Raw genomic sequence first — 72,089 nt, forward strand, 5'->3', positions numbered from 1 at the left:
TTTTGCCCTGGTTGCCAAGAAGCTCAGAGCCTAAATTCATGTTACACAGGTTCTATGCCTAAACATGTTTACCTCTTTCTCATTGTTTTTCATTTTAATTTCAGTAGCTTTGTTGTAGTTATATGTTTTGAGGAAATCCTTTAGGAAAAGAACTCTCATCTCAGAGGCTGTTGAACAATAGGTATTCAGTAAGTATTTGATAGATGAATAAAGTGGTAAATTAAAAAGACAAATTTTAATTCTGCTTGGCAGCCAAGCAGGGCAGTTCAGAGACAGACACCTCCAGTGGCCGTAGGCACAGCCCACAGGAAATGGGGCATTTGAGGAATTAATGGAACAATCTCTTCTGCACTGAGTGAGCAAGACTTACTCCCGCCCTCTCTAAGCCTGAATACTATTCAGAAGACACTGATCCAGTGAAGAGAACAAACAAAAACATGGTATGAGTATATATGTGTGTAACCATTGGAGTTATTCTCAGCAATAACTACACTCTGCCTATCAAATTTCTACTCATCTTGAGAGTGAAAGGCAAGTAACCCTAGATCCCCCAGCCCATAGTTATAATCATCGCCATTGCAGGTATGCAGTGCTTTACAAACTGTATACACACACAGCTTCCCATTCAAGTCTTGCAACAATCCTGCAAAGTGAGTGATATTAGCACCATCCCCATTTCACAGGTGAAAAACTTGGGGCTCTTGAGCTGTATTGTTTCTTAAGGTAATCCGCTAGGCATATGTAGCAGCTGAACACTTGAACTTGACTAGTCCAAATTGAGACGTGCTCTAAGTGCAAAATATAAAACAGATTTCAAAGATAATATCCCTCCCCAAAATGCAAAAATCTCATTAATAATCTTTATACGAATTATGTGCTTATATATTAACATCCTGATATTATTAAGAAAATAAAATATATTCTTACAATTAATTTCACTTGTTTCTTTTTACTTTTTAAAAGAGGGCTACTAGGACATTTGAAATGATATACTAGTGCTACTCCAGAGCAGTGGGTGCATAGGTCGGCAAATGCTTTCCATAAAACATTTCTGTAAAACTGGGGCTGGGCACAGTGGCTCACGCCTGTAATCCCACCACTTTGGGAGGCCAAGGCAGGCAGATTGTTTGAACTCATGAGTTTGAGACCAACCTAGGCAACATAGTGAAACCCTGTCTCTATAAAAAATACAAAAAATTAGCCAAGCATGGTGGTACATGTCTGTGGTCCCAGCTACTTGAGAGGCTGAGGCGGGAGGATCGCTTGAGCCTGGGAGGCAGAGGTTGCAGTGAGCTGAGATCACGCCTCTGCACTCCAGTCTGGGTGACACAGTCAGACTCTGTCTTAAAAAAAAAAAATTCTGTAAAACCAATTGTAAATATTTTAGGCTTTATTGGCCATACTGTCTCTGTCACAACTGCTCACCTCTGCCATGGTGCAAGAACAGCCATAGATGATAGTAAACAAATGGGCGTGGCCAGGATCCAATAAATTTTATTTACGAAACAGTCAGCAGGCCGAGTCGTAGTTTGCTGATTCTTGCTCTAGAGTCATAGAGAAGCAGCATAGGGCAAGAGCTCAGGATTTGGAGTAAGAGAGGTTTGGATTCTGGCTGTAGCTGTTGCCAGCTATGTAACTGGGTAGATTACTCAGCTACTCTGAACCTCAGGTTTTTTTGTCTAAAACATGAGGATAAGTCCAGTAGAAAGTGGGCAGAAAACATGGAGAGACAATTCGTAGAATACAAATGGCCAAGAGAAGTGGAAAATATGTTTAAGTTCCCTGCAAGGGACAATGAAGATTAAGACAATAAAGAGATACATTTACCTTCCAATTGAAAAGTGTTTTTTTTTTTAAATTGTAAAGTGTGCAGTTAAATATATGTCCCATACATGGTGAATGGGGATGGAAATCAATGTATCCCTACTAGAAAGCAATTTGGCAATATGGATCAAAATCTTTAAAAATGTATACCCTTTGATCTAGTAATTCCACTTGAAGAAATCTATCCTAAGGAAATAATCAGAGATGTGGACAGAGATTTATGTACAAAGATGTTCACTGTAGCATTATTTATTATATAATAGTGGAAAACTGGAAACAGCCTATATATGTCTAGCAATTAGAATAATGATTAAATATTAACACATCAATTGGATCAATACTAAGCAAATATAAAAATAGCATTTAAAATATTTAATAACGTAGGAAAATGTCCCCTTTATAGTGACAAGTGGAGAAAATGGTCCAAGGCCATATATACCAGGCTATGCTAGGAATGGAGGTAGAAAGTACATATGTTGGGCCGGGCATGGTGGCTCACACCTGTAATCCCAGCACTTTGGGAGGCCAAGGCAGGTGGATCACCCGAGGGCAGGAGTTCGAGACTAGCCTGACCAACATGGAGAAACCCTGTCTCTAATAAAAATACAAAATTAGCCAGGTGTGGTGGCGATTACAGGATTACATGCCTGTAATCCCAGCTACTCGGGAGGCTGAGGCAGGAGAATCGCTTGAACCCGGGAGGCGGAGGTTGCAGTGAGCCGAGATTGCACCATTGCACTCCAGCCTGGGCAACAAGAGCAAAAGTCCGTTTAAAAAGAAAGAAAGAAAGAAAGAAAGAAGGAAGGAGGGAAGGAAGGAAAGAAAGAAAGAACATATATTTGCACAGAGAAAAAGAGTGGCAAAAATGCACCAATATGATGCCAAGTGTTATTTCTGGATGGTGAGATTATGTGTGATATCCATTTTCTTTATTATTTTTTGTGTCTTCTGATGTTCTTCATTTAACATGTATTACTTTAATCATCAGGAAATTAATATTATAAGAACCTTAAACCCTCAACCCAATAAAGAAATGGGCAAAGCATATGCATCAATGGGATATAAAAAGAGTAAAGAAGACAGAAAAAAAGGCAAATAAATATAAAGGTCCCCAGTCTCAGTAGTAACCAGGGAAATTAAAACAATGAAGACTTTTTTTTCATATATGAGTTTAGCAAAAATGGAAAAAAATATGCATAATAGCCATTAATGGTAAACAGATCAGGAAATGGGGGTCCTCCCATATGCCTTGGGGGGAGCATGCAGCCTTTTTGCAGGACAGTTTGGCAACAACTAGAAAAATATTAAAGGCACATTCTGTTCCATTCAGTAATTCCACTTCTAGCTGCTGAGCACATGTGCCTGAAAAGCCGGTATTAGAATACCCAAGGAAGCATTGCTCATTGCATTCAATATCAAAAAATCAGAAATAATCCACATGTCCATCAATGGGTGAATTATGGTAAGCCCATTCTCTGGAATATTAGGTAGAAGTTAAAAGAATGAACTAGGTCTACATATATCAACATGAAAGGAGGGAAATCTGCAGAACAATACAACAGAATGATCACATTTATGAGGAAAAATCTCTCTATACATTGTCATACATATATAAAGGTTCTCGGAAAATTCTACCTCAAAGCTCTTTGAGGGGGAGGAGGAGAGTGTGACTGGGGTGCAGTATAGGGAAATTCTCCCTTGGATTCCATAAGCTTCTCTCTCATGAAGAACTTTGGGTTAAGAGCTCTAAACCTGGAGACAGATTGCCTGGACTTAAACCATTTTCCTGGCTTCACCATTTATTACGTGACTTCGCAACTGAAAATCTCAGTTTCCTCATCTGGAAAACAGAGGTGACAATAATATTACCCGCCTCAAAAGGACGTTGAGAAAATGAGATGAGAGGCTGTGTGCAGTGGCTCACACGTGTAATCCTGGCACTTTGGGAGGCCAAGGCAGGAGGATCACTTGAGGTCAGGAGTTCAAGACCAGCCTGGCCAACATAGTGAAACCCCGTCTCTACTAAAAATATGAAAATTAGCTGAGCGTGGTGATGCACACCTGTAATCCCAGCTACTAGGGAGGCTGAGGCAAGAGAGTCACTGGAGCCCGGAGGGCAGAGGTTGCAGTGAGCTGAGATTGTGCCACTGCATTTCAGCCTAGGCGATAGAAAAAAAAAAAAAAAGATGAGGTAATGCAAACAAAGCATTTAACACAACGCCTGGCACATGGTAGGCCCTCAAACCTCACTACCAAGACATTTAGTAGTTATTGTCATTATGGTTAGTAACACAGCACTTAAAATGCTCTCATTAAATACTTGTGCAAAAATAAAAATTACAAAAGGGCCAACACATTTATATACACCTAAGTGAGCATGAGAATCCCAAACTTGAAAGAGAATTGTGAAAAGTGGGTACCTGGCACACAGCAGATGACAAGTTTGAGGGTGTCACCTCTGGAGTCAGTCTTGGTCCCGACACAGAATCTTCCACTAGCAAGTTGTGCAAGTTCTGCGCACCTTAACTTCTCTGGACCTCAGAATTTCATTTACAGACCAGTGGGTAATAACAATACCTGTCTTATGGGGTTGTGGAATAATGTTCTTGGAAAAGTGCCTGACACAGAGTAAGCATTAACTATTGTGGCTGATGTTATTTATATTATGAGTAGTGGCGCTACTACTACTACTATTACTAAATGTCTTATCGCCTCCAAGTGGCCTCCAGACTCCTCCAGACCAGCAAAAACACCTCATTGTTGTGAGCCCCCATGAGCCCCTCACCAGTGTCTGACAGATAGTAGGCACTTAGATTTTCACAAGGTTGCTCTCACTGCTTTAGTTGGTATCATTTAAAAAATGGAGCCAGAGGCAGCCTGAAGAAACAGGAAGCCCATGAGCTGTGCAGTCAGTGGCCTTAAATCCCAGCCCTGGTTCTTACCACCTGGTGACCTCAGGCTGGCATATCATTGACTGAATCTCCCTGATCCTCAAGATCCTCACCAGTGAGATGGTTTAATAATATTATCTACCTCATAAGGCCATTAAGAAAGACAAATGAGGTAATGTACCTGACACCTCCAGCCCTCTATAGGTGCCCAACAATGTTGCATCCTTAATGATACCCCCCTTGCTGACTTAATAGAGATGGCAATGGCATTTGCCTACTAAGCTCTGCTGTTTGGACCACAATTACACATCCCTGCACACCTATCGCATGGTATGCCACAACTCAGGCCAATCGCCTAAGAGGAAATAGCCACTTGGAATGCAGAATTTGCAAATTTGTAGAAGAGTGGTAACTCCACAGGGGTTGGGCTACATGGGCTGGTGGCCGGGTGTGGTGGCTCACGCCCGTAATCCCAGCACTTTGGGAAGCCAAGGCAGGTGGATCACCTGAGGTCAAGAGTTTGGGACTGGCCTAGCCAACATGGTGAAACCCTGTCCCCACTAAAAATACAAAAATTAGCCAGGCGTGGTGGCGGGTGCCTGTAATCCCAGCTACTTGGGAGGCTGAGGTGGGAGAATTGCTTGGACCTGGAAGGCGGAGGTTGCAGTGAGCTGAGATCACGCCATTGCACTCCAGCCTGGGTGACAGAGCAAGACTCCAAGTCAAAAAAAAAAAAAAAAAAAAAAAAAAGGGCGGGTAGGCCTGGGTAGAATCAAAATAATAATAGTAATAATCACAATAGCAACAGCAATAGTGTTTGTACCAGGCACTGAGCTAAGCATCTTACACGGCTCCACTTCTTTATTCTTTACAACATTCCTATAAGGTTGCAGCCCTAATATAATGAGCCCCAATTTACAGATGGGGAAACTGAATCTGAACGCAGGAAAGGAACTCTCTCAAGGTCACAGAGCAGGAAGTGGCAAAGCAAAGACCCTGTTTCTAGAACTCAAGCTCCTAACTTCTCTCGTTGGAGGGGGATAGGACATGTGCACATGGGCGCACACTCCTGAGTCCTCAGTGAGCAAAGGTAGGTGGGTCTGCAGCACCTCAGGAGTATCCTGCCCCTACTTTGTCTTCTTTGGTGAAGAACAAAGAGGCATCGCACAGTACGTCTAGGCAGAGCTGAGGCCCTGAACCCAGGGGTCTGTGCTCCTGGTTCAGCAGGAGCTGCCATTTTCCTGGCTAAACACACAAAAGTGTCTACCCCAATCCTAAAATAATAATGCTAACAATATCTCTACTTTTCTGAATGATTAAACATTTTTACAGTAAAGAAAAAAAACTCTATACAAAAACCAAAATAAAGGCTTCAAAGCGTTAGGGAGCCAGGACTCAAGTATTCACGATCACTAACCAGTCAAAGCAGAAAAGACCCACCTGTGCTGCCCTCTTGGGGCCGGCAGATGGCAGGGCGGGGGCAAGAGGCCAGGAACAGAGAGGTCCCAGTCTGATCTAAGAAGTAGCCTTTATTCTCTCAAGACTTGGAGCACACACGTAGGCCCAGTGGTGACCTGGGCATCAGGACCTCTGAACAGCCCCCTCCCCAGGCTTTCCAGACAGAGAGGGTTGGCTGACAGATTTCCTTTCTTGCAAGGTGGACAGGGTCTCGGCTCTAGGCATGAGTGCTCTTGGTATCATTGACAGAGAAGAGAAACTGTGGCCAGTGAGACCTGTTCATCACTTCCCTTGTTTAATCGCCAGAAGCTGTGCTTTGTGAATGGGCGAGGAACCGGAATCTGACATGTCGTGCAGGAGGGACAATGTGAACTCGAGTGACAAAGCCAGCTTGTGTGTGCACAAGTCCACGTGGCTGTGTGTAAGCACCTATCTGGGAGTATACAAAGGGAAGCTGGTCAGACACTCCCGCGGTAATCTTATAGTTTTTCTTCCAGACCCGAGAGCCGGGGTTTCAGTTTCAGCAAGTGAGAAGGAGTTGGAAGGTGACACTGTGCCTGCATTCAAGGGTGCAAGATGCAGCAAGGGAAAGCCTCATGCCCAAGAGTGTCATCAGGAGTGTGTGGCTTTGGGTGCCAGAGCCAGTAGGAGAGGCCACTGCTCCTTTCCTACCTAATCAAACCTCCTGGCATTGACAGAGGTGAATTGGGGGTGGAGAGATCTGCCTCACCATTATCTCTGCTCTCGTGGCACCTTCTCCTCCCCCCACTCCTATCTCTCTCCCTCCTTCTCTCTCCCTCCCTCCATCCCGGCTTTGCTCCTGCCTATGAAAAATCAGCAAATAAAAAGTTACATTAACCCCACCCTGACCTCGCCGACATAATACACTGCAGGCTGATGCGCTGCCTTCGGAGGCTCGCTGAGAACCTGTCACTCTCCAATGTCCCGAGCACAGCCTGGGGAGCATTTACCGGATAATTAATATATTAAATGCATGAAAAATAGTTACACAGACTTCCCCTCCCTGCCCAGGGAAGGGGGGTGGGATGCAAAAAAGACAGATTCAGGCTGTATACCATCAATATAAAAGCATCCCCCGAATAGCCGTCATAAAAACTGTTCATAATTTTATAGCTTCATTCCTGTTGGAGCACCATAAAGGCAAGTCATATTTTTTACACTCAGGATGCCCCATAAAAAAAAAAAAAGAAGCGAATGAGAAAACGAGAACTTGGCAGGAGGCGCCTTCACTCTCACCTGAGGGTGAGGGAAAAGAAGGCGTCCCCCAGGTTTGTCCTCTCTGACCCCCTCCTTCCACCATTTTCTTGGCCCAGCTGTGAATTCTGATGAGTCCCTCAGAATAATTATTAATTGGATGACTTTATGACTTTTTATTTGGCCTTTTTTTCTTTTTGCTGATTCCATATTTGCCTTTTATGAGGATGGAGATGGGGGTAGAGATGGGATGTCTCTCTGTGTCTAGGCCATTCCACCCCTCTACCTTGCTTCTGGGAGATGGGGGTACAAAGAGTGGAATGAGCAGGGTCTGGTTGGACCACCTGGATCTGTTAGGGTTCAGGTGTTAAGGGGCCCAAACCAGGTGATGGAGAGAAAGGAGGAAGGGCTGGGAAGAATGTCTGTAGGGCCCCTGATCTCCCCACCTCAGCTGGCATGGGATGGGCCCCTCAGGGTTCCCTGCAGAAGCCAGATGTCCCTGCACAGACTCTCACACAAGCAGTTCAGGATTGGGGAAGGGAACGCAAGATCAGCTACAGACCCAGGCCTGACCCACCCAGGCGGTGAGCAGGGCATCCAGAGCCAGAAGGAAGATTTCCTCTCCTGATCATTCTGTACTGCAGTGCCCCAAGAAGACATGGTAGTAAGATGATCTCTTCCCTGCGACATCCCCAAACGCACCCGCGGCGCGTGCACAGGCACACACACACCCCCCATGCCTTCAGAGACATCTGACCTGCTCCCGCTGACCTGACCCCAAGAGGAAGCCTTGACCCCCTTCCTGACCCTGGAGTAGGGGATGAGGTGGAGGAAGTGTCCCCTCTCTTGGCAGGGTCAGGCGCGGGCGCAGCCGCTGCGCGAGAAAGTCGCGAACACACTCTCCCGACGCCTCTATGAGGAGCAGCGGACGCATGGGGGAGACAGATACTCGCAGAGACGCGCGGAGGAGGCACCCCACCGCCTCTCATACCCCGGTCGCCTGCCCCACCCACACCTCCAGCCCGGGATGCCGGTGGGCCGAGGGACACGCAGAAGGGCCGGGAGGCTGGATGCCAGCCCAACCCGGGGCGGGGCTGGGGCGCGCGCCTGCGAAAAGGCCGCTGACCGTGGTGCTGAAAAGGCGGGTCGTCTCCAGGCACTGAGAAAAAGCGGGCAGCTGGGCTTCCAGCCTGGCCGGACCGGTCCAGCTTGGCACGCCCAGCCTCCCCGGGTATCTGTCACTCTGATGGGCTTGAGCCGATTTCTTCCCAGCTGAGCTGAACGGTTTGTGCCTCCCCTCTTTCGGGGTTTCTGCAGTCTGCTTGCCTTTACTCGCCCTGCCATCCCTGTAAAGGGTGGAAGCTGCCCCACCTTGGGTACCATGTCTTCCCAATAAGACCATAAGACCAGGGTATCTGCCACTGCAAAGAAGCCCTCCCCGATCACACTGGCATCCCCTGAGGCCAAGGGGTCTGTCTTCCCCAGTGGTCTGGGAGCTCCCTGACGGGCAGGCTCTGTTTTCTTCCATCAGATGGGCCTTCTTTAGGCCACCCTGTTCTCTCATCAGACTGAAATCTCTTGAAAGACAGACTCTGTCTCCCCCATTAGACTGGGATTTTACTATGCCAAGTGTTATACATCCCTCTCCATATTTAGGCTCCCATAGAGCAAGAATTTTTCTCTACCATCGAACTGGGAGGCCTTCCAGAACACAGAGGCTGTGTCTCCTCTATCAGACTGGAGTTTCTGCCAGGGTAAGGGCCCAGTTTCCCCAACCAGATCAGAACGCCCCCACCCTGATTGGAAGCTGGATTTCTCCCATAAAACTAAAATGCCTCTCAGACCAGGGGGCTGGAACTCTCATTAGACTGCAGACCTCCCTGGTGGAAGGCACTGTGGTTACTCCATAAGAATGGGAACCCTCCAAGGACAGGAGTTCCAGCACCAGACCAGAAGCCCCTCTCAGATCAGAAACTGAGTCTCTTCCATAAGACTGGGAACCTCAGGTAGGAACATGACTCCTTCATGGGAGTCTGAGGGCCCCTCAAGAGCAGAGGTTCCCCCACTACACTGGAAGCTCCCACACATCACCCAGGGCGAGAGGCAAGTATCCTTTGTTCAACTCTGCACCAGAAAGAGATGCCTGGTTCCTGCTATGGTGGAGCCTGATTGCACCATCTGTGAACTGGACAAAAGGGACTAACATTATCAGCCCCTCTGTGTGCCAGCCCCAGCCCCAGCCCTTCACACCCATTATCTCATGGCTTTACCACCATTCTGCAAGGCAGATATCCTTATCCACTTTCTGCACATGAGATGAGACTGACATACAGGACTCCCACTCCAACTCCTTTGCCCCCAGTCCTGGCCTCCCCCATCCCTCCCCTCTTCCCTCTCCCATGGTTCCTGCCCAACCCTGCTGCTCCATTCCTATAAAAGCAGCCATGTGGGCCAACCCAGGGCCATAATCTCAGGGCTTGAAAGGAATCAGACTTCAAGCAATGAAGAAGCTGTACAGCAAGGGCCACTCTTCCTCTCCTTGGGTATTCAGGACTGTGGGAAGGGGATGATGAGGGCTGGGGCTGCAGATAATGAAGGACCTCTTGTTTTCTCTAGAAGCCCTGTTACCTTGGTAATTCTATGTGCACTGGGAAAGGAGGAAGTGCATGGAAGAAAGGAGGATTACTGGGATACTCTGTAAATCAGATTTTTAAATTCCACTTTTTCTTTTCCTTCTTTGTGTTTTTCTCTTTTGCTAAATGTAAACCTATGCTGTCTACTTCCCCCTTCTCATACCCAACACAGTATCTCAACATGTTGGGGTGAGAGTAGCTATTACCATCTCTGAGTTATATATTGTTCTCTCTCTCTCTCTCACTGTGTGTGTGTGTGTGTATGCACGCGCGTGCATGCATGAGTGTGTTTAATGAAAATAGGTCCACCTCCTCTTCCAGACCAGAACTAAAATGGAGTGGGAGTGGGGGGATAAACATCCTCCTCCCCCAAAAGGAAAAGCATCAACTAATTTGAAAAATATTTAAGAAACTCTGGGTCGTCATCCACTCGCTTCTCCCTGCTCCATAATTACACTGCAGTGCCTGATATTTTCATGGGACATTAAACCAGGAGTCAGGTGATGGGTTCCTTCCGTCTACGCCTATCCGTTAGCCGCCAGGCCCCTGCGGACCTTGACATTATTAATAGTCCTATTCATTAAGTATTACTCTTGTAGAATGAGTAGCATAATATTGGCCTGGAGATAGGAACAGGCAGAAGGAATAAGTCAAATTAATTTTCCGGAGCAAACGCCCCGGTTCTGTAAATGACATTCTGTACTGTTAGCATTTTAAATGTGGCACAAATGGCAGGAGACACAATTTGAAAGCAAAATACTAGAAGACATGGCTCAGGGTGGAACGTGGCAGCAGGAAAATCTAAGAGCGTCAGGGACCTGGGGGTGGGAGGGTCTGGCCCATGCAGTCACAGGGAGGGGAGAATTTTTTTTAATGGGCATTTATATTAAATGCAGTTGAAGGAGGAGGAAGGGAGGAGAGTAGGCAGTGAGGTCTGTGTGTGTGACACTGTGTGTGAGTGTGTAGAGGGGTATCTGGTGGAACAGAAAGGAAGAATCAATCACAGTTCTCCTTCTCTCCCTGCTCCTCCAAGCAGATGGTCTGGGGTTGGAGCTGAGAGGTTCTGCCACTGACTCCTCTAGGGGGATGTCTTCTACCCCTTTTAAGTCTTTCTGACTAGGTCTAGAGAAGCCTAACTCTTAACCTTCTTACTTAATGAGGTTTGATCTTCAGGGTAGGTGAGGATACTCACTCATTCACTCAACCCTCTACCATCTGTTCAACAATACACGCCAACTGCACAAGCCTGGTGTTAGACTGTAGAGTGTGGGGCATATGCAGATTGGTTACACAAGGGCCCATACCCTTCCAAAGCTTAGAGTCTAGTGGTTGAGCCATGGGGAGTCCAGGTAATGGTGGTACAAGGCTGTTTGTGATCAGGTCAATGAGGGAGGGAAATATGAAAACTGTAAAGTGCTCAAGACAGAGAGAGACCATTCCATTGGGTGAATCAGAGGACACTTGCTAGAGATGATGGCTTTTAACCTGGGTTTTGAAGGATGGGCAGAAGTTGGACATGGAATAATGGAGAAAGGCAATTCAGATGAAGAAAGCAGGATGAGCCAAGACAGGAGTGTCAAAAGGAGCAACATGAATTGGGGACGGTAGGGCTGTGTTCCAGGATAGAAGGCTTGGGAAGGGTAGTCATTGGCAATGATGTTAGGAAGGCTACCCTTGCACAGTCCTATACTAAAAGTTCTATACTAAAGGCATCTAAAAATTCAGAAACTAGTGTGAGAAGATGGTGCCTCCTTGAAGTCCATACTCCTGTCTCATTCTCCTCATGACATATCGACAGGTGCTTGCCAGAAACAGGGAAGAGAACTGTGGACTGCGGCCCATGCCTTGGATGGTTTGGGGGCCTGTCCCACTGCATCCCAGTCAGTGGCTAAGCAAACAGGAAGCTCAGTTTGGAAATCAGATTGTGTCTCAATGAAATCAGGCTGTGGAGTATGTAAAAAGGTGAATGGACACTCATGGGCCACCACTATTCCCACAAGGAAACCAGAAGCAGGACTCCTTTCTGTTTAATTTCACTTGCCAGTGGGCTTTTTTGGGTCTAGCAGCCATTACCACCCACTTAGGTATCTTTAAGCATTTCAAACATGCCCAGAGGACAGGTAGAACCTTCATCTTGGCACTCTGCCTGGAGCTGAGCTTCTACATAGCCGTGTTCCTGTCCTCCTTACTCTCTCCCTATCCAAGCTTTGGAAGGGCTTTTCTCCTCCACTTTGTGGAAGGCAATGTCTGAAGAACTTACCTGGATCCTGAATAGAACCTGAAGCCATTCAGGATCTGAGAGAGCCAAAATCTCTGAAGTGTGGGCCCTAGAATCTATCCTTAAGGGTTTTGGAGGTGGAAGGCAAATATAAATATATGAAAAACTTAATGCATTTCGATCTTCGATAGGGAGGCACGTTTAAAACGTTAAATCAACAATAGTTATCACTTACATGGCAATTACTACATGTCAGACACTGTTCTATGTACTTTTACATATATTAACTCATTTCATCCTCACATCAGTCTTACGAGGTGAGTGCTGTTATTATCTCCCTTTTACAGATAGGAAAACTGAAGCGCATAGGTGTTAACTAACTTCCCCAAAGTTATACTGGTAATAAGTGGCAGGTCTAAGCTTTAAATCCACGTAGCTTGGCTCCAGAGCCCATGCTCTTAAAAAGTTTCACTATGTGAGACCATAGGTCAGCCAAGGCCTAGGGGATTAGGGGCCAGAGAGGTGGTCTGGAAGGTTCTTGGGGTCAGAAAACCACATGTTGACACCTCAGACAGAGCTGAGTGACCAAAGAATCCCTCTTACCTAAGTTCAGGGGAAAAAAATGCTATCTTGGGTCTGCCTGGGTCTGAGACAGGGAGCTGCAGAGCCAGGATTCTGATGTTTCATAGTCACTGGTTCTGATCTGACCTTGTCCATTCTACCATAAAAAAGGAAGGAGTGCAATGGAAAGGAAACAGGGCTGAGAGTCAAGAGTCCAGTCCATCTCTATGGATCTTGGAGAAGTCAATGGCCTCTCTGAGCCTCAACTCCTCATCTCTGAAATAAAGACCTTAAACTGGATGCTTTCCAAAGTCTCTCCCAGCCTCATCTCTGAAATAAAGACCTTAAACTGGGTGCTTTCCAAAGTCTCTCCCAGCTCTGACACTCTACTAAAGCGATTCTCAACTTTGGATGCACATTGGACTCGCCTGGGTAGCTTTTAAAAAATACCAACACCTGGGAGGCACACCAAGCCAAGTGAATCAGAATCTCTTGGGGAGAATAATCCAGACACTGGTAGTTTAAAAACCTACCAAGGTGATTCTAGCATGTATTCATGGTCTATAGAATCCAGGTGCATTGAGGAACTAAGGCTTCATTCTCACTCTAGCCTCATCAGTGATCTTAGAAACTGATGACCAGGACCACGTTGAGGGAGGGGAGTGGTTTACAGCTAAGGAGACCAGTACACTGGACCCAAGAATCCAAAAGTAGCCCCTGATTTTACGGAAAAGCAGCCTCTCAAAAATGACTGATTAGACTCAAACCACATATCTGTGGACAGAACTCGAAGCTGAGAATCCCTGCGGCCTCTTGGGACAGTAGATCTTGTGGACCCTTCTTACTCCTGGCATTCCAGATCCTTGGTTGTATAGCATTTCCCTCCAATTTTGGAGGTGCCTTCCCCCATAAGTTCTTCCCAAAGAAATGAGGTTCCTACCTCCCTCTGAATCTCACTGGGACACCACATCTTTTGGGGAACCAGCTAGGCAGGAGGACTTCTTCCATCCAATGCTAGAGGAGGAGTCATATCTTCCCCTCACAGAATAAATACATTTAGCACGCCTCCGCCTTTTTTTCCCAATTTAGTATTGTTTAATATGCATTTAATCAGGCCATTCGGTATTACAGCGGCTATGTAGCGTGACTCCCCCCATGGGCACGGGGGGAGGGCGTTATAGGCCATTAGGCTAAAGTAATATGTATGAGGAGTCACTTTTCCCCAGGGCGCAGTAACTATTTTTGCTCCCCAGTCGTCCCCATTAAATCATTAAACCTCATGACTATACTTTCTGAACTCTACCATGATCTTTAAAAAGCCAAGCATTAAAGGGCAGCTGTCACCCTCCACCGCCCAGGCCTCCGCCGCTTTATGTATTCACAGCATCAAGTCCTTTGTCAGTCTATACATCATGGGGTGGGGGGTGGAGTTACAGCCCACGAGGAGTAGACATCCCATCCTCCAGCCCCCCAGCTCTCCCCTGGGGAGGGCTCAAGGAGTCTGGTGGTATTTCCCCCGCACCACCTCCCCACCCACCCAAGGCTTCATAGTCTGGCGAAGAGGGGATGTGGAAACGGTGGTCTGAGAACTGTCCGTGGTTCTGAAGACCTATCCCACAGACGGACATCATCCTCTCATCCCCTCTCTAACCAACTACATCTGGCTTTCTCGACCGGCAAGCGTCATTTCATAACCAAACCCTTCCTGAAAGTCTCTGTTTTTCCTCTATGGTGAGTGTGATACTGCCCAAGGAAAATTCTGGGTAGTGCAAAGATCTGTGGATTAGGATTCAGAAAGCTGCTAACTGGCACAATTTGGACAAGTCTGAGCATCAATTTCTTCACTGATAAAATGGTGCTGATAATACCTATCACACAGGATTGTTAGATTTAATAACATGTTTGTCAAAGTTATTTTCAAACCCATAAGCACTGCACAATAATAGCATATATTAATGGTTAATAAAAATTAATATGAATTTCATTTTATTCTTTAGTAAACATTTATTTATATTGTTAATACTATTTATTATTGTTGTTGATAGGTGTTACTCAATCATTTCCCAAGAACTTCCTTCTTCCCTAGGAAATCTCTACAGAGATGCAAAAGAGGACTACCACTATTAGAAAAAGAGAGGTGGCATGTTTTCATTTTATTCTACCTCCTGTGAGTTGAAATGGAGAGGACTTTTCAGTCCCTTCTTCCATGACCCAGTCCCCACCCTGTCCCCCATCCAATTCCAACTCTAACCCCCTAATCCTCACCCTGGACACACAGGTGCTTTTCTCATTCTGCATTCCCACACCTGCCTCACCATCAAAGGGCTGGGCAGGGAAGGGTTAAGCATCTCAGCAGCCCCCAACAGGGTCCTCCTCACCGGCTGGGAAACAATGGAGCCATCAGTCTATATTTGACCTTTGCCCCTGCAGCGTTTATGACTTATTCCTCTCCTTCACTGCCTGCTGCGATTCAGCCTTCAATCTCCTACCCCTTGCCAGAGTGGAGCTGGCCCTCCCCCCAGCACCCTCCCCAGCCTCTTTGGCCTCCCTCCTTCCCCTTTTCTCTCTTTCCTTATCTCTCCTGGATTCCTTTCTGTCTTATTCCCACTCTCTTTTATTTTTGCCTTTCCCTTACTCCCTCATCATGCTCTTCACCCAACTTCCATTTCTTTCTCCTTTTCTTTCTTTCCCTTCCTTCTTTCCTCTTTCTTTCCTTCTTTTCTTTCTTTCTTCCTTTCTTTCTTTTTATCTCTTTCTTTATTGCCTTTTCTTCTCTTTCCTTCCCCTCTCTTCAGTTTTCTCCTTCTCTCCTTATCATACTAATTTATCAGCTGGCCTACCAATTTTGGGTGAGAGCCCTTGGGAAATCTCAGCTTGGTCTCCTCTTTCCATTGAACACTCTTAAACCTACAGTGCTCTCTCTGTTCTCATGGCTACTTTTGGACATTATTGTAGCCAAAAGTGGTCATGAGTTGTCATAATGAAGGTACGTGGACTGGGGAAGGTACTGCATCCATTACGGGATGGGAGCCCCAGGGGGGTGGGAGCAATGTCATCCAGACCAGAGCAGGGACAGAGGGGCTCTGGTGCGTAGAAGCAGGGAAACAGCATCAGGCCTGGGTATCAGAAAGAACCAAATTCCAGCCTTAGCTCACCCACTAACTGGGCTCACTAACCCTCGGCAAGTCATTTATCCTCTTTGAGCTTCTTCTTCCCCTAAAACATGGGATTTAATAATGCCTGCCTTGACCTGGCTTGCAAAGTTGTTGTAAGGAACAAGAAATACAGAGTGTGAAAGTGCATTGTAAACTGCAGAGGACTGTATAAATATGTGGGGATTGGGAGGAAGGGGTTCTATTTTTTTTCTAGAATCTCATCTGGCTGCCCTGCCCCCATCCCATCCCTGCAACAGGACTGACAAAGCAGTGATCCCACCCACCTACATATACCTTCCAGTTTAAAAAATCACATTGTGCCGGGTGCGGTGGCTCACACCTGTAATCCCAGCACTTTGGGAGGCTGAGGCGGGAGGATCACGAGGTCAGGAGATCAAGACCATCCGCACCAACATGGTGAAACCCTGTCTCTACTAAAAAAAAGATACAAAAATTATCTGGGTGTGGTGGCACGTGCCTGTAATCCCAGCTACTTGGGAGGCTGAGGCAAGAGAATCACCTGAACCAGAGAGTCAGAGGTTGCAGTGAGCCAAGATCGCGCCACTGCATTCCAGCCTGGGTGACAGAGCAAGACTCTGTCTCAAAAATAAATAAATAAATAAGCACGTTGACATCTTTTTCACTTTTAACACAGCCCCATTTCATAGATGTGGGCACCGAGGCATCAGCAAGTTTTAAGTGACTGGCCCAAAGCCACAACGCTAGTAAGTAATGCAGCCAGGACCCAAGCCTAAGTTTTCAGCCTCCAAGTTCAGTGCTCTTTCCACCATCCCCTATGGCTTCTCACTTGCCTTCAAGTGCCCCAGGCTGGAGGGCACCTGTCACACCAGCCCCTGTTCCCTCCTGACACTGTCTGTGTACATGCCCATCTTCCTTCAGCAATCGTGAGTTCCTGGAAGGGACAGAACAGATCTGGTGGGCACTCAGAAAAATGTTTTGCCAAGTGAATGAATAACTACATGCCCCTCCCCACCCTATCACACAGTGTTGCCCCTGAGTGCAGTGGTATGTCTTAGAAGGTGAATTACAACTTGGTCCTCTTCTCTCAGAACTCCAGAGAGCTGCTGCATAGTCAGAGTGGTCTCTGGTCTCTGGCATGAGAGTCTCTCCTAAGGAAGGGGTCTTGCCTGCCACCCCCACACATGCACACATTGCTCAGCCCCTGCCCCCAGTCTGTGACAGCAGCCTCTGTAATGAATGACCCTGCAGTGGGGCCCAGCAAAAGGACAGGAGGGCACGAGACAAATCATAGCTGCCAGGCGCTAATCTTCCCCTGGGAAAGTCACCTCCACCCCCCTCATCCATCACTGGGCACTGGGCTGCCACCGTAACCACCCCCCCCAAATACACACCCAAGACAACCACCCAGGCCTCATGGATGCATGTGAAAGTGCTCAGAGAGGCAGGTTTTGGTGTACAAGTGGGAGCATCTGCACACAGCCAGAGGAGCCAATGCAAAAAAGGCCATTATTGCTCCAGACCAGGTTCCTGCCTCATATCTCTCACCCCAGAAAAAGTAAAGTCTGATGATTCAAAATAAATCCTCTGAGCTATGCATTTGTTTAATTGCCTAAGAAATGTTTGTTAAGAATCTATTTCAAGTAAAGCAATGCAGTGCAAAGGGCACAGAGATGGACAGAACAGGATCTAGTCCTGAAGGAGTCCGTGGTTCAGCAGGGGAACAGAAACAGATCAAGGGAATGGGAAGGAAGGGACACAAGCGTAAGAGAGGAGGAAGATGGAGAGTGAAGGGAGGGATTTCTCCCAGTGGAGAGGTTCAGGGACAGCTTCATGAAGGAAGACCTTGAAGGATGGGTAGAGTTTGCAGAGACAGGAAGAAAGCAGTCTGGGAGGAGGGAACAGGGTGAGCAAAAGCAGACTATGGAAGGCAAAGGCATAAGACAGTGCAATAAGTTGTACAAGGAAAGATGAGGTTGACACCTGACCACTGAATGTCAGGTTGAAAAGGCCCAACATTCTCCCACACCCACCCCTTTCCAAAACACACATGCACACACACACATGTGCAAAGAATTCCAGCCTCATGAAAGAGTGGAGCAGGTTCAATCTCACCATAGATCAATTTCATGGAGATGTGTCCAGCCATGTGTACATCTTCTCCCATTGAACAGGCTATGGAGGTAAGAACCTATATCCATAAGCCATGTCACTGTACAGCCATAGTCACCCTTCTAGCCAGCATTCATTGAGCACAGTTCTGAGAGCTTTACATGCATTATTTCCCACTAGAATGTTAGCCTCAGGCCGGGCACAGTGGCTTATGCCTGTAATCCCAGCACTTTGGGAGGCCAAGGCGGGCGGATCACCTGAGGTCGGGAGTTCAAGACCAGCCTGACCAACACGGAGAAACCCTGTCTGTACTAAAAATACAAAATTAGCTAGGCATGGTGGCGCATGCCTGTAATCCCATCTATTCAGGAGGCTGAGGCAGGAGAATCATTTGTACCCAGGAGGCGGAGGTTGCAGTGAGCCAAGATCATGCCACTGCACTCCAGCCTCAGCAACAAGAGTGAAACCCCGTCTCAAAAAAAAAAAAAAAAGAATGTAAGCTTTATGCAGCATCAAATGTCTTACTGCTGAATTACTAGAGTTCAGAACAGTGCTTGGCACATAGTAGGTGTTCAATAAGCTTTTTTTGAATGAATGATCTCATGTCCTCATTTAATAGGGTTGTTATGCTATAAGATAGGTACAAATATTATGACTACCACCCCACTGTCCCCCATTCTACAGAAGAAAAAATGCAGCCTTGGAGAGATTCAGTCATGCAACTAGTCATGCCACTGGTCATTGCAACTAGCAAGTGGAGGGGTCTAGCTCCAAACACAGCTGTCAGAGTGCAAGCTCTTTACCAACAGTGCTAAAGAGCAGCAGCCCTATGTCTGACTTTCATGTTTCTGCAGTCATTGTCATGCTTCAAGGCGGCACAATTTGAACTTACGCTCTCAGAATCTGCATAATCATTAACTATTGTAGGAAGACACTAATATATACACTTCTATAGTTATATGCACTCAGTCAGTCCACTTTAGGGAAGACCAATATAAACAAAAGCACCCAATTTCCAAAGCAGATAAATCTAGGAGGGCTCATTTGCTTTACAGAAAAAGTCTTGGCCAGGCACCATGGCTCACACCTCTAATCCCAGCACTTTGGGAGGCTGAGGCAGGCGGATCGCTTGAGCCAAGAAGTTCGAGACCAGCCTGGGCAACATAGAGAGACTTCATCTCATTTAAAATTTTTACAATTATATTTTAAAAAAAGAAATAAAGAAATAAAAAGAAAAGCCATTTGCCCTCTAAAAAAGAGGATTCATCCAAGGGCTTTTTTTAAGTAGGAGAGCTTCTCTGGGCATTTCAGCGCTTAATTTAATGGGGTCTGCAGGGGGTGGAGTGAGGGTAGCACAATTTATGGGTCACCTGCTGTGTGCCAAGCTCTTTATGACCCTGCAGAGCAGATATTATTATCCCATTTTATAGATAAGGAAACTGAGTATCAGGTTCAACACATTTGCTTATTCAACACTATTTATTGAGTCCTGTTCTGTGCTAGGAACCAATGCAGGCTCCAGGGAATCAGATATATATAAATAAAGTCCTTGCCCTGACAGCGCTTGCATTCTCATGGGGAGAGATAGGTAATAAACAAGTGAATGAATAAGTGAACAAATCTTTGAGAGAATGTCATAAGTGCTTAGAAGGAAATAAATGGGGTGCTAAGAGAGGGCTAGGGTCCCTAATGTAGATCTGGAAGCATCTGGGGATCCCCTGAGCCCTTCAGTTAGAAACTGATTGACTTCATCTGTGGCTTCTCAGCCCCAGTTCAGAGAGGGAGGGAGTGGGGGGAAGGGTGGGAGGAAGGAGGAAGAGAGGGAGGGGAGCATCCAGCCTGCTCTTCTACCATACTACCTTGTCAGAAATCCAGGTGGGAAGAGTTGCCAGAGAAGCAAAACTTATTAGAAGCCATTGTTCATTACAGACCCATCTGAAGTTAGCGCTGAAGCCCTGGCACAAGGTCTCTGAGAAAACAGGAATTTGATGTGTAAAATGTCAACTCAGCCAGCTTGGTAGGAGCACTGGAGCCAGGAGCACCGGGCTGTGGGTGAGTAGGGCAATGTAGGCTGAGCAAAGTGAGTTTTGCTGAGGGGGTAAGGCCAGACTGACCAGGTTCCATTTCTGGCTCAGCGACTTAAGGACATGTCGCTTCAGATGTGTGTCTTGACCTCTTTGCACTCCAGTTTCCTCATCTATAAAGTGGGTATCAGGAAAGTACTCACCTCTGACGGTTGTGAGGAGGATTAAATGCTTCAGTATGTGTGCAAGACTTCCTAAGCAATAAAAGAGGATTGCATTTAGCATGGGTGCAGGAGTCAGTAACTCCAGCGATACAGAGTGGGAAAGAGAGCAGGAGGAAGGACTCGAGAGAAGAGAAAAAAGTGGAGAAAGGAGACACTGAGGGGAAAGAGAAAGCAAGTGTGCACATAGTTACAAGGTTTCTATTCAACTTCCCCCAAAGCTTAATAGATTTCTAAATGGGCTTATTATCACCACCTATGAATTCTTTTAAAGGACCTAATTATAAAACACCAAACTAGCTAATTAGGTTTCCTGAGCTCGCCTTGACACAGGTGCAAACAGGCTCTCTGGATGGTAGCCCTGGCAAAGCCCGCAGTGCCAGCTCCAAATCAATGGGGGGCGGGACCTGCCTGTGGTCACACAATTAGGTCTGTAATTGTGGGCCCCCTCCTGCAACTGCCAGGCTGCCAGAGATGCTAGCTGTCTGACCTCTCTCACCTGGTGCATAGGAGCAGAGGCCCTGCAGAATAGGGGGCCAGCCTCCTGGGACACCTCTGGGTTGGCTTGGTGCTGAGGGTGCACCAGGTGGGTCCCCAGGATCCAGTTCAGGAGGGACTGCATCTAGACAGAGGGGTCCAGGAATTGGGTCCTTGGCACTTATCCATCTCTCTTTGGAATAGAAAATGCCCAGGGGTGGGATCACCGTGATGCTCAGAGAACGCACATGTCTTACACACCATTGGAGAGATGAGTGCACTTGTGGGTAGTAAAGTGGCAGAGATGGCTATGCCCACCCCTATTGGATTAGAGGACCCTTGGGAGAGGGGGCAGTGAAGGGCAGAGTTCCCGAGTCCTGAGGGTGGGGAGACTACAGGAAATCCTGTCTCTACTACAGTGATTTCCAAAGTGTGTTCCCGGAACCACTAGCATCAAGATCACCTGGGAACCTGTCAGAAATCCAAATTATCAGACACCACCCAGGGATGGATTCTTGCAATCCGTGTGTAAAGGAATCCTTGAGGCATTTCTCAGGCGCGCTCCAGTTTCAGAACCACTGCTCCCCTGTATCCAAGAGGAGGCCATTAATCAATGCAGCTGCCAATGGTGGTGCTGCTGACCGAGGGGGGTGTGAGGAGGGATCTGTTTCTTAAATTAAACTAAACGATGGCCATTAAGGGGGCATCCCCTGCACATAATTAATTCTCCTTTTGCTGAAAGGGGCGGGTAGGAACTGGACAGCTAATGATGGTCACTGTGTGCCTCACCTGCATTCCTCCACCCTCATTGCCTCCAGTGTCCTTGTCTTTGGGCCCACCATGAACACCTGGTTCTCTTTCCATGTAGTGGCCCCACCAGAGTCTAAAATTCGTGAGCTACATAGCACTCACTTCCCCAAACTCCCTCTCACTGCCCCCTCCCCCAAGTCAGTCACCCCTCTTGCCAGCTCTATCCCTATCCTCCCGCTCCTCTGCAGCCATCATAGACCCCCGCCGTGTCATGCCTCAAGGTGGGGGCCAAGGAGCCATACTGTGATTCCCTCCAAGGAATTTTCTTCCAGTTGTTAAAGTGAGGCCAGAATGCAAATCCAACCACTCTCCCCAGATACATCCCTAGCAGACTAATGTGTCCCAGTCATGCCTAACCCCCAAGGCAGGGGTTCTCATATTCCGTTATCACTGGCCACTCCACTCCATATTCCATGGTTATTGCCTCCTCTTCAGCTGCTGCCTCTGCTGGGCAGATTTTATGGGATTCTCTCAATGCATTTGTACAATGCCATAGCCTCCAGAGCTGGCTATGCAGAGATCGAAGTCCCCACTGCCGACCAAGCCACCAGCCACCTCTTGCCTTTGACAATAGGACAGATTTCCCCTCTTAGACACCTACTTCCTAATAACTGGCCATCTCTTAGGGTCATGGTGAAGATTGACAGAGACGATATATGGGGAGCATCTGGACAGCCCCTGTTACACAGTTAGGCTGGGGACGTGATCCCCCTCCTCACCCTCTCTGTCGGTTCCATATGGCTCAAATGGGGTTCACCTCAAGGACCCAGAGATGTCTGTGGGTTGCAGTAGCCCACCCCCTCATTCCATTTATAAATCCTGGAGTCCAGGGGCTGGGTCATGCCCAACTGGGTCAGGTTGACTGCAGTTCAACAAACCTCTCCTGGGCCCTTGTTGGTGCTGGGTACCCTGATAGTGGCTGAAGATGCAGAGACAGAACAAGAAAGGACTCTACTCTAGATATCCGGTGTGGTAGGGAAGCCACATTTGTAATAATGCATCCTTAAGAAGAAGAAATAGAAGATGAAGGAGGAGGCAGAGTGATACAGAAAATAGGGTCGCTTTGGAGACAGACATGGGTTCCAATTTTGGCTTCACCGCTGTGTGGCCAGAAAACCTTATGCAAATCACTTAACCTCTTTGAGTCCCCTTTTCTTCCCTTATAAGATAGGGGGATAAAATAAGAAGAACTTCAAAGGCTCAGGCTTAAAGATGTTTGGGGTGAGTACCTGGGACGTTGCGGAGGCTCAAAAAATGGTGTTGTTATTATCATGAAGGCAGTGGGTTTCCTTGCACTCCAGGAGCCCACCCTGCCTCTGTGGGGTCAGAGTCTGAACAGTTCTGGTGGCCCTGGGTTTTGGGGTTAACCAGATGATCCTTTAATATACAAAGAAACCCCAAACAGCTTAACCTCAGCCGAGGCATAGAGGGCCCGGCTGCCCCATGAATACTGGCCTTGAATCCTGTGCTCCATTATTGCATCTGAAAATCCGTTAAAATTTCACACAATTTCCTGCACAGCAGTGTGCTTCATAATGCTGGGAGCCAAGCCGGCCCAGTAATTGGGACCGGAGTGGGGCAGAGTCCAAAGCAATTAATGCAGCCTCCTTCCTTGTTTGCGCCAGGATAAGCCTGACGGGGTGGAGAATAATTGGAAAGGAGCGGCCTCCATCCCCAACTCCAAATTAATATTTTCCTGCCCTGATTTAATTCCGCCCGGGAACAGTGACACAGAGACACGCCGTGTCAAGCGCTAAGTAATCCACCACGAGCCACCTGAGGAGGAGGAAAGGACTTTTCCTTTTCTTTGCGGTTGGCCGGGGGTGGAGGGAGGTGCAGCTAACAAGACAGAACCTCAGAATCAAAAGGGCCTTCCAGGGACATCCGTAGTGCAACCACCGTCCCGATGCAGTGACATGCCACAAGGAGGAGAAAAATCAGGGACCCGGGAAGGCAGACAAACCTGAGTCCCAACCCTGGCTTTGCTGCTTAGGAAGTGTATGACCAGGGGCAAGACATTCAACCCCACCGAACCTCAGTTTTCTCATCTGTAAAGTGGAGATTATAGTACCTGCCATGAGCAATTGTTGTCAGGATTCTTTACAAAAAATACAGTAGGCGGCTGTCAATGGTTGCTATTTTTCCTGTTATTTTAGGTTTTACAATCAGGAGCCAAGCACAGCGCTAGGCGCTGAGAATCCAAAGGTAAACAGGCCGGGCACGGTGGCTCACGCCTGTAATCCCAGCACTTTGGGAAGCTGAGGCGGACAGATCATTTGAGGTCAGGAGTTCAAGACCAGCCTGGCCAACATGGCAAAATCTCGTTTCTACTAAAAATACAAAAATTAGCAGGGCGTGGTGGTGCGTGCCTGTAATCCCAGCTACTTGGGAGGCTGAGGCAGGAGAATCACTTGAACCTGGAAGGCAGAGGTTGCAGTGAGCCAAGATTGTGCCACTGCACTCCAGCCTGGGTGAGAGAGCGAGACTCCATCTCAAAAAAAAAAAAAAAAAAAAAAAAAAGTAAATAAAATGTGGGCCCCAGTTCTTAAGGAGCTTGCACTCTAGTTCCAAATATCCAGGACTGCTACACAGAAGGTGTTTAATATTGGCTAGCTCCCTGCCTTCTGCCTACAGCGTCCCTGGACAGGCAATGATTCAACCTCTGCTTGATCACTTTAATCACTGGACCATCCCCTGCCAATTCTGTTGGTGCATTTGCCTGTGTGCAGGCTTCCTCTCCAGCATCTAGCTGCACCCTGAAACCTCATCCCACTGGTTCTAGCTCCACTCTAGAGCAAGCTGGAGAAAGAGGTCCAGGTGCAGGAGTCAGGACTCAGGAATCTGCAGATTTCTCTCCCTGTCCCCACCGAGCCCTGCCTCTGTTGGCTCAGCAGCCTTATAATAGGAGGAGGGGTCCTAACTTGATCCTCTCTCACCCCGGGGGGGTTCAGGCATGTTGAGTAACCTGGAGAACTGGGGCAGGATTGAGCTCAACAACTCACAGTGGTAACCTTCCCGGTCTCACTTCCCATTCCTTCCTGGACTTTCTTTCAACTCCCAAATAAACCACCTCCCTTGAATCCTTATATCAGGTCTGATTCTGGGGGACATCACACTAAGACAACCAGGTGTCCGCAAGCCCTGAGGCCTGGACAGCCTGCCAGGGGTGCCTCTAAGCTTCACGGCTGAGCAGCGCCAGCACCTCAGGATTCCAAACCGTTGGCAGAGGTGCTTGGTGGGCAGGCTGAGGTTACCCACCTGCAGGGGCAGACTTATTCATGGGCACCTGAGGCCCCCACCCACCCGGGACACTTGGGAATAATTGAAGGCCACATGGCAATAGGAATCCCACAGGCTCAGGCAGCGGGTGGCGAGAGCCAGGGAAGTCTCATTATTTATGTAGCCCTCTCCCCAGTAGGAGGAAGAACACAAACTCCAGGGTGAGGGAGGAAGAAGATGCCTCAGTGAGTTCAAAACTCCCCCAAAGAAAACCACTCAAGCCAAAGCAGGGAGTTGCCAGCAAAACCCCCATGGGTGTTCGACAAAACTGCAGGGAAACACTATGCAAATGCCAAACTGATGAGGAGAGCGGGGGAGAAAGGGACAGGAATAAACCAAACATTAAATCAAATCAGTAGGAGAATAAGAGCTAAACTCCTTGCTTGTAGCACTCAATTCTGTAGTCGATACGGTCAGGAATGAATGAACGGCCTGCTCAGAGCCACATCTGAATTCAGTGTGTGTAGCACCCTAAACTCTACGAGGAGAATCAGCCAGCCAGGTGTCATCCTGCCCCATGCCCAACCACAGGGACAAATGGGCTTGGGGAGGGGACCTAACCTAGGCCCTCTGGGGGCAAGGCAGGGAGGAGCCCTGCCCAGGGGCTGGGTGGCATGGGGCAAGTCCTGTCTCCTCTCGGAGCCTCCCGGCACCCACATGGAGGGCAGCTTGAGGAAGCTGTTGTGTGTGCAGGGCACAGAGGCCTGCGTGAGGATAAAATGGTTGGCCATAATAAAAAGATGGGGATAAAGGAGGTTGAATGAGATATCGGTGGAGCAGGAGCCCTGTGGTCTGTGTCCTATCCGGCTTTGTTTTGCTTCATTGGGGATGTAAAATGAGGATTTGGTTTTGTTAAAGAAACTGGGATTGGAGAGGAGGGGAAGAGCACTGCCTGGAAGAGAGATGACGAAGGAGAGAAGGGAGAAACCCAGGGCTGCTGTGATTAGGCTGGAGTGTGCTGTATGATGCCATCTGCTCCCCTGGTTTCCCACAAAAACTTCAGTGAAACCCGCAATGTTCACCCACACGTTGGAAACTGGCCGTGTGTGTGCTGCATGGCTATAGGGTGGGCGCAGGGGTAGGACAGAGGCTGAAGGGGCCCAGCTATGTTCAGGTCCTACGTGGGCAGACATGCTGTGCGAAGGATCCCATCAGCCGCTCCCTGTAGCTCCATTCTACAGCCATTCGTGGATTACACGGCCACGCAGCAGGCACAGTGCCAAGACTGGGAACAACCGCAAATATGACGTGGCCCTGCCCTTGATCAAAGACTAGAGGGGAAGACACAAGCCAACATGTTGGTTCAGGGGATAAGCTTTGCATGCCAGGGTAGGTTCTAGCCCCAGGGCATGTGAGTCTTGCCTGAGCGCTCTCTGGAAGCCGGGGTGGAGCCAGCACTTACATTTTCACACTCGACCCTCAGAAATTCTGCTCAGAAATAGTGGGGGACTGGCTTATGGTCACACAGCTGCGAAAGGGTGGAACTGGCTGTGAACCCACGTCTGTACCTTCAGAAACCAGTTTTGCTCATGGGTCACCTGGTTGAAACTTCACCAGCCAGGCTTTTGCAGAAATGGGATGCCGACAGTGGAGTGGACACTCTTTCCCTTCGCCTAGGGCAGCCTCGAGGCTACATGGCTGTCTCCAAGCTCCCCTGACATGTTGTCCCTCACCCCCAGCTTTGGGCTTTATCTCAGCTGTCTCCAAAGTTCCAGATGTGACTTAGAGCCCCTTCAATAACTTCTCCTTTTGGCTTAAGCCAGTTTGAGTTTGGGTTTCCATCAGCATCTTTCTCCAAACTGAAAAGAGTTAGGACTGTATAGGCCTCAACATCTGGTGGGAATTGTGCCAGTGTGTTCACCCCTGCCCACTCCAATCCCAGGTAGATTGAGTTTAAATTCATCTTTGACGGTGGAAGAAAATGGAGTCCCAGATAAAAGAAGTAGCTTATGCAAGACCACACAGCCAGTTAGGGGCAGGACTGAAATTTGAACTCAAACCTTAAGACTTGCACTCTGCTTCCCTTCTGGATCATTGTGTTATCCACTTTGTCTGGTTCTGAAAAGATTTGTATGCAGAGTATGTGAGTGTCAGTGTGAGTGTGTTTCTATGTCCTCATAGAGATACTGAAGTCCCCTTGGGTCAAGCTTGTGCCACTGACGTCCCTGACATCTCCCAGACCCCAGTAAGAGCAAGTGGGTTCCCCACAAGTGGTCCCTGGACTTCAAGCGTAAATGGGCTTCCAGAGGAGGCTGCCCTGGCATGTCCAGATCTGGGCAGCAACATGGCTCTGGGAATGCCATGCTGTGTGTCCAGGGGAAGACATCAAGACCTTTCTGGGACTCAGGCTGATGTGAAGTTGAATCTGATAAAAAAAGAATACCAGCAAAAGACATAACTGGTGTGAACCATCTCTTGTGAAAAAGTAAAACACTTGCTAAAAAGAAAGCTACCGAACGCATTCCACTTTAAGAAAATCCAATACGCAAAATCTAAATTTACTCTCTGAATTTAGATAAAGAACAGTTTGACAAAAGAATTCTAATTGTCACAGCAGTTCTATTGAGGAACCAGGGTGAGTGTTTTCAGGCCTCCCCAGCATGCAGGCAGAAATGCAGGAAACAGAGACGCTTCGAGCCAGAGGGCCAAAGCTTTGCCCACGGAAGACCCCAGGAGGATGGCCAGGGTCTCAGAGGGAGTAGAGGAAGGGGTCAGTAAACAGTTGCTATGGAGACACAGGGATGTGTTGAGTGGAAGTACAAGACCCCGAACTCCAAATCCCAGGGCAGCTTGGACCCAAGACCAAGCCCAGAAGGGTGTGGTATGACGTGTTAAAAAATCCACTCCCTTCTCTCCCAACCCATCCCTACAGGGCCTCTCCCTGGTACCCATCATTGTGGGAGAATTGTACTTCCCATCCTACTGTTGGACTTGGCGATAAGACTCCTTTCAGCAAATGGAATAGGAACAGGAGGGACATAGACCATGCCCAAGCTAAGGCCTTTGGACCTCACGTTTCCACCATCTTTCTTGCTCTTCCCCTCTGCCACCAGATTGGAGCTGCTTTTTCAGCCCAAGCCCCAGAATGAAGACACATGGAACAGAATCACAAACAACCTGCAGCAGATATGTATGATGAACAAAAAAAAAAAACTTATGTTGCTATAAGCCATTGAGATTTTGGGATTGTTCATTACTACACCATAAACTAGCAAAAGCTGACTAATATAGAAGGCAATACTCACAGCTTTAAGGCCACCTCTGACAACCCAATGGGATAAGTGGCTCAGATGTGTCTCTTCAGATCAGCATTTGCAGTGCACGGGAGTCCTGTGGGAACTTATAAAACAGATTCCCCCTTCTTCTTTTTTTTTTTTTTTCCTTGAAATGGAGTCTCACTCTGTCACCCAGGCTGGAATGCAGTGGCACAATCTCGGCTCACTGCAACTTCTGCCTCCTGGGTTCAAGCGATTCTCCTCTCTCAGCCTCCCCAGTAGCTCAGACTACAGGCGTGAGCCATCATGCCTGGCTAATTTTTGTATTTTTAATAGAGACAGGGATTCACCTGTTGGCCAGGCTGGTCTTGAACTCCTGACCTCAGGTGACCCACCCACCTCAGCCTCCCAAAGTGCTGGGATTACAGGCGTGAGCCACCGCAACTGGCCCCAGATTCCCCCTTCTGAGAATGAAGTCAGTTCATCTAAGGATGAGGCCCAGGAATTGGTATTTTTGACAAGCTGTGAAGACGACAGTGGCCTGTCCACAGACCATGCTTTAAGAGGCCCTGATCTAATGAGTCCACTGTTTTTGCTATCCAGAACAATGTCCAGAGAGGCACAGCAACATGCCAAAGGTCACACAGCAAGGGGCTACACAAGAAATGAATCTCCACCTCATTTCCCTGAAGCACACTGTCCTTCCCCAGAGAAACGGTGGGGAGGTGGAAGGGAAAAGAGAGACTCACAGGTTGAAAAATGCAGCTCCAGAGAGAAACCAGTGGGAGGCCAAGGAATTCAAGTTGAGCCAGGGTCCAGGTTCCAGCTAAGAAGGGAGTGCCCTGTGAGTGGATGAAGAGGCGGCTCCCCGGGGCCTTCGCTGGAAGAGGTGGGGAAAAGGATGTCAGATTACAGAGCAGGAGGCTGGAGGAAAGAGAAAGAAAATAAATAAATAAAAATAGAAAAGGGAAAAAAAAAAAAGCCCTCCAGCCCTGGTGAGCCCAAATATCCCCAGCCTCGCTGCAGGCACTGCCCCAGCCCTCTTCGATTTTGATGTACAGTTTGAAACAAATCAATAGCAGTATAATAATACTCAGCACGCTGTGTAATTTTTATATCATTAGTTTTCATTTTCCGCTCCCCATGCATCAAAAAACTTACAACGGGCTCGTAAAGTTTATTTAGTATTCCATGAATTCCTAATCAGTTTCATTTCATAATGATTCAGGAGCCGCCCGCTGCCTAGGCCCCTGTGTCAAAAAATCGATAAAACCAACACAGTTTTCCTGATGGCGGCTGCAAAAGGATCTATTGTAGGGGAATTATGATTTATGCCCTGGCCTGAACCATGAGCAGCAGCCTCCACCCGGCGGCTCAGGGCTGAGGTCTTCGCCAATAATGATTTATGCACCTCTGAGGGCCCCACCCTAGTTCCCTTCCTGCCCTGGCTGGCCCCTGACACTGGGGGCAGCGGGGAGGGCCCAGTTGGGAGGGAAGGAGGAAGGAGAAGGCACAAGGGGAGGGCCTACTAATAGTCTGAGCATCCCTGCGTAGGTCCAGCATCTGCCTCTAAGTCCACCCACCATCCAGGAAGGCCTGATCAGAGTACAGAGGGATTTAGGGAGCCCTACCTGGTCCCAAAGAGCTGCAGAGGGAACATTCTGAACACAGGTGTGTGTGGGTGGAGCTGGGGTAACTCCAGCTCTCCATCTGTAATCCTCATTCCCACTCAGCCTCCGTTCTGACCCCACAGATGAGTTCTTGGCCCCTACCTTGCACCAATGACAGTCACCTCCACCTCCCCTGTCCCTGCCCCAGTGGCTCTGAGAAAGCTAAATGGGAAAGGGGTCCCAAGGATCATGGTGGCCAGAGGGCCTCAGTTAGACCCCATGGGATGCAGACACAGCAGACTTCCAGGAATTCTGAGGCTGTAATGAATGTTTCCAAGACTCCCAGGAGGAAACAAGGAGTGAACCTGAGAGGTTGTTCAGAGGTTCCAGCAGGCGAGTCGAGCTCCTGGTATACCCTTGACCAGGGAACAGTCCTCCTCTATCAGGGAAGGTCGTCCTCTCCAAGTGTGCAGCTTCAGCAGAGACACACATGGAGCAGTGAGGGAGGACAGGGACACCCGCCTAGCCAGCCAGATCACCCAAATCAACCCTGGTGATCAACGGGGTGACAAATGTTGCAGCCAGATTGCCCTCATATCCAGGAATGAACTTGCCCCTTCTCTTCTCTGTGAGGCAGATTGGCTTGGTTTTCAAACCCCTGCATCCCCACCCAAAGCTCCCGTGCCCTTCCTCCACTGGTCATAATTAATAGATCTGGGAGACATGTTAATGGGATGGGTATTAAGTCCAACAATTGGTTTAATTAAGAGCAACTAACCTAGCTGGGATAGAGAGATCTCAGGGTGATTTCATATGGGAGGGGATGCCCTGGTGTGACAGGAAGCCAACTGGGGCCACCAGTATGTCCACCCCCACCCACCATCTATCAGTGGGTTTCTCGGCCTCCATGTGGTGTTTGGGGAAGACTGGGGCTTCATTTAAGTGGGTTGAGAGAAGCAGAGGTTCAGGGGCTCATCTCTGCAGGACCTGTCCTGAGGCACCGTTGGCACTCCAGCCTTTGACTCTAGTTAGAATAGGTGGGCTTCTGGCCGGGCGCGGTGGCTCACGCCTGTAATCCCAGCACTTTGGGAGGCTGAGGTGGGCGGATCACAAGGTCAGGAGATCGAGACCATCCTGGCTAACATGGTGAAACCCCGTCTCTACTAAAAATACAAAAAATTAGCCAGGCGTGGTGGTGGGCGCCTGTAGTCCCAGCTACTCGGGAGGTTGAGGCAGGAGAATGGCATGAACCCAGGAGGCGGAGCTTGCAGTGAGCTGAGATCACTCCACTGCACTCCAGCCTGGGCGACAGAGCAAGACTCCGTCTCAAAAAAAAAAAAAAAAAAGAATAGGTGTGCTTCCTCCTGACACCTTCATTTGTTTTTCATTCATTCACTCATGAAACATCAGGGAGACACCTCGAAGCCACTTGCTTTATTATGCAAAGAGAAGAGAAGGGACTTGCCTGGCGCCACGCAGATGCAGAGTGGCAAAGCCAAGATTCCAGCCCAGATTCGCCAGGTCTGACAACAAGCAGTGTCTGCCCATCCCATCCCAGTGAGCCCCACAATCTCCTCACCGGCTGCCTGTGCTCCTCTCTCCAGCCTACTTTGAGGGGTTGGGGGAACAGAGCATGACAGCCGCTCTCCTTCCATGTCCATCCATCACCCCATGCACATGGCAGTTTGGAAAGAGCCCAGACTTTGGGGCCAGACCTAGATTCGAATCCTGGTTTCCTCCACTCACCAGCTGAGTGACCCTAGACAATTTCATTAACCTGAGTCTGGCTTTCCTCACGTGTAAAATCAGAGTCATAATTTCTGCCCCACAGATGGTAATGAGTCAAAAGAACAGCAGATATAAAATACCCACCCCCATGAGGCCCCTGATAGATGCTTCCTGCCCTTCCCCCGCTCCCTCGTTGCCTCTAAGCCTCACTTCTCCCCAGAGAATCATCTATCTGGTGCTGGGAGTGAAAAGGGGGCCTGGGTCTGTCTCCCCTCCTCCCAGGATTAATCAGAAAACCAAAAACCAGCCAGGATTTGGCATCAGTGGGCTGGGGCTGTGCCACTGTTCATTGCACTGTGGCAGAAGGAGAGGAGCCCAGGCTCATCTACACAAATCTGAGCCAAAGCCCCTGCCAGCACCTCGGTTTCCCCATCTGTGAGACAGAGGCATGATTCCTTCTAAGGCTGAAGCCTGGCAGTTCACTGACCTGGGAATCGTGTTCCAGGAACCAGCAGCTTCTCCCAGGTCAGGAGTCACAGAGTAGAGGGGCTGGGGTGAAGCATGAGACTCCCTGGATGTGGGGTGGGAGAAGGGGAGGGCCCCTGGCCTGGGGAAGCTCTAACTGCCCCCTCTCCATCCCCAAAAGAGACAGAGGCCTGCTCCCCATGAAGCAGAGTCCAAATTCTTCCCCCATGGAAATGGAGGCCCTTGAGGCTGGCTGCCACTCCAGAGCAGCCCGGTCAGGATCTGCAACTTCAGACTCAGCCTGTCTCCCTGGGCTCCTTCCTCCACTCCCTGCTCTGTCTCTGTCTTCTCTAGTGAGTTTCCTGTCCTTCTGTCTCTTCCCCTCTATTCCTTCCCCACCACCCGCTTCCCTCTGGGGAAAATAAGCACTTGGTTGTATAAGGCCAGAGGGGTTCTAACACCGCTCCACCAACTGGCAGTGCTGAAAGCCCTGAGATTTACTGCTCCCCTTTCTGCTGCTGGGTCCCCAGTTTGTCCCTCAGCTGTTCCATCACCCCTGGGCCGAGTGACAGTCCTACTGGGAAGGTAGCAAAGTGCGGCAGGAAGCTGATCAGCGGCCAGCTCAGGCCCACAGCGGGACATCCATTAGGATCCAGCACTTCAGGGTGAACCCCAGCCTGTCTCTGGGAGCCGAGGGATGGGGACCAGAAGCACCAATCCATCTCTCTGTTCCCTGCGCCAGACCCTGCAAACACACATAGGCTCCGCAACCCTGAGGCCAGCTCTGCTTTTGAGCTCTGCTTCCTGCTCCCTCTTTCTCTGTCCCTGATCTCACCTCTTATTCTACTAGAGACAGAGCCAGCCAGGCCCAGAGGGCCATGTCAGGGACTTGGTCTCAGCTGCTCCAGCCCCTTGATGAAAGGGAGAGGGCCCAACTCAGGCATCAGCTGTTTCACCTGTGAAATGGGTTCAATGAGAGTTTACGCGTCAGAGGAAAAGGCCACGGTTGGACAATGTGCTGGAGGATTGTGACTCCTTATTTAACAATCCTCTATTGTCACTGCACAGACCTCAGACCCCAAGACTATGGGCCCAAGCAAGGACCCTCCCAGGGTGACTACACCTTACAAAGCTCCCCAGCTGGCAGAGTCCCTGATGATCAAGACCTCATTCAGGGGGCACAGAGGGTCACAAAGGAAACAGGAAAACAGAGAGTAGGACCCAAAGGCATCGTGTCCCATGGTGGGAGGGTGTCACTGAGGCAGGAGGGAGCCGGGGTTCTGGGGTCAGAGGAAACTGAGTTTGGAGGGGATGTGGCCACCTGCCAGTGGAAGGGCATTGGACCAGGAATTTAACCTCTGGGGATCTCGGTTGCTGATTTGCAGATATGACAGTACACATGAGATCCCAGGAGCGCCCTGTGGAATCACCAGCAAGTGACAGCATGGAAGGCACAGGAAGGGGTTTGGAGGCAGAAGCAGGTGCGTTTGCACTGCAGCTGGTTGACTGTCTTCCCACGTGACTTTCAGCTAGTTACCTCTGGGCTCAAAGCTGCGTCTTCTTCATCTGTAACATGGGAGTGATTGTCACATCTCTCTCACAGGGTGGTTTGTGCAGGTTACAGATGGTTGTGCATCCTTTAGAACACAGAGGTGGCACCCAACAAGTGTTCCTTGTAACTTCCGTGGCCTGGGCACAGTGCCTTGGCACAAGAGAGGGGTTCAATAAATGTTTTTTCAGGCCAGGTGCGGTGGCTCATGCCTGTAATCCCAGCACTTTGGGAGGCCAAGGCGGGTGCATCTCCTGAGGTCAGGAGTTCGAGACCAGCCTGACCAATATGGTGAAACCCCGTCTCTACTAAAAATACAAAAATTAGCCAGGCCTGTTGGTACGTGCCTGTAATACCAGCTACTCTGGAGGCTGAGACAGGAGAATTGCTTGAACCCAGGAGGCAGAGGTTGCAGTGAGCCAATATAGCACCACTGCACTCCAGCCAGGGCAACAGAGTGAGACTCTGTCTCAAAACCATAAATAAATAAATGTTTTTTCATTTTATTATGGGTGTGGGTGAGGAACAGGTTTATTATGGGGGACGCATGAGGTAACCCAACTGAATAGTGAAGGGTGGACTCTATCTGCTCAGGCCAAGAACATCTGCAAACACATTTGTAGACACCGATCATTTCTGGGTCCCCAGAGAAGAACAGGGACTTGGGTCTCCATCTGGCAATTAAAGAAACTGACACCTAGAGAGGTTTGGTGAATTTTTTTCAAGGTCTCCCAGAAAGGGTGAGTCAGAAATGTCAGAGGCATGTGAACCAGAGCAATTCCATCTTGAATAGGAGGTGGGTAAAAGGAGGCTGAGACCTACAGGGCTGCATTCCCAGATGGTTAAGGCATTCTAAGTCACAGGATAAGACAGGAGGTTGCTACAAGATACAGGTCATAAAGACCTTGCTGATAAAACAGGTTGCAGTAAAGGAGCTGGCCCAAACCCACCAAAACCAAGATGGCGACAAGAATGATCTCTGGTCGTCCTTACTCCTACACTCCTAGCAGCGCCATGACAGTTTACAAATGCCATGGCAACATCAGGAAGTTACCCTATATGGTCTAAAAGGGGGAGGCATGAATAATCCACCCCTCGTTTAGCATATCATCAAGAAATAACCATAAAAATGGGCAACCAGCAGCCCTTGGGGCTGCCCTGTCTATGGAGTAGCCTTTTTTTTTTTTTTTTGAGATGGAGTTTTGCTCTGTTGCCCAGGCTGGAATGCAATGGCATGATCTCGGCTCACCGCAACCTCTGCCTCCTGGGTTCAAGCTATTCTCCTGCCTCAGCCTCCCAAGTAGATGGGATTACAGGCATGTGCCACCATGCCCGGCTAATTTTGCATTTTTAGCAGAGATGGGGTTTCTCCATATTGGTCAGGCTGGTCTTGAACTCCCAACCTCAGGTGATCCGCCCGCCCTGGCCTCCCAAAGTGCTGGGATTACAGGCGTGAGCCACTGCGCCCGGCCTGGAGTAGCCATTCTTTTATTCCTTTACTTCCTTAATAAACTTGCTTTCACTTTATGGACTCCCCCTAAATTCTTTCTTGTGTGAGATCCAAGAACCCTCTCGGGGTCTGGATTGAGACCGCTTTCTGATAACAAAACTAATGCCAGACCACCCAGTGCCACCCAGGTGGGACTCCAGGCTCTGGAGCAAGCTGCCCCCTCCTGCCTTCCCAGACAGTTCATGATAGCAGTCACCACTTACTGTGTGAGTCCCTATGCCCGGGGCTTGGCTAAATGCTATAAAGCGCTTATCTCATTTAGCGTGCTCACTGCCTATGAAACAGCTTTTTTCTCACCCTCATTTTACAGATAAGGAAACTGAGGCATAGGGCGTTAAGGGGCTTGTCCAAAGTCACTCTGTTCACAAGTGACGGGGCCTGAACTATAAGCTCTGATATCTGAAGCCTGTGAACTTGATCTCTAACTGCACCAGCAGAATCAGAGGTAGTCTGTCCATCCAAACACAGGCTGGTGGTTCCCTGCATTGGTCAACCTGCCAATGCCCCTGCCTCACTGAAGAGCCAACCCTCAACTCTTCTCAGGCTCAGGCCTACCAGGTGTGAAGGGAGCCTCAGCTCCTGACCAGCTCCTGAATGTCCCAGGGAAGAAGGCAGCACGGGCTCCCTGTGTCCTGCCACCCTGGACTTTCAGAACCCGCATGCTTCCCACAGTCTAACCTAAATCCTTTCGCTTCAGGGGCAGTCCTGGGCACCTCTCACTTCCACCATCATTCTTGTCATCCACCCCTAACCTAGTACAGCCTCTAAGAAATGGGGCCAGTGGCCCCACTGGGAGAAGGTGCCTGGTCCAAGGACTGGACCTCTCCCTGCCCTCGAGTCCCCACAGTAATGCCCAGGCTTTGTAGTCACTGGGCCGGAGCTCCCACCCTGGTTCCATCTGCATTCCTTAGCCCATGTGACACTGAGCAAGGAGATTCCTTCACCTTCCTGAGCCTCAGTTTCCTTCTCTGTAAAATGGCACCAATCATCCTTATTGTCATGAAACTCAGACGTCACAATGGGCTGGAAGGTCTGAGCAGAGTGCTCCTGGAGCACAAGGCAGGATTGCAACCAATGCTGCTCTCTGCCTTCTCCTCTCCCTCCTCCTCCTCCTCTACCTCCTTCTCCTTCTCTTCCCATTTTATTTCACCCACCAAGAAACTCCAAACTCAAGCATCTTTGGGCATCAAGCTCCTCCTCCACCCTACATCCTCCCTGATTTCTCCCTGCTAGGGAGGGCAAAGGCAGGTGTGTGGTGACCCTTTCTTTTCTTCCCACCTTCCCTGGAGGCCTCAGTGGGGGTAACTGAGGGTGAAGTTGGTTCCAATGGAACTGAAGGCACAGCCTTGAGGATTGGGCTGTGTTTGAGGGTCAGAGGGTCCCTCTCCTAGGCTACCCAGCAGCCTGACAGGGGCTGTGGTGGGGAGACACAGTATGTCACATGCAAGAGGTGGTAGATCATTTGCTCCTCCACTTTATAGATGAGAAAGCTGAGGCCTAGCAAAAATAAGAGGCTCAGCCCAGGACACACAGCTGGGAGGAGTCTGGGCTCAGCTGGAGCCACCAGCCTGCCTCAGCGAAAGTAGAAAGTTCTTGTGCTTCCTGCTTCAGAATCAACATCTTTACTCTCCAGTGTGGAAGACCAGCTCCTCATCCTGCCAATCTGAGCCAGCTGGCATTTCAGAGGCCAAGACAACTGGCCTTAAATCGTAAACCCTAATACAGCCATGACTAAAATTGCCCTTCACCCAGTGCAGACCCTCCTTCAGGTCAGGTCCTGCAGAGGAAACCACACATTTGATTGCTCTCCTGTATGCACAGCTGCAGGTCAAATTGCATTACGCCAAGAGCCATTATAACAAAAGTGACAGGGCTACCAAAACTTTGCCAAAACCAGCCCAGGAGGCATCCACCAGCTCCAATACTGCCTCCTTGAAGTCTCGGGAAGAGTGCTGATCTGCAGGTCCCCATATGGGAGCTTTATGGCTCAGAGAGGGCACACAGAGAGGAAGTGGTGAACAGCCCATGTGACTCTGGCCACAAAACCTCCAAGGCTCCTTCCATGCCCCAGTCCTTCTTGAGCCACACCCTGACACAAGTACATGGGACAGAGGGACCGATGCACTCTGAGAGGAACACACAAGGTGGGCGGGGCTTGTACTTATGTGCCCTGGCAAATGTGCCCTGGCAAATGTTACACAAAAGTGGAACACGGCGCCTCCATCAATACACACGCATGTGGCCTGTACACAGGCACACACTGTCATGCACACACAGGCATTAGGGCAGCAGTTCTCAACCTGGATGCACACTAGACTACTGTGGAGCTTTAAAACACACCTGTGTCCAGCCCCACCCCCTGGGATGCTGATGGAATGAATGTGGGTCAGTTACCTATTGCTGCATACCAAATAACCCCCCAAAATTTAGCACCTTAAAAAAACAACAAACATTAGCTCACACGGTTTTTTTTTCTTTTGTTTTTTAAATTATTTCAATAGTTTTGGCAGAACAGGTGGTGTTTGGTTCCATGGATAATTTCTTTAGTGGTGATTTCGGAGATTTCGGTGGATCCATACCCCGAGCAGTGTACACCGCACCCAGTGTGTAGTCTTCTATCCCTCATCACTCCCGCCCTTTCCCTGAGTCCCCAGAGTCCACTGTTTCATTCTTATGCCTTTGTGTCCTCATAGCTTAGCTCCCACTTATAAGTGAGGACATACGATGTTTGGGTTTTCCACTCCTGAGTTACTTCACTTAGAAGAGTGGTCTCCAATTCCATCCAGGTTGCTGCGAATGCCATTATTTCTTTCCTTTTTATGGCTGAGTAGTATTCCATGGTGTGTGTGTGTATATGTATATATATCTCTCACATTTTCTTTATCCACTTATTGGTTGATGGGCATTTAGGAGCTTACAAGGTTTCTGAGGTCAGAAATCCAGGAGCAGCTGAGCCAGGTGGTCCTGACTCAGGATCTCTCCTGAGGTTGGAGTTCAGACGTCAGCCCAGGCTGGAGCACCTGCTTCAAGATGACTCAATGCCACCAGCAAAAGGCTTCATTTCCTGGCCACATGGGCCTCTGCACAGGGCTGCTTGCGTGTTTTCATGACCCGTCAGTTGGCTGCCTTCTAAGCAAGAGATCCAAAGCAGTGCAGAGAGGAAGCCTCAGTACCTTCCCTGCCCTAACCTCCTAAATCACACCACTTCCGCTGCGTTTGTGTTTTAGAAGGAGCCCACACTCTAGGGGAAGGGAATTAGACTCCATCTTCAGAAGGGAGAGGCTCAAAGGATTTGTGGATCTACCTTAAAACCATCACGCATGTGAGGTGAGGCCAGGGCACTGGGATTTTTAAACACCCACAGGTGACTCCAACGTGCCGCCAGGGCTGAGAGCTACTGTCTTGCAAAGTCACCAATCAGAGGTGGAGACTACAGATTCAGCAAGACATGACTTCAAGGTACGCCAGCCACCCAGGCCCTGCATCCCCAGGGAAGCTCACTTCAGTGGCCTCAGCCCAGCTTCCATCCTTCCCTGGCCCTTCCCTGACCCCTCGCAGCTCACATCTCCTGGAGACCTTCTCAGAGACCCCCACCCCCAGGCTCCAGGCCATGTCCCAGCCCAGCAACACCCCTGCACTAGCTGTTCCTAGGACTGGTTTCAGGCCTGTGCACATGTGTGGGTTTGTGTGAGTGCCCATGTATGCACACGTGTATATGCATGTACCCACACAGGCCCATCTCCTCACAGGCCAGGACTCCCTGACAAGGTGACCACATCCTCTCTTCTCCTCACCCCTCCTCTGTCTTCTTCTCTTCCTTCCTTTTTTTTTTTTTTTTTTTTTTTTGAGATGGAGTCTCACTGTCGTCCAGGCTGGAGTGCAGTGGTGCGATCTCAGCTCACTGCAACCTCCACCTCCCAGGGTCAAGTCCACCTCCTGCCTCAGTCTCCCAAGTAGCTGAGATTACAGGTATGCGCCACCCTACCTGGTTAATTTTTGTATTTTTAGTAGAGACAAGGTTTCACCATGTTGGCCAGGCTGGTCTTGAACTCCTGACCTCAAGTCATCTGCCTGCCTTGGCCTCCCAAAGTGCTGGGATTGCAGGCGTGAGCCACCACACCTGGCCTCTTCCTTTCTTTCCCTTTCTCTACCCCTCCTTCTCTTCCCTCTCCTTTCTTTTCTCACTCTTGACTTTTCCCTTTCTCTGTCTCCCGCAGGTCTCTCCTTTCTGATCTTGGGATCTCACATCCTCATCCTCTTGGCTGCCAGGAGGCTCCCCGGCTCATCTGTGATGATCCTGATGCTGTAACAGGCACAGGAGCAACTCAGAGTGACCAGGGAGTGGACTGGGACCTCCCTGCCTGCTGACCTCCAAGGACTTTCCAGGCCCACTCTGCTTGTCCTCCAGCCCCAGCCACTCCTCCAGGCCACCCTGGGGTCTCAGGTAGGGCCACCTTCCTCCTATATCACCTGCCTCACCCAAGGCCCCCCACTCCCAGGAAGTCAGGAGCTGAGGGGCAGTGGCAGGAGCCGGGAGAGGAGCCAGTCCACTCCCAGACGCCTCTGTCTCTCTCTCGGGTCCCGGCCTGCCGGCTTCCCACGTGCTCCTTCCTCTCCATATTCCCTCTCTCTCTGTTTCTCTCTGTCTTTCTGTCTCTGTCTCCATCTGTCCCTTTCTTTGGCTCCAGCTTTCTCTTGGAGATCTCCTGGCCAGAGCTCCTAAGGCTGCAGAAATGAGAAGGCTGCCCCTCAAGAGGACAGCAGCTCTGCCCTAGTAATGAGGAGGAAGGATAACTCTTCTCAGGAATTAATGAGACCACCAAGAACAAAAGAGGCGACCAGCAGAGGCCAGAGAGGCAGGGCCGCGTTAAGCCATCCCCGCAGAATCGCATGCCAGCAATAATAGAGTCAGGAAAAATGGAGTCGAGATCCCTGTGGTAAAAACTATTAGAGGAGGCGAATTATAAAACTATTAACCAGAATGTAACTCCCAATTAAAAGATGATTTAACACTGGAACCTGATGGATGAATTTTGATTAAATGGAGAACTATTAGGAGCCCAGGGATAAGGCTGTTCCTGCCAGTTCTAAAAGTTAAAAGGCAGTTTGATATAAAAATTTATAAATTAAGGTTAATTACTTTAAATAACACGGCTGGAAGCAATGAAAGGAAATTTGTCAGAATCTCCAGAGTTTGGGGCAAGATGGATACAGATGTCTGGACTGGCCCCAGGGAGCCTGGAGGTCAGGGCAGGGACGGTCGAGGCCAGCAAAAGGGCAGGTGACGTCCGTGCTCCTGCAGAACCCCACCAAGAAGTGAGGGGCTGGCTGAGGCACCAGACTGGGGATGCCCCCAATATTCCCCACCAGACCCCACCAGTAGGAATCTCCAGGCCATGCCCCAGGATTTCCTGAGCACTTGGCATGGGTGGTGGGCAGGTCACTCTGCCTCAGTCCTGCCCCAGCTGAAGAGGCGTCACCACCACCCCCATGCCCAGCCATGTCCTGCCAGGCCTGCTCCACGCCCTCCATTCTGGTGACACTGGCCTGCAGGATGAGAAGGATCTGCAGGGGGCAGGCTGCTCTTCTCTGATGCTCCAGGGCTGTGGGCTATGACCACCCCACAGGGCCATACTCCTGCCTCCATGGCGCCCTGCACCAGAGTCCCAGATTCTCCCTGGAGCTGCAGATCTGTGCTTCAGAAGGCCAGGGCACTGCCCACACTCGATATCTGACCATTTACAGGTCAAGGCTCTGCCTGGGTACCTCATCCCCTTCCCAAAACCCCATCCCTGCCCCTAGGCAATTTCTCAGCATGCCAAGGGGCGGCCCTGTGGTTGGCCTGGTCCTGTCCTAGCAGTTGGGAGAGAACCATACTTGGCTCACAGCTACAGCCAGACCTCAAAGGGTCCAGGAGAAATTGATGTAAGGCTTGCCCAGTGATTAGGGCATGGGCACTCGAGCCAGACTCCTTGGGTTCAAGCTCCAGCTCCAACCCTTAGCAACCTATGTCTTCAGGACTTGCAGTTCTTCATCTGTAAACTGGAGATAATACCCTCTCCTTGCAGGATGGTTGTGCAGATGAGAGGTAAAGCCCTCACAGGTAGTATGTGCTCAATAAATGGCAATGATTCTCACCATCTGTGTCTCATCTTAGTAAGAAATGCAATTGTCTGCCAGGTGCCACTGAGAGCTTCCTGCATGCAAGCACATGGTAACCACGTGGCAGGCATAAGGGCAAAATACCTTATTTCATCTTCTCAGCACCCTTTGAAGTCAGTCATGTCATAATTCTCATTCACAGAAGAGAAAACTGAGGCACAGGGAGGTGTGGTCACAAGCCTCAGGCCTCGAAACTGGCAGCGGCCAAGCCAGGACTTGGGTCTTTCAGCTCCTGACCCCATCGCTCCTTGCCTTCTAGGGCACCGTTTGGCAGGCATTTACATTTACTCTGGCTGTGCCTCTCACTATAAACCCCAGATGGTATTTGGAATGAGAGCCAATAGGAAAGAAGGGAGACATAAAGGGGTTAGAGGAAGGAAGGAAGGAAGGGAAGGGAAGGAGGGAGGGAGAAGGAATGATCTGTGCTTCAGGAGGCCCGGGCACTGCCCACACTCAACATCTGACCCTTTACAGCTCAAGGCTCTGCCTGGGTACCTTGTCAGAGGAAAGAGGAAGGGAGAGAGGGAAGGAAAGAGGTAGCCAGGCTTGCACCTGTAATCCCAGCTACTCAGGAGGCTGAGGCAGGAGAATTGCTTGAACCTGAGAGATGGAGGTTGCAGTGAGCCAAGATCATGCCACTGTACTCCAGTATGGGTGACAGAGTAAGACTCTGTTTCAAAAAAAAAAGAGGGAAGGAAAGAGGAAGGAAGGAAGGGAGGAAGGAAGGAATGAGAAAGAGCAGGGCAGGACGGAGGAAGGAAAGGGAAAGTCTTGTGGATTGGTTTGTATGTTTTTAATAAATCTCTCTGAAGGTGTCATGTTTCTGAGACAGGTGCTAATAACACAGATATTTTTACTTTGTAAAAATTCATCCCTCTGTGTGTACTCACTCATGCTCTTTTCTTATGTAAAATATTGATTATAATAAACAGTTTTCATATAAATATAATGGGTGAATTTTATGGTACACAAACTATACTTCAATAAAGCTGTGTTTTAAAAAATAAATATAGTATACCAAAAAAAAAACCCAACCCTTTGCACAGTATATAATATAGACTAGGTATCAAAAGACCAAGAGAGGCCCCGAGTAGCTAAGTGGTTGCCCTGGGATGAGGCCATCAGAGAGGGCTTCTCAGAAGGGAGGTCTATGGAGCCAAGCCCTGTGGGAGAGGAGGCAGGAGAGGCTGGGGCAGGGCATACCACATGCCCCTGGCCAAATCGCTTCCCCTCCAATCCTCTCTCACTTTCCTCCAAGAACAAGGCTGGGAAGGGGAGAAAGGGAGGACAACCGGAGAAGGACAGCCCAGGCAAAAGGTTGGAGCAGAGAACAGAGGTGCTCCAGGCACAAGGAACATGAACCCTAAAGGCTTAAACTGCCCTGAGCACAAGAAAGGAATCAGGGCACTTAACATCGGGGGAGAATGAGGAGGGCAATGTCCTGAAAAAATTCCCGAATAACGTAGGCAGAAAGTAACATCGCAATTGAGACAAAGCTTATAATGATAATGATGGTGATGATCCCTTTTTTTTTTTTTTTTTGAGATGAAGTTTCACTTTGTTGCCCAGACTGGAGTGCAGTGGTGCCATCTCGGCTCTCTGCAATCTCCACCTCCTGGGTTCAAGTGATTTTCCCACCTTGGCCTCCCAAGTAGCTGGGATTACAGGTGCCCACCACCATGTTCAGCTAATTTTTGTATTTTTAGTAGAGACATGGTTTTGCCATATTGGCCAGGCTGGTCTGGAACTCCTGATCTCAAGTGATCTGCCTGCCTCAGCCTCCCAGAGTGCTGGGATTACAGGCATGAGCCACTGCGCCTGGCCCCCCAACCCTTTTTTTTGAGACAGGATCTCACTCTGTCACCCAGGCTGGAGTGCTGTGATGCGATCTTGGCTCACTGCAGCCTCCACCTCCTGAGCTCAATCAATCCTCCCACCTCAGCATCCTGAGATGTTGGGACCACAAGTGTGCACCACCATGCCTGGCTAATTTTTAAATTTTTTGTAGAGACAGGGTCTCCCTATGTTGCCTGGGCTGGTCTTGAACTCCTGGGCTTAGGCAATCCTCCTGCCTTGGCCTCCCAAAGTGCTGGGATTACAGGCATGAGCCTCTGCAACCAGCGGATGATCCCATTTATGATGTTAGTAATATTGCTGCTGTCTTCATGATTGTTGTTGTCAGAAAAGCAGCAGGATGAAGTACAACATTTCCCAAAGTGAGCTCCAAGGAACACTTCTCCCCCAAGATTCTTTCTCCTCAACTAACTTGTTCACAGCAAAGATTTTGTTCATACTAACTCTGCTCTGCTCTTGGGACTACCCAGTGTGCAAAAGTACAATAAAGGCTCTGATAAGTTCTGCAGCAAATAATCTGTTTAACTTTGTTGCAAACAGCCTTCCCTAAGCAGAGTTGATCACAGAAACCTCCTTTTTCATACTTATTATCACCCCAGGAATTGAGGCTTTGTGGCTCACACTCTGAGGAAGGAGGAGGAGAGCCTGAGCTCTGAATCAGACAGGCTGGGTTCCGTTTCAGCCTGTTTCACCATGGCCTTAGGTAATTTGTTTAACCCCTCTGTGCCTCAACTTCCCTGGCTGTAAAATGGAGGAAATAATGCCTGTCTCATAAGGTTATGGTGAAGCTTCAATTAAATTTGGCACATTGGCCAGGTGCAGTGGCTTGCGCCTTAATACCACCACTTTGGAAGGCCGAGGTGGGCGGATCACTTGAGGTCAGGAGTTTGAGACCAGCCTGGCCAACATGGTGAAACCCCGTCTCTACCAAAAATACAAAAATTAGCTGGGCATGGTGGCAGGTACCTGTAATCCCAGCCGCTCTGGAGGCTGAGGCAGGAGAATCACTTGAACCCAGGAGGTGGAGGTTGCAGTGAGCCGAGATTGCGCCACTGTACTCCAGCCTGGGCGACAAAGCAATACTCTGTCTCAAATATACATATATGGCACATGACAGGTATTCAACAAATGTTTGTTCACCCATTTTACAGATGAACTCACTTGCCAGGAACGCATAAGCAGCGAATAACAGCCAGGGCTGGGATTCAAGTCTAAGTTTTGCTGTTTGGTGGGGGAGGTGGGGACCCCTGCCTGCTGTTGGATGTGGGACTAATGAGTCTTTGTAGCCAAGGAGTCACCCTCTGAAGCATAAAGGATTCAGGATTACTTCCTGAAAGCATAACACAGCACAAGCCCTGAACCATCGGGGACTGAGTCATGACTCTGCCACTTACAAGTCACTTAACTGCTTAAGAAAAGTCACTTAACTCCTTGGGTTTCTGATCAGTAAAGTGGGGATAAAAATAGTACCTTTACATGGAGTTACCGTGAGGCAGAAATCAGTCAATGCAGGTAAAGTGCTTAGAATAGAGATTGACATGTGGTAAACCCTCAATACATGTGAGCTTCTGTTATTATTTCTGTTACTATTCTTTGTGGGGCCCCAAGTCAATTGACGGGAGATAGGGATGCAAAATATTCTTTTTCCCAAGGGGTCCTGGAAAGCAGGCATGACAGTCCCTGTCTGCTAGGATCCTGTCTCCTGGCTCCATCCTTCTATAGATTCCAGCCCTGCCTGAGCCCCTTCCTTCGGCTATGGGGATCTCACTAATGACATCTACCCTGATGGGGCTGCCCACACCAAGCATGAGCATATTAAGCCATTCTCGAATTGCTATAAAAAATACCTGAGATGGGGTAATTTATAAAGAAAAGATGTGTAATTGGCTCAGAGTTCTGCAGGCTGTATAGGAAGCATGGTGCTGGCACCTGCTCAGCTTCTAGGGAGGCCTCGGGACACTTACAATCATGGCAGAAGGTGAAGGGGGAGCAGGCACGTCACATGTGAAAGCAAGAGCGAGCCAGAGAATGGGGTGGGGGAGGCGCCACACACTTTTAAATGACCAGACCGCACGTGGACTAACTGATCCAGAGCTCGCTTATCACCAAGGGGATGGCCCAAGCCATTCATTAGGTATCCGCCCCCATAACCCAAACACCTTCTACCAGGGCCCTATCTTCAATACTGGGGATTGCACTTCAACATGAGATTTCAGCAGGGACAAATATCCAAACTATATCAGTGAGCCTGTGACTGGCCCGTCCTCAGAGGCTTCATCTCACTAAAGAGCTACTGACCCCATTCTCACCTCCAGCTTGCATTTGAATAGTGAACTTGACCCTTCAAATCACTGTCATGTCTGCAGCATCCTCTGAGAGGAGCAGAATGGGCATTTGCATCCACAACTTATGAAGGAGGAACTGAGGCACACAGTGACGTTCAGGGACTCCCCTGCAGCCAAATGGGGCCTAGAACCCAGGTTTCCTGACCTGCAAGTCTGGGCTGCTTCCCGCCGTATTGTGCTGAGCCAAGCCCCACCCCTCACTCACTAAATGAAGTGATTCTTAGTTAATAAAGGTACCCACTTCCCAATAAGGCTACCCATGCCAACGGGAGGAGGCTCACTGGTACGGCGAGCCATGCAATGGAGGTCATCCACGGTGACAAGTCCTCATGGTCAGCAATCCAATGGCCCCGGCCCACCCTGCTGCACGTCTCCCAGACCCTCCCATTCCCTCCCATCTCAGGCTTCACAAGAGGGCTTCCCCAGGCTAATGAATCAAACTGTCATCTGGCTCCTAATGGCTACAGAGACCTTGGCCTGGGTCACCTCTGACCCCAAGGACATAGCTAAGCTGATATACTCATTTTCTAGCCCAATGAGCCTGCTACGTCTCCCACAGCATGGCACTCAATGGCCATGGTGGCCCCACGCTAAGATGTAGCTCTCAGATTAGAGGTCAAGTGTTAAAGTTCTGAGTCAGGGCCAGATCTACCTTTTTCCCTCTCTTCCTCCTCCTCATTCTCTCCCTTCGGTGTTCCTAAATTCTCTGAAGCTTAGTTTTCTCATCAGTTCAGGTGGCATCCAGTTCAGGTTGCTATGTGTAAGTGTAGCTCCTGGCCCAGGGCAGGCATTGGCCTCCCCTGGCAGGCATTGGTTATGCTCAAGTGACAGCATAACCTGTGTAGTTCTGGGTCACCCTGTGGCCAGTCTCTATATGGTGCTGCATTCAGAGAAGACATCAGTCCATCACCACAGGACACTGAAATGCAGCTCCAGTTCTGACCAAAGCATCTGTAAATGGGCATTTACATTCCTAAAACAAATCCCAACTTCTTAGAGTCCTATTTTTCCATCTCCTGCTCCCTCTGGCAGCATGGCCACGGTGTCTCAGTCTCCCCACAACCTTCACCAGCCTCAGCCCCAACAGCGGCCTGGTTCTCCCCGCACTCCCTTCTGCCTTTATCCACTTCTATCCTTTTCACCTGGGAGAAATACTCTGCTTTGCCTGATGGAAACTAATCTGAGATTTGGGGGCTTCTTTCGATTTTCCTCCCTCCCCAGCAACTGGGGCCCAAAGCGGACCAAACACACAGAAACTTCCTTGGAGGGAGACGCAGCGCAAAGGCTGGGAATCCTTGGATGTGAATTGTTTTGGTACTGAATAGGTGGTTGTTATTAGCAGGCACAGACACACACTTATCACCGCCATCCACGATCTCCTCCGGGAGCTTACAGTCGAGTTGAGGAAGGAACTTGAAATAATTTGACAACTTGGAACTCTGAACTGCACATAACAGACAACGCCTCTGGAAGGAGTGGTCAGAGAAAGTGCTCCAGGCTGGGAAAGACTTGAGCTGAGTCACACACACACACAGTAGGCATTCGACTGGGGGTTGAGTGAGGGATTCATGGAGAGGGCACACGCAGATGAGAAAAGACACCAGGAACAGACTTGAGAGGCAAGGCCAGAAAGGACGGCTGGGATCAGATCACATCGGGGCTGGAGAGCAGCCTTGAGATCTGGGCTGCTGCCTGGCAGGGGTCACGCAGAGCCATGGAAGGTCTTGGAGCACAGGAATAAAGCAATCGAATCTGCTGTAGGAAGCTAACTGGTGGCCAGAGGAGGAAGGTGGGAGGCCGGGTGAGGGGGCTGAAGGCCAGCTGAGGGCAGGGCTGTGGGGCTGGAAGTGAAGGACTGGGTTCAAGTGTTGACCATGACCGGACAGGGACACAGGTGGGGAAGGGAAGGGGGAGACCTGGTTCTAGGCAATGACTGCCCCTGCCCACCTGCCTCTGTCAACTTCTGTGGCCCCACTTCCTCAGTCCTTTCCCAACTCTAGCTAAACCCTCTAGACCTGTGTGCTTCTCCCACTCCCCATCTCTCCCTTGGGGACCCCGGGTACTTGTCAGTGGCCTCACTCCTCACCACACTCCACACTCACTCTTTACTGCCTTGAAAGCTCCGAGGAGTTTCTCCAAAGCTAGCGGCGCCCAGGCTGTTGGAGCTGGCCATGAGGTGCTTCCCCTCCAAGTCATGTGGGGAAGCTGAGCCCACCCAACTCACAGGTAATCAAGGCCCGTGTATGAGAGTTCAGGGGTGAGAGCATGGGCTTCAAAGCCGAACCACCTATGACTGGGTCCTGACTCTGCCAACTGCTAATTATGTGACCTCAGACAAACTAATTAACCTCCCAGACTCAGTTTCTCCATCTGTACAATGGGGGCAGTGGCGGTTCCTGACTCAAAGGGCTGTTGTAAGCATTGAAAGAGTTAATAACATGCGAAGCCTTTAGCACAATTCCAGGCACGCAGCGAGTACTCAATAAATATTGACTCCTTTGTTGGTTTTTTTTTTTTTTTTTGAGACAGAGTCTCGCTCTGTTGCCCAGGCTGGAGTGCAGTGGCATGATCTCAGCTCACTGCAAGCTCCGCTTCCCCGGTTCACGCCATTCTCTTGCCTCAGCCTCCTGAGTAGCTGGGACTACAGGTGCCCGCCACCACGCCCGGCTAATTTTTTGTATTTTTAGTAGAGACAGGGTTTCACCTTGTTAGCCAGAATGGTCTCGATCTCCTGACCTCGTGATCCTCCCACCTCAGCCTCCCAAAGTGCTGGGATTACAGGCGTGAGCCACCACGCCCAGCCTAATATTTACTCCTTTGTATAGAACAAGTCCCGTGACAGACACTAGGGAGACACAATGTATAAAGCAGGTTCCCTGCTATCATAGAACTAACAGGACATGCAAAGAAATAAATGCCTTGCAATTTGGAACAAATGATGAGAGAAATAGGAGATATCAACTCATCCTCAAGGAATCCCCAGTCTTGGGAGGGGGGTGTGCACAGGGGCTCAGCTTCTGCCTTTCAAATCTTAGTCTGATGGGAGAGACACACCCTCCTCCCTGACCCAGGGAGCTTCCAGCCTGTTGGGTAAGGATGGACTCTCACACATCAAGGTGTCTCCTCCCAGGCTGCCTCTTCCTATTTGACTACCTGAAATTCCTACTGTTTCTTCAAATGTCACCTTCTCCAAGAAGACTTCCTTGATCCCCACCAGACAGGGAGTAGCCCATCCTTGACACTCCGAGAGCACTTTGCTCCCTCCTCCATCAGAGCACTTCTCACTCTGCACTGAAGGAGACTGTGTGTGTCTGTGTGTGTATGTCTCCAGGCCACCTACCCACAAAACCCACATTTGTGAAGGTGGAGACTAGGTCTGACTCTAGTGAGAGCCAGGTGCACAGCACGTGCAGAACAAGTGTGTGCCGGCGAAGTGATGAATGAAAGGATTGACCGGCTGGTAAACAGAGAGACAAATCTGGAGACACTGGTCTGTTAGGGAAGACGGACACTGGGACAGGCTATGTCTCTTCGTCATAGAATAGGATGATGACAACCTCGCTAGGGCCCCAGAGAAGCTCTGGGGGGGCACGAACAATGGGGATTCCAGGGAGCACCCCTGCTTCCCAGCCTGCACAGCACCAGCCTTCCCTCTGTTACCCACTCTCAATGATCACAGCAGAAGCCAGGCACGGTGGCTTACACCCATACTCCCAATATTTTGGGAGGCTGAGGCAGGAGGATCACCTGAGCCCAGGAGTTCAAGACCAGCCTGGGCAACATAGTGAGACCCCATCTATCTTGAAAGAAAGAAAGAAAGAAAAGAAAGAAAGAAAGGAAAGAAGGAAGGAAGGAAGAGAAAGAAAGAAAAGAAAGAAAGAAAGAAAGAAAGAAAGAAAGAAAGAAAGAAAGAAAGGCAAGAAAGCAAAGAATCATGGGAGCACCCTCCGTCCCTGGGACTGGCTGTCTTCCCCACCTGGGCAGCACGCCCTGGAAAAACACCACAAACATAACACAAATCTGTTACTACACCAGAAAGTGGGGGCATATAGCCAGAACATCACAATGTCTGTCCCAAAACCCTCTAGATGCAAGCCAGGGTCTCTCTGCCCATACCTTGGTTGGTTTACTCAGGCCAAAGCCAATGGCAAAGTGAGTGTTCAAAACATGTTGGACAAGTAAACGTCTGAGCATCCAGGGGACAGAGAGCTGGCTGTGCTCCCTTCCTCCTACAGGGGCTTCCCCCAGGAGCCCAAAGAGCAGACTCTGGAAGTGCCGGGTTCACGTCTTGCCCGCTGCATGATCCTGGGCAAGACATTTGGCCTCTCTGAGCCTCAGGCTCCTCCTCTAGAAAATGGGTACGATCAGAGAAAAAGCTTCATAAAGCTCTTCCAAATGTAAGTTCATATTTTGTTCTCACTTCTTGTGAGTGAGAACAAAATATGAACTTACATTTGGAAGAGCTTTATGAAGAATAAAGGGCTGCACAAACAAGGGACTTGGAGTATTTGCATTGTTTTTTGTTTTGTTTGTTTGTTTGTCTTGAGACAGAGTCTCGTTCTGCCACCCAGGCTGGAGTGCAGTGGTGCAATCTTGGCTCACCACAACCTCCGCCTCCTGGGTTCAAGCAACTCTCCTGCCTCAGCCTCCCAAGTAGCTGGGACTACAGGTGCGTGCTACCACACCTCGCTAATTTTTTTGTATTTTTAGTAGAGACGGAGTTTCACCATGTTAGCCAGGATGGTCTCGATCTCCTGACCTCATGATTCACCCACCTCAGCCTCCCAAAGTGCTGGGATTACAGGCATGAGCCACCGCACCCGGCCTTGTATTGTTTTAATATTATTGTTATTACAGCAAAAGAACAGAAACTCAAGCCCTTGACCCTGGATCAGTGCTGTGGCCCTCTAAGGCATCCTCAGCATCTGCTCTGAGCTGGAATTTTTGATTCAAGGTCCAACTGAGGCATGGAACAACTGGGGTGAGGAGAGGAGAAAGGTAGGTGTGTATATGTGTATGTGTCTGTGCAGGTGTGCACTTGCACGTGTGTGTGCCTCTGCATGTGCATGTGTGTGTCTGGGTGAACATTTGCATGTGTGTGTACATGTGTGTGCCTCTGTATGCACATGTGTGTGGGTCCACATTTACATATGTGTGCATGTGTGTGTGCCTATATGTATGCATGTGTGTCTGGGTGCACATTTGCATGTGCACGTGTGTGCCTACGCATGCACATGTGTGTGGGTGCCCATCTACATGTGTGTGCACGTGTGTGTGCCTACGCATGCATGTGTGTGTCTGGGTGCACATCTGCGTGTGTGTGCCTATGCTTATGCAGGTGCATGTGTGTGTCTGGATGCACATTTGCATGTGTGTGCAGGTGGGTGTGTGCCTGTGTGAGTGTATCTGTGTCTGCCCTGGGGTGGGGAGAGGTGGGGACAGAGGGAAGAAAAGGGGAATAGAGAAGAAAAGAAGAAAAGCAGAAAAGCACGGGGAAGAGGAGGACTGAGGTATTCGGTTACATGATCTAAATTCTAATCAAACATCATTTAAAGCGTGTTTTATTTCAGCCTCGGGAGAGCCGGTCCCTCCTGGCTGCTCACCATGGCAACGGGCCGCTCATTTCAGAAGTGTCATGCCACATTATCATCCTGCCGCCTCACAAGCTCTCGCCGCCTGACAACTTCGCTCTGCCCCTTGTGACAACCATCCCCGCTCCGCCGGTTTATTTTTGGTGTCAGCCGGCCCCCCCTTCCCTGCCCCCTCCCCATCATCAGTGGATTGAAAGACAACCTCAGCCCTCCAGCCGGTGAGCATCGCAGCCTGTTTGGTGATAAGAGATAATTTGAGAAGATATTTGCTTACATGTGTATGAACAATTTGCTGCATTAAGACAATTCTGCCTGGTGCATGGGGATGGGGAGGGGGTGGCCAGTGCTTCAGCTGACAACACCCCAGGAAAGAGGAGGGACAGTCTTGTGGGAGCTCTATGCGATGATCATCTGGCTGCCTTCCCCAGCATCACCAGGAGACAGCAGGCCGGCCACCAACTGACTGTGTGACCTTGTGCAAGTCACTCCCCTTCTCTGTGCCTCCCTTTCCTTATCTATCAGAAGATGGGGTCAGAACAGCTGGAATCTGAGATCCCTGCCAAGTGTGGCACTGGGTGAACCAATGATTCTAAGAAAGGGGGCAGCAGACGGCTGAGGACGCAGAAAGAGGATATTCCCCCGGTCTTGTCACCACTGTGAAGACAGATGAAGGGAAAGAGGTTCGCATCCCACTTCTATCCATATGACAGTCCCAGCTCAGAAAGGGTGGGAGTGAGGAACCTGAAGCTCCCCACTCTGTGAAGGCTGGAGAGATCCCTGACCTAGGATCGGAGCCTGTCCTGGGAGGGGTTTCCTAGGACACCCTTCCCTGCTCTCTGCTGGGCCTTCATCACAGAATGAGACATCTCTGAAGTCACCCACTCCACCTCGATCATGTTCACATACACACATGTGCCGCTACAGGCATCTTTCCAAGATCAAGGGCCAAGATGGAGGCAGAAAGGCAGATTCCGAAGAAGCTGGGAGGGAGGTGTGCCCTGAGGCCCCCAGGTAAGGAGATGGGATCCCTGGCTCTCAGAGCCAAGCAAGGAGACAATGGGTTGAAAGGCAAGTTGGCCCCAGCCTGAAGCTCTACACACTAAAGGCCAAGAATAATGACAAGAGTTTCCATCTGCTGAAGACTTCCAGGTGCCGGGCCCTGTGCTGAGATTAAAAGGGTTGGAGCCCCCTCCCCAAACGCTGTGCCCTCCTGACCCAGGTGGGTGGAAGCGGGCCTGGGAGAGTCTCAGCTGATGGGAGCCTGCACCTCTGTTTATTCATCTGTCAAACAGGGTTAATAAAAGTTCCTACTGGATAAGATAGCTGTCAGCGTTAAGAGAAGGCTTAGCACAGTTGGGGCATATAGTAGGTATTCCATAAATGTCAGCTATGAGAAGTGAGGAACTCAGGCTTTCTGCACCACTCAGCCTGCTAGGCACCTGGGCCCTGTGGCCTGTTTGGCTCCCACGCAGGGGCCCTGTTCTGGGGAAGGGAGACTCTACACCTGCCTCCAACCCCTACTTAGTTTCTCTGGCCCAGCCAAGGTTTCTTCAGGTCATGAAGGATGACCTCTCTCCCGCCCCTGACAGCCTCCTCTGGTCTTCAGGCCATGAAGGATGACCTCTCTCCCTCCCCAGACACCCTCCTCTGGGACCCTCAGACCCCAGGAACCTTCAGGTCACTGCCCACAAAGTGACCCTCTTCTGTCTGCCTTTGACTCCTCTCTGCCCATGTTTGGGGGTAACATGGGGTGAGGGGCCCACAGAGCCCCTGAAATTAGAAGACCAGCTGAGAACTTAGACCTCCACTTACCTCACCCACCATCCCCTTCTCTAAGCAGGGTCCCGCCCCCACTCTTCAGGAGAATGGTCCCAGGAAAACCACATCGATGCGGTAAAGGCCAGTCTCCTTCACCATCCAACTCCAAGCAGGCTCCCCCAGGCCTCGGCAGACCCCTTTTCTCCCCCAGGGCACAGACAGTGGAGTAGAGAGACAGTGGCTGCAGGAAGAAGAATCTCTTTAGGGTCAGTGGAATCAGGGTCCAATCCCAGCTACACCACCTCTCAGCAATGGGGTCTTAGGCCAGGGGCCTGACCTCAGTGTTCCTATCCATAAAATAGGGACAACGATACATACTTCATAGGGCTGCTGGCATGATTAGAGGTACGCCACCCACATAGTAGGTTTCCAATAAAAAGCAGCCATTATGAATAACAATGACCAAAGATGCCCCAGTGGAGCCAGGGAACGATTTCCCTTCCATCTGCTGCAGGACTCCGTGTAGACTGGCACTGGCTGGAGACTTCCATGGCCAGGACCTTGTGCCCTGAGCCCCTCCACCCTGCCTTGTTCTGCCACCCTGCTGGAGCCTGGAAAATGATGGGCTGGGGGCTATCGTGCCATGCTATGCCTCTGCGCAGGCAATGTTTGCGTGCCCTGGAATGGCTCTCTTTCTTTTTTCCTCTCTTCAGCAATGCAGCGAAATGAATCGAACGATTCATCTCAGCATTCCACTCACATCTGCTTTACCTAGAACGGGAGGGGTCAAGGGGCTCAGCACCTGGTAGGAGGGGCAGGGCCTCAGGAAGGAAGCTTTGTCCCAAAGGAGAAAGGGTTCTCAAAACACATCCACATTTCTGGATTTTTTAAAATGTGAACAGCATGTATTATTATTTTTTTGAGAACAGGGCCTCACTCTGTTGCCCAGGCTAGAATGCAGTAACATGATCATGGCTCACTGCAGCCTCCACCTCCTGGGCTCAGGCGATCCTCCTGCCTCAGCCTCCCTAAGTGCTGGAATTACAGGCATAAGCCACCATGCCTGGCCATTGTATTATTTTTATAACCAGGACTTCCACACACAACAGTAGTGAGGTCGGCCAGATGCCAACCTTTCCCACACCCACAAGCACCCCCCACCTCACCCCACTCCAAACCTCTTAGAGGCAATAGAGCACAGGAGGCTCAGGGGCCTGGGTCCCCAGCCTCCTCCACCCCTTCCAGCTGCGTGGCCTTCTGCAGGTCCCTCGAGCTCCTGGGCCTCAGCTCCTAATCTGCACCATGGGGATAAGGCAGGCCCCGCCTCAATGGACCCTGGTGAGGAGTAGAGGAGGTGACCTGGGGAAGCTCCCTGCGCGTGGACTAGCACCCAGGAGGTGCCGCCGCCCACCCTCTCCTGAGAGAAGGTGGCGCCCCCAAGTGCCAGAGGCTTTAAGCACTTGCTTCTCAGCTTCCCTCTGGAAGCAGCTTTGGGAGGAGGCCGGGGCGACGGGGAAGTGAGGGAAACAGCCCCCCAAATAGGAAGGGGTCGGGAAAGGCAGCTCTAGGGGTCTTGCTCACCCCGCAGCCGGGCGCAGCCCTCCTGTCCTGCACCGTGGGGGCGCCGCCCTCCCAGGCGGGCCTCGGAGCGGGTCAGAGAGGGGAAGCAAAACTCCCGCCCCCACCGGCCCGGGGCCTTGGGGGAGGGGCCAGGGCGGGCGCCTCCGGCTCACCTCCCGACGGTGAAATGTGGCCATTTACCTTCACGCTCCGGTGCCGGCACCTAAATCACTGTCTCCGCGGCCGCGCTCAAGGTTGCTCCCGAGCCGGCCGCCGCCGAGCAGCCGCGGGAACTCCGGCCGAGCCCCCACCCCGAGCCAGGCCGGCTCCGCAGGCCGCCCGCTGCGCCCTCCGCCCCGCGTCCCTTCCCTCCCCTCCCTTTCCTTCTTCTTCCTTCTTTCTCTTTTTTTGGCCCAAGGACTTAACTCAGGGAGCAAGGAGGCCACAGTCCCGGGCCCAGACTCACCGAGAGCCTCCAAGGCCCGCTTCTGTCGCAGACTGAGGTCGTTAGGACCGCCCCTGAGGGAAGAAGGCTCCGTGAGGCAACTTTGAACTTGGGTCCCTCTGCCCAGCTATGTGCCCCGAGAAAGCAGGACAAGAATATTTCAATCCTGTGACTCCCGTATGACTGGTACTCAGAATGCATCGTGTGTGTGCGCGCGTGTGCGTGTGTGCATGCGTGTGTCCGTGTGTGTCCGTGTGTGTGTGCGTGTGCGCAGTGTGCGGCTGTGTGCGCACCTATGTGTGTGCGCGAGTGTGTGTGTGTGCCTGTGTGTGCGTGCGCTTATGTGTGTGTGTGCGCAAGTGTGTGTGTGTGTACCTGTGTGTGTGGAAAGTGCTACTTTGTAGAAGGTAAACACTCGCCTGTCCTTGTGACTTGTGACTTTGGCACCCTTTCATCAGGCCCTATGCTCATCCTTCAGCTCCTTCTGCCTTCCTGGTCTTTCTCCTTCCTCTCCCCCAGGGACCCCCACTTGTCACCTGTCCAGAGAGGAGGAAAGAGAGTCCCAAGGCCGCTGGAGGCTTCTGTGGAAAAGGGGGAGCCGGCTGGGGCTGTCAGCACCAAGAGGAGAAGGTCTCTACCTCTGCCCTGGCCAGGGTGTTTCCCTCCGCAGACTGGGAAAGGGGCAGCCCCGGGGGAAGTTCAGAGACCACACATCTAGGAAGGGAGAGAGAGGCAACGAACAGGGAGGGACCCCCAGTCTGGCCCTGAGGCCCACGCAGGCCAGGGCTGATTCTGCCCTCGTGCTCTGAGCTCACTGTCTGCCCTGTGCACTTGCTCTGCCTGCCTGTCATTCATTTGCACCTTATTTCTGTTTTCCCTGTGTGGATCGGTGTCTCCCTCATCTGACTGAGGGTTCCTCCAGGACAGAAGTGACGTTTTCTTCATCAGACCAGAGACTCTCTAGAGCAAAGATATATCCCTCCCGTCAGGGTGGGTGCTCCCAAAACAGGAGCTCTGTCCCCCATTTGCTGAGCTTCCCTTGGCAGAGGATCTGTCTTCCCATCAGACTAGGGCTTCCCAGGTTAGAGGTTGGAGCTCCCTCAACAGACTGGGAACTCCCCTAGTGCAAGGCTTGTGTCTCTCCCAACAGACTGGGGACTCCCACAGGTCAAGGGCTGTGTCTCTCAAGGGCTGTGTCTCTCCCCTGCAGACCAGGAGCTGCCCCAGGACCCTGCTGACGGCATCTGACTTAATGTCCAAAGCTCCAGGGTCCTGCCCCACGCTCAGCCACTGTGGTTTAGGAGCTCTCGGGTCTGGGTGTAACCACAGCTTCATCATATCATAGCTCTGTGACCTTGAACAAGTTGCATGACCTCTGGGTTGAATGCTGCCACTACTCAGGGTCTTTGAGGCTCCAGTGAGACAGCATTTGGTGAAAAGGCCTAGCCCAGGGCCTGGCATATAGTAGGTGTTCAATAAATGCCTGTCTCATTCCCTTCCCCTCATTAGACAGAGAAGTATATTCCAAACCTGCTCTTCCAGCTTGGACCAAGGAGACAGAGGGGAACCAGAGTTGGAAAGGAGTGCCCACAAAACACACACACACACACACAAGCAACTGGGTAGTGGCCTCCTTCGTTAGGGGATAGGGCGGTGGCAAGGAGTTAAATGTATTAAGCAATTTACAATTAATATAGAAGTCATTCCAGAGATAGCTACTAGAAGGAGTACAACAGGGCAATTAACCCACTAATACACTAGGCTATTACATCGCTATGTCTCTTATTTTAGCCCGAGGTGATTTGAAACGCATTGGATTAGAGGATATTACAGGAGATAGCATGAAAAATAGCTTAATGTAATGAGCCATCCCGTGATGTCTGCTATTAAAGATGATTTGCAGTTGAAAACTACAACATACAGTAGTTCAGCTATTTGAGGACCAAGAGGGTGGGGGCTGGGATGGTGCTGTTAACCCTTCCCTCCTTCCAGCTGCCCCCACCCCACCAGGCCCTCCACCACCTTCATGCCAAGATTATCAAGTGCATCTTATTAGGCGACAATAGCTTCGTTGGGAGATTGGAGATTGGGGCCTGAGGTTGATAAAGAACCAATAATCTGCTAATAACCTTTAAAAAATAGATTCCCCCAGGGAGCTGTACTAATGGGCTGAGGCTGGGGAGGGAGGCTGATTGGCAACTGGATGTGGAAATGGGTGTGGGATTAGGGTGGAGGGAGACTTCCCTTGATAAGGGGAAGTTCAATGTGACAGCCCCAATCCCAGCTCCCCTGAGTGAGCAGGCAGGCAGGTGTGTGCGTTATGGACTGCTTATTTAAGAGGTATGCCTAAGTATGTGTGTGAATAATTACAATACACAAAACTTTTTTTCTATTTAGCCAAGCTTCATATAGTGCATCACAACTTTCAAAGGGTATTTCAGGCCAGTTGCCATTACTCACACCTGCAATACCAGCACTTTGAGAGGCCAAGGCAGGAGGATCACATGAGCCCAGGAGTTTGAGACCAGCCTGAGCAATATAACAAGATCTCATCTCTACAAAAAAATAAATAAATAAATAAAACTAAAACATTAGCTGAGCATGGTGGCACATGCCTGTAGTCCCAGCTACTCAGGAGGCTGAGGTGGGAGAATTGCTTGAGCCTGGGAAGCGGAGGTTGCAATGACATTGCACCACTGAACTCCAGCCTGGGTGACAGAGTGAGACCCTGTCTCAAAAACAATAAAAATTTTAAAAAAGACTATTTCACATGCATTAGTTCTCTGAACTTTACAGGCATCCAGAGAGGTAGGTAGTATTATACCTTCATTGGACAAGAAGGCATATGAGCTCAGAGAAAGCAAGTAACTTACCTAAGTTCAATGCAGCCAGTTATACAATAAGACAGGAATCAAAGAGAGGTTTTCTGATTTCAGAGCTTGTGCTCAATGATATGCAATTCCAGCCTATGACTATGTTCTACCCAAGAAATCTCTGCCTACCTCAAGATCCCAAAAGTCTTCCCCCATGTTTTCTTCCAGAAGTTGTATTGTTTTACATCTTGAGTTAATTTCTGTGTATGGTGAGAGGTGAGGTTTGGTGTTCATTATTTTTGGTTGGACTATGAATGCATTTGCACATCCATGTGTTTGGCTAGGTGTAGATGGAGTAGAGTACACACTTATGAGCTGGCTGCCACATAGAGACAGTGGCCTCTATGCAGAGGTCATCTGAGGCAGACACACGTAGAGTCACACTGAAGATGGTGGATACATCAGCACGGTGGGCTCGAGGAGTGGGTATTGTACACTGAGGTGTGAGTGCCTGGGGTGAGCATGTGAGTGCATGCTTGTTTTGGTGAGCGACACGTTTGTCACATGTGTGTGCCGGTGTATGTCTACCACTGTACATGCATATTGGTATATGTGTGTGCAAGTGAATGTGTCCCTGCGCCTGTATCAGGCTATGTGTATGTTCACAGCTTTGGGTGTCACCCAGCATGTATGTTTGTGGTTAGCATTTGTGGGCATGTCACTGTTGCAGCTAAGTCTGTGTGTGCATGTCACTGTGTGTGTGTGTGTAGCTGTTGTCATGGATGGTACTGTGTGTCTGTGTCTGCATCTGTGTGTGTATGTCATCGTGCATGTCGCTGTGCCCGTGTGTTGCTGTGTGCCTGCGCCTCCCCTGGTGCGGCAGGGCCAGCCGGGAGCAGCCCCCGCGCCGCCCTCACCGCTGTCTTTTATCATCATTTGCAGCGATAGGGAGCCCAGGAGGATGGTGATAAATAAGGGCCACTTAAAATACGAGACGACCACTCTGACTTTGGGGAATATTTCTTCTGTGGAGCAGCTGGTGCCGCCTCTGTCCTTGTAGAAAGGGGTCCCAGGGGCCGCCAGCCCCTGCCCAGCTTCCTTGGGCTCCCTCTCCTCCTCCCACTCCCCCCTCCCCTGCCGCTCTCCTACCAGCTCTGGCTTGGAGGCCTTAGGAGGCCTGGGGAGGGAAGCAGAGGGGGCCCCACCTCAAGGCCAATGGGGCAGGGCAGGGCCCTCTTCAGGGTCTCCATGGAAGATTGAGTATCATGGGGAAAGAGCTATGGACCAGGAAGAGGCTCAGAGGAGACTGGAGGAGATAAGCCCTCAGCCCTGTGGGATTCCCTTCTAATTCCCTCTCCCTTCTAAGCTCTGGGGAAGGAATGGCTGGGGAGTGCCAGAGAGCCAAGACGCACAGAGAGACACGCATAGACACACAACCCAGTCACACCATCTTGAGAACCTATGATGTGTCAATCCCTGAAAGAATGCCACGAGAACACCCATCCCATGTAGCAATAATAATGTACACACATACTAAGGCTGCTACACAAAGACATACAAAGGCATGCAAAGAGACTGGTGTGTAAGACTTGTCACAGTGAGTGCTGGGAACAGGAGGAGAAAGAAGGAAAAGGAATTGAAAAGGGAAGGGAGAAAAGGGGGAAATATGCACATGTAGATGTGAGGGATACACAACAGCATCAGTATAGAATGGCCCCTCAGTGGGAGGAAGAAGAGGGAAAAGGGGTGGAGGACTGCCCTATATGGGTGTGCAGGTTGCTCACTGCACAAGGAGAAAAGCAAGGGCTAAATCCACCCTTTGCTCCACCAACTAACTCGTGCCCTGGTATGAGGCTTCCCCATCAGAAGGAAAGATGCCTTTAATTGTTCATAGAAAGCACCATCAACCAGCCACACCCTGTACCCACAGGGCAAGGTCCTTCCAGTAGGTGCCTAATTCTCACACAGGTGCCTTAAGAGCTAGCTAGGCCCTGGGGGCCGGTTGGGGGAGGCTCTTGAAGTCTGTCTGTAAGACATTATTTCCTTAAAAATAAAAAAAGAGGGCAGGGCATGGTGACTCATGCCTGCAATCTCAGCACTTCGGAAGGTCGAGGCAGGCGGATCACGAGGTCAGGAGTTAGAGACCAGTCTGGCCAACATGGTGAAACCCCATCTCTACTAAAAATACAAAAATTAGCTGGGCTAACCCCTGTAATCCTAGCTACCCAGGAGGCTGAGGCAGGAGAATTGCTTGAACCCAGGAGGTGGAGGATGCAGTGAGCTGAAATGGCACCACTACACTCCAGCCTGGGCGACAGAGCAAGACTCTGTCTCAGAAAATAAAATAAAATAAAATAAAATAAAATAAAATAAAATAAAATACAATAAAATAAAATAAAACAAATACATAAATAAGGCCCAGTGCAGTGGCTCATACCTGTAATCTCAGTACTTTGGGAGATCAAAGTGGGAGGATCGCAGAAATTCAAGAGCAGCCTGGGCAATGTAGCAAAACACTGTCTCTACAAAAAATTTAAAAATTAGCCAGGCATGGTGTAATTTTCCGAGTAGTCCCAGCTACTCGGGAGGCTGAGGTGGGAGAATCACTTGAGCCCGGGAGGTCAAGGCTGCAATAAGCCGACATCGTGCCACCACACTCCAGCCTGGGCAACAGAGCAAGACCCTGTCTCAAAAAAAAAAGGGAAAAGAAACAGAGGAAAGGAAGTAGAAACTAAAACAGAAGAGAAGGAAGAAGAGAAAAAAGAGGGAGAGAAAAAAGAGAAAGGGAAAGGAGAGAAAGATTTGAAAGAGGAGGGAGAGGGAAATTAAACCATAGAAAGAACTTGTCACTGTTACTCTGCTAGTTGAGATGCCAGGACTAATCTGGGTCCCAGGGCAGGGGGTGGTGGGACAGGCGAATCAGGAATAACAGGTCTCTCTCCTTTCCTCCCTACTTTCCTCCTTCTCTCTCTCTCTCTCTCTCACACACACACACACACACACACACACACACACACGTACCTCCTATGCCCATCCTGTCTCCATTCTCAGCCTATCCCAGGTGGCCAGGGACCTGTCACGTCTCATTTCCTTCTCCCAGAGCCAGTGATGAGGAGCTGGGGGAGAGGTAAGTGGGGGGACCACCTGAGCTGACCTTTTCTCCTTCAATTTCCCTCCCAGGCTCCTCAGCCATCAGCCATGGGTGTGCTGACACCCTCATTTCCTGTGACCTCCCCAACACACACAATGTCATGTCCCCACTCATCCGGGCTTAGGGTCCTAGGACCAACCCATACCTTCTCCCATTGAGCTGCAAATCCCTGGGCACCTTCCCTGGCCCCATTCCTCCCAAACATTCTCCAAGCCCCTGGGACGTTTTTCTGCCCCGCCCACCCTGTGGGAGAAGAAGGAGAGAAGAACTAACATTTTCTGAACACCAATTGTGCGCTAGGGACCCTGAGCCCTGGCTGTATCATTTGATGCTCACAAAAACCCTTTGAGGTGAGTTTTAACTCAGAATCTCCAATTGACAGAGGAGGAAAGTTCAGGCCATAGATGGGAAAGCCTCATGGCTCATAACTAAGGCTGCAGGAAAATAAACCCGGGCTCTTGACTACAGATCCTGCTCTTTCCACTACAGCATCAGATGCTTTTCTTGAAATCTCGCTCTATCCAATCTTCTCAATTTGGTTATCGAGGGCATACAGTGTGCCAGGCACTCTGCTAAGCACCATCCACATTATCTCATTCAACCTCACACCCACCTATGGGGAAGATTCTATCATTACCCCCATTCCACAGATGGGACAGTTGTGGCTCAGGGAGGTTGAGCAACTTACCCAAGGTTACACAGCCTTGGGAAAGCAGAGCCAAGACTCAAATAGGGTCTCCTGCCTCTTAATTAACACACTGCCCAATGTGATGAGATAACACGGATTCTGCCGCTATCGCCTGCAGCCCGGAGCCGGCAACAAGACCGACAGTCCAGGCCTAAAGGAGTTGAAGGTGGGGTGCTTGGGCGCAGCAGACAAAGAGGGTCGAGAGCTGCACATTCTCAGTCTTCCCAGGAGCACTGGCCCCATTGTCCCCACAAGTGCCCCCAGATTGTCAGAGCCAGGGCCTCATCTGGCCCTCAGAATATATGGCTGCAGAATAGTATGACAGCTGGGGGAGGAAGGGTGGAGGCTGGAGTGGAGGGGCAAATGAAGAAGGCTCTGCACAGCCCCCAGAAGGAAACTTAATAGTCTGGGAGCTCCCTTGGGTCCTTCTCATTAAAAAAAAAAATCTCTATTTAAATGCAAATTTGTGCTGGAGCTGCGATGGGTTGGCAGGAGGAGGCAGAGAAGCATCTAGACACTGATGACGTAGACCAGCCATTGGACCCTGCTCCCTGGCTTGCCTTGTAATCTGGGATTCTGCTCCTGGAAGTTAGCTTTATCCTCAAAGATCGCCCCCTCCCCACTCTCTGCAAAGCCCCCTCCAGCTTAACCCCTCACTACCTGTCTCTGCCTGTGTGCATCTGTCTGTCTCTCACACACACACTCACTCTCTCTCCAGACTCTGCGTAGAAATGTGTTGTGGGGTGAGCTGGCAGCTGTAAGCCGCGGTAGCAGTTTCCCTCCTGTGTCTAGGAAGTGGGGGTGTCTGACATGACACCCCTCCTCCACATGCCCTCCTCCAAGGAAAGAACTGAAGTTAGAAGAGGGAGAAGAACCTGAAGTCGGGTACCTGGTTTTGACCTACCTCTCCCCAAACTAGAAAACCCGTGAGACACACACACACACACACACACACACACGCACACAACCAAGTTTCAAACCAGACAATAGAAGACAAACTGGCCTTCAGGTTGGATTCTTGAGAGAAATCAGACTCCAAGCCAGGAAAAACTGCCACACATAATCCCCTCCTTCCTCTCCCCCAGCCCCCAGGTCAGACTTCCAATGTCACTGTGGGAAAAGCAGACTGGGATGCGGGGTTGACAGCTGAGACCCACACCTGCCCGGCGCCCACATTCTGTCCCAGCCCACCTCCCACAGTGGGGCAGATCCCTCTGTTCCTCTTCCTCAACAAATCCCTCGGCCTGAGCTCCCCTCTGCCCCTCAGTGCCCCCCACCACCTCTCCAAGCCCATTACCTCCAGAGATAATTATGTGGGTGATTCGCTGGCCCTGGAGAGCTCTTCAGTGGCATTAACTCGGGATGAGGGAGAGAAAGGAGGGTTGCCCCTGGTTACCACCCTTCTCCCCCTTCTTCCCAACCCCCACCATTGAGGGTGTTCATTTAGGGGGAGTGAAGAATGAGATGTTGTGAAAATCCATCTAGGACACAAATACAAACACCTGTCTCAAAACTTTCTACTTCCATTTCTGGCTTTGTCAGGGGAAACTGAGTCAGGAGCCTTGTCCTCGGGGACAGATGGTCTTGGGGCTAAGAATGCCAGCATTCTGGCTGGGTGCCGTGGCTCACGCCTGTAATCCCAGCAGTTTGGGAGGCCAAGGTGGGTGGATCTCTTGAGATCAGGAGTCCGAAACCAGCCTGGGCAACATGGTGAAACCCTGTCTCTACTAAAAATACAAAAATTAGCTGGGCGTGGTGGTGGGCACCTGTAATCCCAGCTACTCGGGAGGCTGAGGCAGGAGACTTGCTTGAACCCCGGAGGCGGAGGTTGCAGTGAGCTGAGATCTTCCTACTGCACTCCAGCCTGTGCAACAGAGTGAGACACCATCTAAAAAAAAAAGAATGCCAGCATTCCTACTGGCCCTGCCACCTCGGCAGCCACTCATCTCCTCCTTCCTGCTCCTCTCCTTCAGCCAGCCCCTTGGGCCTTTACTGATCTCATACCTTTATGGTTCCAGTTTGGCTGGGATGAGCCATCTTTGCCATTGCCTATGGAGATCTGCAGGGAGAGGGTGTCTAGGATTTGCAGGGGTTACCCAGAAGACTCCTTAAAGCTTTCCATGCAAACCCAAATTCCAGGCTTGCTGAGAAGAGGGCAGAGCCATGACCGGCTCACCGCTGCCTACTTCCCATATTTGTGGCCTGAACTGCGATGGCCTCTGGACACTGCAGGACCTTAGCATTGTGAAGAAAGGCCTCTGGACCGAAAGTGGTTAGAGGAAGCGTGGGGACCTTGAGTGCCAGGAGACAAAGCAGGGGCTAGAGGTCAGGAAGAAGGAGAGATCCCCTTCGTGCCTCCTTCTAAGAAACCCTGAGTGAGAAGACCATAACCGCGAGAAGGGAAGGTAGAACTCAGAGAGACTTGAGGCCATCAGAGCTTCTACCATGAGAGAGACCCGAAACCTAGAGAGGGCATGGAGTTGCCTCAGGTCACACAGATTAACACTGGGAGAAAGCTGGAACCTGGGCTCTTGACTCTGAAGCCATAGGCTGACTTCAATTGGAGGGAAAGAGTGGTATTTATACAAATATAAAATCAGTTTGTGGGTGGGCTCGGTAGCTCACGCCTGTAATCCCAGCACCTTGGGAGGCTGAGGGAAGATTTCTTGAACCCAGGAGTTCAAGACCAGCCTGGGCAACATGGTGAACCCCCATCTCTACAAAAAATACAAAAATTAGCTAGTGCGGTGGCATGCCCCTATATTCCCTGCTACTCAGGGGGCTGAGGTGGGAGGATGGCTTGAGCCTGGGAGGTGGAGGTTGTGGTGAGCTGAGATCACGCCACTACACTCCAGCCTGGGCAACAGAGCAAGACTCTGTCTCAAAAAAAAAAAAAAATCAGCTTGCAACACCCCATGTGCAGCAGTGTGCCTACAGTGTGCACAAGTCTGCATGCATTTGTGCACACAAGTGAGGTAGTGTCTGCATGTGGTAGTTTGTCCACCTACAGGTTTGTGATGTCTGTGTGTGCAAGCACATCTGTGCACATGGGGGTGGGTCACACGCATAGGAACGTGTGTGCCAAAGGGCAGGCACATGCTACTGCCTGTGGGGCTGGTTAAGGAGCAGAGGCCTCCCTGGCCACACCTGCAGGGGTGTCTGTGTTCAGAGCTGCCCTCACGAGGCAGCTGAGCCACGTGGGCCTGGGACTGACCCCACACCCTCAGACAAGCCCAGCCTCTGATGCTGAGCAGCTTCCTTCTGGAGGATCCTCCTGGAGGTGGCACTGCTGAGGCAGGAGGCAGGACCGCAGCCCCCTCCCCACCCCTTCCTTACAAGCTCCTGATGTGATGATAGAAACAATTAACTGGAAGAGACAGCTAATACCCAAGGGAAAACATTTCTACATATGATATTACAACCTTGCTTCAAAAATGGGACTTTACCACGAGGAAATACAGTTTATTATTAGACACATTTTCTTTAATTTAATTATATAAGCTTTGACTTAAAAAATAAAAAAGTATATGGAGAGGGGGAAGGGCTGAGATGTTTAAATCAATCCACTGCATTTCCCGTGCACTCACTGATCACCCGGGACAAATGGCTATACATGGGAGGGTCACTCGGGAAGTCCTGGGAACAGGTCAGTCCCAAACCTATCTTCCAGCCCCCCATAAAACATGGTCACAGGAAAGGCGACTTCAGGAACCACCAGACAAGAGAACCTGGAGGGGCGACCACAGGCCAAGTTCACTGCCACCTTCAGGGGCAGCGGGGACCCAGGCCTGCATCAGGCAATCCATCTCATCCACCAAATCAGCCATGGCACCGTCACGGTGCTACACTCTGCCTGACATGTACACGTACACACACTCTTACACACACAACCTCACACACACATTCACAGAAACTTACACCAGGGAGTAGCCACATAAGCCAGACAGATACCCAAAAGCCAGACCCCAACCCTGTAAATGGCCCCGGGAGAAGAAGGAAAATAAGGCTCGCTCAGTTGACCACCCATAGTCTGCTTGGCTTTGGGCAAATTGCTGACCTCCCCAGGGCTTCAGTTTCCCCATCTTTCAGGGAGGTGAGTGAGATGGTTTCTAAGACCCTTTCCAGCTTTAAACTCTTCTGCCTTAAATCACCATCCTCACTACCTGCCTCCTTTCTCCTATTCTTCCTGAGGGGGTGAAAAAAGCAGGTTCTGGGGTCGGGGGAGCATGGACTCCAATCCCCACCTGCCACTCCCTAAAGATGTGACCCAGGGCAAGTGGCCAAGTCTCTCCATGCCGCCATTTCCCCATCTGTAAAATGGGGAGAACAACCGTGCTATCCACCACACCCCCTGCCCATGGTAAGTGTGAAATTCATGGTTTCCATCATAGTTATAAGCCCCTAGGAGAGACTGTGAAAGGCCCATGCCTGCTTCTCAGGAATGAATCCCTGTGGGTAGAGACGTCCTCACATGCTGGCAGGAAGCAGACACATTAACAGATCCCCATGTCCTCCTCAACCCACTGCTCAGCTGTGCCCTCTTCCACCTTCTTCCCCAGGACCACTGACCCTATGGCCAACTGCAGTCCCCTCCACCATGTCCATCCCCCTCCCCAGGTCTATGGGCCAAGACTACCAGACATTAGGGGACACAGGGGTGGCCACAGAAACCCAGGTATCCGTGTCTGTGGCCCAGTGTGCCTGGTGCTGCCCAGATGGAGCAGCCCCAGGTGGCAGGGTAGCTACAGCAGCAGCAAATCTCCGCACTCAGGTACTAATGCAGTAAGTCCTATCAAGACACAGTGAAATGGGGCATAATTTTTGCGGAAAACAATGTGGGTGATGTATGCCCACGACTGGCACACAATAAAACTGTAGTAGAACGCAGAAAAAATGCACCCAGTCAATACAATAAAATCAGCACAAATACACTCGTGTAAGGCAAATAAATCTCCCAATCCAAATATTTTACAGCATGCGTACAAGGAGGAAGTGGAGAAGTATGTATCTGCACCATTCAAGTTTTCCTCAGAAATCTCTAGGGGAAATAAACAAAACGACCAATGAGCCCCTCCTGACCCTCCAAATAAATAAATAAATAAATACCAAGGATCGGGGGCTGGTTTGCATTTCTGGCCTCAGATTTCTTTTGTCGAGGTGATTGGGGGCTGGAGGCCCCCAAATTACCATTCATCTAGCCTTGTTGTGGAAATTTTCAAGGGATTTGCAGTAATTATATGACAAAATGCTTGCAAATCTCACTCATTGCTGAACAGAAACAGGCGGGTCAGGGATTGAACACTTTCAGCTGGGTAATTTGTAAATGTCAATCAGGCAACGGGGCAGAGAGAGAGAGGGAGAGAGAGAAGACGGGGGAGTGGAAGCCAGGAAAATACCGTAGCAACCTCAGTGCAAGAGGCCCCTTTATCCTCCCTTAACCCAGGAATGGAAAGGCCCAGGCCAGAGGCCAGGGAGGAGGGAGGAGAGAGTGGGAGGAGGGAGGGAGGAGGAGGACTAAGAGGAAAGACGGGGAGGAAGTGGGAGAAGGAGGAGGAAAGGGAGAGAGCCTAAAGCAGACACAGAAAGGAGGGTAGGACCAGAGGGGAGGGGGCAAAGGTAGGGGGAAATGGAGGAGGAGGGGCTCTGGATGGAGAAGTGAAGAGAGTGAATCAGGAAAAACAGTTTAAATAAAACGAGAGGAGATTAAATTAACTGATACATACATTCCAGGAGGTAGGTCGCAGGCACAGCAATAAATACCAGCTCCCTATCTCCCCTGCTCAAGACAGCGGAGAGAGCAAAATAAAATTAAAAGATATAACAATAAAAATTACAAATGCATCTTGAGGGTCCTGCACTCAAGGCCCATAATGGAGGCTCCGAGCAGAGTAAGCATGGGGCACAGCTCCCATTCAGGCTGGGGAGCCAGGCAAGGTAGGAGCCAGCAGGGACTGTTACATTTTCTGATGGGCTGGGCCAGTTGACTTGCAGAGAGCCCACTGCATGTACGTAAAGAATTTGATGGCTGATGCTTACCATTGTGACAACTGATTTGGCATTCGCTAATTTACAAGCTTTTTCCTGGTCATCATCACCCCTTGACAGAGATGGTTTTACTTCACCTATTTTATAGGTGAGGAAACTAAGACTTAAAAGAGGTCATGGTTTGGCGCAAGATGTCTCTCTAGTTCACAAGTAGAGCAAGGGTTCGAACCTAGGCCCCCTGACTCCACACCCTTTCCACCACTGCCTTCCTGCAGTCTCATCTGAGAGACTGAGTATACTTTCTGATCACATATACAACATACCATCACCACACCATGTGAGTGGTTAACCTGGCAGTTGTGAACACACAAAGACAGCATCCTCTAAGCAGGAGTGTCCAACTCTCCAGATTCCAAAGATCCTTTTTAGCATCCAAAAGTTACTCACTACCCCACCAGCCACATGCAGTCACCTGCACACTAGTGGTTGTACTTCTAACATCTGTTGATTGAGGAAATGCCTGATGACCCAAAGCTACAATAAATCCAGGAACACTTTTAAAGAATTTTAATTTACTCTTCACAATAGTCTTGGAAAAAATAAAAATAAAAATACAGACATCAACACGACAGGGCTTCTGTTGGTCTCCAAGTATAGTTAGGCAGACCTAGTGGTCGAAAGACCTCCATGCAAGAATTCCAGGGCCCCCTCCCGCATGAGGGTCCGCAGTGCAAGGGTCCGGGAACCTCTGATTGAGACTGATCCTTTAAGTAACAGGATCAGGGGGTTATGAATTTGTCAAGGTTGGCCCAGGAAGACTCCCTTAGAGAGGCAAACCCTGAGAAGGGCTGGCAAGGGGAGCAACAAGGCCTGTGTGGGACAAGGGCTAGGAGGGAGGGGGCAGGCTGGCCACAGCACTCCGGCCTCAAAGCCACCAAAGGCCCCAATTTATCCTTTTACCATAATCTCCAAATGGGGTCTGTTGACAGCCACAGGGATACCCCAACAGGGTTGAAAGAAGGTGTTTCTCCCATAGGTTTAAGCTGGAGTCTCTCAGCCCATGCTAGAGTGCATCATTCACTCATCAGAGCAGTAGCCAAGATGATGGGGCACCTCCTGCATGCCAAGCACTGCTCTAGATGCCGGAGCTACAGCAGGGACCAAGGCAGGGGATGAGTACACCTGCTGCCCTGGAACTTACCTTACATTCACCATCTTTTAAGCCTTGAAATGTCCTGTGAGTGGTACAACTATATGCATCGTCTATTGTTGAGTTAAAAGTGTTAACTTGTGGAATGTAAATCAGATGACACTTTTGCAACCCTGTCTGGTATCTCTTCATTTTTAAATGTATTAGAGTCTCAGAAATAAAAGAGGTCTACAAGCCCCTGGAAGGCTCTGAGCAGGGCAGGGGTTGGCACTTGATTAAAGTTGCCATCTATCAGTAATCACTACCATCCTGGATGCCAGAAAGCCTGAGGGCAGCAGAGACACTCGTGCCAGTGCCCCCACCATCCTCTCCACCCACAGCTGACCCACATCCCCTTCTGCCTTCTCCCACTCTGTCAACCAAGATCACAGCTCTGGAATTAAGAGCCCCTGCTCTGTTAATTTATCCTCTGGACTATTTGCTCTTCCCACCCACCTCCTTCCAACAAAAAAAGAATTCTGAGAGAGAGAAGTCATCAGGAAAATGTGCAAATAATCCGCTTAGCTGTGACTGTGGTCGCAGAGTACCACAGATGAGGTCACCACAGAGTACAGTAGCCTTGAGTCTCTCCACCCCAGCACTGCCATTTATTCTGCAAATGGTTTCATCTGTTTGTGCCTCTGCTGCCTCATCTGTAGAACGGTAAACACTAGTAGCTACTCTGGCAGGGCTGTTGTGAAGATTAAAGAACATAATTGTGTGTGTTCTATCAATATTAACTATTATGATGATGATACTCTTCCCTCTGAGACCATAACAGGACATTAAATTTGGAGGCAGGAAGGAAGTTGAGGGCAAAGCTAGAGTCTGCGGCCATTGCCTGGAGACAGCAGAGAGCAGTGGAGTGAAGCGGTCTGCCTGCCCCTGATTCTGGAGTGGCACCTCTCTGAGCCTAGGTCTTCCCGTCTGTGGAGTGAGGAGGCTGGACTGGGACATCTGGAAGCGTTTCTGATTCTAGGAGTTAGTGTTGGAAAGAACCAGAGAGGAAGGCAGCGAGGGAACTGGGGACAAGCCTAGATCAGACACAGTCTGTCACCAAAAGTGGGCCGCTGCCTGAGAAACAGCCAGGAATCTCTGAGGCAGGTTTCCCTGCAAATCCCGCATCCCAGATGAGAAAACTAAGCCAAGATCACCCGAGAGACACCGTGCCTCCGCCTCCACCACCGCCGCCACCACTACCACAGCCACCAGCAGTCAGTAAAACGCCCAGTAACTGAGGAGGGGCAGAGGGTGGAGAGAGTGGCACCCCGCCTGCTCCCCCTGCCATCCTGGAGTCGGGTATCTGCTCCCGTCATGAGCTCCACCCTCAGCTGAATTTAATGAATCTGAGAAAAATTATGAAGTCCCATAAAGCCACAAGTATCATAAAAAGTATAATAAAATTGAGAAAAGCTATTAAGTTATAAATACAACCAATGCATGCAACATCACTCAGTCGGGGAGGAAGTCACTATAAAATAAAGTCATTCCACAAGTGACTAAATCTCTTAATTCACAAGGTACACGCTCCCCTTTCCGCTGTCCCCCCAGGAGTTTGTGTCACGCGAAGTTTCCGCGGCGGAGAGCGCTGCGCGGGGAGACAAAGGGAAGGGACAGGGATCGCGGGGACAGGGACAGGAGCGGCTGCCGGGCTCTGGGTCCCCGATCGCCACCAGACGTGTCTCCGAGCAGCCGAGGCAAAGGGAACGGATGGGAAAGGAAAACAGAGGAGCGGCCCAGAAGGGCGGCTTGCTGCGGTGCTGGGGCGCGGACCCGGGAACTCGGGGCGGGCAGGGCACGGGCGCACCCCCTCCTCTCCCCTCCCTCGCTCGAGGCCGGCAGCGCCCCCCGCCCCGCGCCATGCACACCCATTGTGGTGATGAGAGCTCGCGCCCCGTGCCCGTCACGGTCACTGTGCGTCCAATAAAAACAAACACTGCCGAGGAGCCGCCGCGATGCGGGGCGGACGCGCGGCCCGGAAAGGGGAGGGGGCTCTAGGAAGAGCTACACCCGCGAGCCGGGCCTGGGCCAGGGGCGAGGGGAGAGGGCCAAGACTGCCCCGCCGCCGAGGGCGCCGATGGAGGCACAGGGGTTCCCGTGGGGCGCCCCGAGAGACACCGTGCCTGGCCGGCGGGACGTGGGCTGGCTTCTCACCCGACGGAGAGAAGCGGCACTCTCACCTTCGGGCACGGGGTCTGGGCTCCGAGAGGGGGCTCCTGGAACACAAGGCAGTGGGGGCAGACGGGCCTGGGCCCACCCCAGGCTGGGAAGGGGTCTGAGCGGGGCGTCCTGACTGGACCCGGCCCTGGCGGACCGAAGGCTCCAAAAGATCTTGCGTTCTCAAAGACTTCTGCAGATCGTCGCCGCCTAAGGCGCCCCAGGCCCGGCTCCACTCATGGGAAGGGTAGGAAAGAAAGCTGGGAGCGCTCTGGGGCGCGGGGCAGAGACAGCGGTGTTGGAGGCGCGCTGTGGAGGCGGCGGGTTCCAGAGGGGAAGGCAGGCCGAGCCAAGGAGAAGAGCCAGGTGACAGGGCAGGATGTCGAAGTGGGAGGTAAAGTCCACCCAGCGACCTACTGGGAGCCCAAAATAACTTTAGTGGAAAATGGGGCAGACAGAGGTTAGGGAAGATACGCTTCCCTAACCTCTGCCTGCCTGGAATGAGAGCACCAGCCAGGGAAGCCCCCCGCCCTCCGCCCCCCGCGCATCCCTGAGGGTCGGCATTCTCACAGCCTTCACCAGTCTGGAAAACTGAGTACCCAGAGCTTAAGGAACTGTCTCAAACTGGGTTTATCTGGGGAGCTGTTAATGGGATGGATTCCTACGGAGTGCAGAGCCCAGGGGAAGGAGCCTTTGCACAAGTGATTTGACTGACTGAGGTGGCGAGGCCAGGGTGGCTCTTCAGGAAGATGGGAATGACGCCGGGAAGCACCAGACCTGAGGTCAGAAGTTCAAGACCAGCCTGGTCAACCCTGGTGAAACCCTGTCTCTACTAAAAATGCAAAATTAGCCGGGCATGGTGTCGGGCCCCTGTAATCCCAGCTACTCAGGAGCCTGAGGTAGAACTGCTTGAACCCAGGAGATGGAGGTTGCAGTGAGCCAAGATCGCGCCACTGCAGTCCAGCCTGGGCGACAAAGCAAGACTGTCTCAAAAAAAAAAAAGGAAAGAAAAGAAAGAAAAATACAGATTTCTTATGTTCCTGCTAAGACTTGCACAGAATTTTCAGAGCAGCATTATTCATGATAGCCAAAAAGTGGGAGCAACCCCAAAGTCCACAACTTTGGGGTGAATAGATAAGCAAAATGTGGCACATCCATACAGTGGAATACTATTCAGCAGCAAAAAGGACTGAACTGATGATGTATTGTTACAACATGGATGAACCTTGAAATTTTGCTAAGTGAAAGGAGCCAGTCACCAAAGACTGCATGTTATATGATTTCTCATTTATATGAAATGCCCAGAATCTGTAGAAAAAGAAAGTAGATTTGTGATTGCCTACGACTGAGGGGGCTAGGGGAGTTTGGAAAGAACAGCTAAGAGGTACAGGGTTTCTTTTGACAGTGTTCTAAAATTGGTTGTGAAGATGGCCACACAACTCTGTGAATATAAAAGC

Source organism: Pan troglodytes, chromosome 19 (genome assembly GCF_028858775.2).
Source record: "Pan troglodytes isolate AG18354 chromosome 19, NHGRI_mPanTro3-v2.0_pri, whole genome shotgun sequence".
Taxonomy (NCBI): Eukaryota; Metazoa; Chordata; class Mammalia; order Primates; family Hominidae; genus Pan; species Pan troglodytes.